General features: G+C 35.4%; 3 protein-coding genes and 1 pseudogene across 23 annotated transcripts; 2 read left to right on the top strand and 2 right to left on the bottom strand.

Moving 5' to 3' along the window:
- The first annotated feature begins 19,672 nt into the window (after positions 1-19,672).
- LOC18447110 (pre-mRNA-splicing factor SLU7-like) lies at positions 19,673-23,581 on the top strand (annotated as a pseudogene). The gene is made up of 9 exons (XR_016059786.1): positions 19,673-19,849; positions 19,963-20,076; positions 20,471-20,871; positions 21,276-21,412; positions 21,523-21,821; positions 22,168-22,389; positions 22,506-22,609; positions 22,947-23,019; positions 23,438-23,581. The product of XR_016059786.1 is annotated as a pre-mRNA-splicing factor SLU7-like (transcript).
- A 1,700-nt stretch (positions 23,582-25,281) lies between these two features.
- On the bottom strand, positions 25,282-27,778 carry LOC18447109 (11S globulin seed storage protein 2). The gene is made up of 4 exons (XM_088872117.1): positions 27,437-27,778; positions 26,518-26,783; positions 25,873-26,379; positions 25,282-25,795 (listed from the first exon to the last, which is right to left on the bottom strand). The coding sequence occupies exons 1-4, from the start codon at positions 27,735-27,737 to the stop codon at positions 25,409-25,411; spliced, it is 1,461 nt and encodes a 486-aa protein (XP_088728243.1). The 5' UTR covers positions 27,738-27,778; the 3' UTR covers positions 25,282-25,408.
- A 7,853-nt stretch (positions 27,779-35,631) lies between these two features.
- On the top strand, positions 35,632-36,895 carry LOC18447108 (uncharacterized). Its single transcript, XM_006857212.3, has one exon. The coding sequence runs from the start codon at positions 35,836-35,838 to the stop codon at positions 36,598-36,600; it is 765 nt and encodes a 254-aa protein (XP_006857274.1). The 5' UTR covers positions 35,632-35,835; the 3' UTR covers positions 36,601-36,895.
- A 1,185-nt stretch (positions 36,896-38,080) lies between these two features.
- RUS2 (root UVB sensitive protein (Protein of unknown function, DUF647)) lies at positions 38,081-53,982 on the bottom strand. Of its 20 annotated transcripts, none has more exons than XM_088872100.1 (12): positions 53,947-53,982; positions 53,676-53,789; positions 49,800-49,888; positions 49,566-49,650; positions 48,877-48,936; positions 48,183-48,276; positions 47,925-48,022; positions 46,977-47,156; positions 39,262-39,384; positions 38,635-39,133; positions 38,399-38,461; positions 38,081-38,320 (listed from the first exon to the last, which is right to left on the bottom strand). In XM_088872100.1, the coding sequence occupies exons 1-10, from the start codon at positions 53,965-53,967 to the stop codon at positions 38,681-38,683; spliced, it is 1,317 nt and encodes a 438-aa protein (XP_088728226.1). In that variant the 5' UTR covers positions 53,968-53,982; the 3' UTR covers positions 38,081-38,320; positions 38,399-38,461; positions 38,635-38,680. The 20 variants fall into 20 exon arrangements, with proteins under 20 accessions (XP_088728226.1, XP_088728228.1, XP_088728225.1 ...); XM_088872102.1 differs by having other exon boundaries at positions 38,081-38,299; XM_088872099.1 differs by having other exon boundaries at positions 38,399-38,443.
- Between the last annotated feature and the right edge of the window lie 18,107 nt (positions 53,983-72,089).

The raw sequence follows: 72,089 nt of genomic DNA, 5'->3' as shown, positions 1-72,089 counted from the left end.
GAGTTAGAGCCTGAGGAGGAAGAGGGGAAGATCATGAGCTGATCCTCCATGTTGTATATGATCTCTTGTGCTTGCTGCTTTAAGATTACACTATATTTTTTCCCTTAATTTTATCAAATCTTGATTTTTATTATCTACAATAAGTATCAGAGCCTTAGGGTTTAAGATCCTTGTTGGCACGAGGTTTGATGAATATTTGGAGTAGCCTTTTTTTTTTTTTTAAACTGAGTTTGACTAAAACACTATATTCCTCCACCAACGACATGATTGTATCCATAGAAAGTGATCTTTTTTAAAATAATAATTGTGGTAACTAGTACAATGGTGACTGCCTCAAAGGCAAGAACGTTGCAAGATACCTTGAAGGCCAGAGGAACACAAACTAGGCTTTGGGTTTCAATTTTATTTCCTCAAAAATGAAGTTTTAGCCCAAAAGACTGCAACACCATGTGTTCAACATTTTTTATACAGCTCTTTATTGCTGGTGGGTGCGATTTGAATTCACAACCGTTTAACCTAATTTTTTGGGAAACCCGGTTTGTGGAACCGGGAAACTTCAAATAACGAGTTCTGACCCAAGATCGTATATAACATCCGAAAATTGCTAAATATGTGAATATACTGTAATGATAAAAAGTCTACGTTGTTCACCCCAAAGGTTTGTATTGTGGTATCCAAAAATCTAAATCATCCATTATTAATGGAGATCATAGTTTTGTTTCTAAGAGATACTTTTCTCTAAACATCAAGATTCTTGCTCCATCGCTTACATAAAAGAAAAACTTTAAATTAATTGAGTGATTTTCTCTTTTTAGAAGCTGTGAACCAACCCTAACCCCTATGAAAAAACCACATCTTTTTCTTACATGCCATGCTTTTGTATAAAGGTCCCTTTGCTCTCTCCCAGAGGCCCAACCTCTCTCTTAAAGCCAAAATTTCCTATAATCCATAAGTCATAATAGGATGACCATCAAAGGGATAATAAATATTAAACATTATGTTTATCCTTGATCATTCATACAAAGATCACCAACGTTTTATTGCTTAATCTCTAAAACAAATGCCTTTTTATTTTTTCCAAAAACTATAATACCCTGAAGTTCTTGAGAAATATAGGAGTTATGATTTTGACTATCACCAAATCTAATAATGATAACTTTTAAATGTACAGAAAAATATACAAAGAAACCATTTACTTTTTTGTACAACTTTTTGTACAAGGTCACAATCACTCTCACAACATTATCTTTCTTATGCTTCTCCAAACATGATCTTTTGAACCCAATTCTTGAAATAATGCAACAGGCTTCTAAACTTTTGCATCATTTGACGACTAAACACACTAGGGTGCATAGGTAATATGGATGGCAAAAGAGGAAGCAAAGAGACCCATGAGATCCACCTTAAACCTAAAGGAAGTATGACCCAAATAGCCAATCCAAATGCTAAACACACACATAAAACTGCTATTTCTCCCATGAATTTCCCAAGTAAAGGAAAATCATGAGCAAGCCTTGTCCCAGTACCAGAGCTAGCAAAAGCTACCACTACAAAAATCACATAGGCGTTGAAGTAATCCGGATAATGTGAAAAAACGGGTGACGGAATCCGACTACAACCGGTGTAGTCACACTGACCGCTCACGAGTTGTACAGCAGCTGCAAGAGTAATTGCTGCAATTGTTTTGCTCGAAATCCAGTGTTCCTTTTTCCTGTGTTCCCTCACTTCTCTTGTATAAAGCGGGAGGGCCTCGTAATTTCGCGAAGCTCGACTTTGGTAGAAATTGCAAAATACATAATAGATGGTGGGATTCTGCAAGAATGCTGGTTCCAAGTGGTGCAACTGCTGAGATTGTTGATGCATGTGAAGGGAAGGGCCAAATAATGGTACAGGTGACATAGAATGATTATAAGTTTGAAGCTGCCCAGTATTTATAGGGAACATAGCCCTTAAAATGCTCTTAAACTTCTGTGAAAACAGAAAAGCCAAAGGTATATGAGTATAGTAACACAAAGAACTCAAGCTTATATTAAGATTTGATGCAAAAAGCAAAGTTACAATCTAGCACGAAGAGTTTACCAATTAATAGAAAGACAGCAAAGGATTGTTAACAATGAGAGAGAGAGAGAGAGAACCTGGTAGAAGAAACGAAAGAGAGAAGAGATCCCCATCCTATCTTTCCATACGAGCCACCCCAACCCCTCCATATTTATAGTGGACGATTGCAACAATCAAAGGGAGAGAAACAAAATGGACAGCCCCACCCTAGCTTTCTCCATGGGAACCACTTAATTATTATGGTGGAGGATATACCTAGACAGAGATTCCCACCATAGCTTTCTTCATGGAGCCACTTAAATGGGTTGAGGTTTGTAAAAAGAGCCAATCTTATACTATTGAAGTAAGGTGCCGAAAATGCAGTTTCCAAAGCCTTGCACTGATCTATTGCATCCCTAAATTATAAAATTTGAAGTTTCGTGACGATTAAGCAGATTTAAAAACACTGTAAAATCTTTAAAATTGACGGTCTAGACAACGTGTTCGAAGATAAATTATTTTTAGAACTAAAAATTCTTTTTTTTTTTTATGTTTGTGAATCTCAAGGTCATGATCGATTCAAAAGTTTTTTAGGTACACCTTAGCTATACAGTTTAAGGTATCAAATAGCTTATATAAACCTTTTCCCTTAAAATATTTATGGTGGAGGAAGCCAGTGCCATGTTTGATTTATGTTGAGAAAGTGGGTCCCATTCCGCTGGCCCTTGTCGGTTGAAGGAGGTTATATGCGAAGTGAGTGGGTCCCACAGAAGCAAATTGCAACCATGAACCATGGGAAGTACTTCACGTTGGAGTGTAGAGAGAGAGAGAGAGAGAGAGAGAGAGAGAGAGAGATTCATGCATGCAGCTTCAAGGGTCGGTGGGTGGGTTCCATGTAGAGATCTGAAACTTCCACCGACTTCTTTAGAAATTTCCTCTTTACTTTGAAAGTCTAGAGGTCTTGAAGCGTACTATAAGACTAGCCACTTTCTTGAATTATAAGACCAGGCACTTTGCTGATTTTTATAATGAGATTATACCCAATATTATAGTAAAAATTATTTGCAATTTACACCATGAAAGGTGCATCCATAGAAGTGGGACAATAACAAGCATGAGAGGGCAAACACATGATGGTTCTCTTCATTTGAATAGGAGATTTAAAGCAAAACGGTACATCGTGTTGAAAAAGTTATTTTATTCTCTCCTCCCTGACCAACGCACTTGCTAAAGTCTCTGTATTTTTATGGACGCGGTTTTTACCGGGGCCGTCTGCATAGTGTAGAAATACGAGCTCAGTAATAAATATATTTTTTAAATATAATTTGATCCTAATTTTAAAAATGTATATAATTTTTAATATGGAGATCATGAATATAAAAAAATAAATAAATTTTGAAAATTAAAACTAATATTTATATAAAAAAAAACATTTAAACTGTTAGTTACAATTGCTTTTAGATTGACTATCTATTTGCATCCATCTTTAAGATGGATGCTTTATACCTTTGGATCGCATATTGTAGAAATGTTGTCAAGCTCGCATGAAGTAACTTTCCTATTTTTATATAAATTGATTTTATTTTACTTATTTCAAGTTAGAGACAAGAGGAAGGGCAAAGGGCATCGAATGAAAGCAATTAGTATGGAAAGAAACTTTAGGCTATTGTCTAAGCTCAAGCTTCAAAAGAACTTTTCTCGAACTTTTTGATGCACTTAAGCTATTCAATTTCCCATCATTAATTGCAACCTTGTCTTTATTTAATCTAGGGATTTGAGTGGAAGAGAGATCCTCTCCATTTTGAGGAATGCTAAATTAACGAAAACTTTATCCTTTATCCCAAAACTTTTATTGCTTACTAGCTGAACTATTTGGCAATTTTAAGCTATTTTTAGTTATTTGTGGCTAAAAACGTGCGGTTTTCAACATATTGCTTTAAACAAAAGAAAAATATCTTTTTGCGAAGATAAACTTATGTGTAAAACTGCCTACAAGTTCATCTAAAATAATTCTATGAAGACACTACCAATCAACATACAATTCATTATTAGGATTAACTTTAGTGAAATAATGAACCATTAGTGTTAACATGACACCTAATTCAAGGCCTAAATATAAGTGTGATTTCGAATTTGTTTGTTGTGCCTTTGTTTTTGTCCCAATTTTGCTTATATCTCCATATGGGAGAACGACTACGCTTTAAATTCCAACGTGGTCTCTCTTTGTTTTTGGGTAGATTAGTGGAGAAGGGGCGTTACCCATGGTAAACGTGGAGCTCAAGACATTATGTTTGTCCTGAGTTTATTTCTATATATGGTATTTTCTCTTACATTTAATTCTCAATCTATATTTCTAAGGGCATTCAATAAAAGAAAAAAAAAGTAAAGTTACAGTAATCTACATTGTTTTATTTGGATGACTTAGATTGATACTATCTTAAGAGACATGCTATTTTTTTGAGGTCTTTAAAGACGTATCAGATCTACAACGTCCTAAATGAACTGTATAGAACATCCCGATAGAAGTAAAGTTGCCACCCCCATATAAACAGTACCCTTTAATAGATATATCTCTATCTCCATCTCAAATATTCTCTCTCATAAAAGAAAGTACGACTCATTTTAAATATTTCCTAGTATTTTAAATCTGTTTTATGGGATGGCAACTAATTATTTCGAGTTAAAAAATATTTCTGATTTAAACTGTTATCCAAATTTGTCAAAGAAAGATGCTATGAAACTCAAATTTGTTAAAAATAGTTGGAAATTCCAATTATTTCATCTTGGCATAAATAAGTGAAAAATAAGATAAAAAGAAAAAACTTTTGAAATCAATACATGTAAAAATAAAATAAATCTCGTAAATTAGGGCTTCACGTATTGAACAAACAATTAGTTTGTCATGTGCTATTATTTTCTGTATCTTATTTTAATGTGACGAGAGATATTTTAGAATTATAAAATATTATTAAAATAAAACTAAAATGACTCTTATTTCCTATGGAAATTAAAATGTTGAATTCAAAGGTATCTGATGCCTTTAGACTCTACCATGTAAAGATAGATTACTTCTAATATTTTATTCTAGATTGTACGTTCTACTTAGAATCAATTTGAAAGAGATTTCATTATTTTTCTATAGAAAACACTGAAATAAAAAATAAATTTTTTGTTAGGGTGTAGTTTGTATAGAGCCGAGGCTCTAAACAATTAAAATAAAGCGCACCTTCAAATAGGGTCGAGAAATGTGGTTCAATACTGAAAATGTTTTTGATATCCTTAAAATATATTTTCATTTCAAATTATAAAATTTCAACATTAAAAATAGTGTAGATTGAGCAGATCTATGAAAACCTGAAAATTGACGGTCCAAAAATGCATAACAAGATGCACTATTTTCAAAACTTGAAATCCATTTTTTTTGTCATGTCCATGCACCTTGATGTCGAGATGATAAATTTGAGGATATTTGAGCATCAAAACAATATCTTCTAATGGAAATTTTGAAGTGTGCTCTAATTTGATTGTTTAGAACCTCGGCTCTTTCTAAACTTTTTCCCTTTTATTATGGATAGAAATAGGTTGCAATGACAGTGGTACTAAACATGGATGATAGAACAATATCCAAGTCAAGCACACAACCGATTTCAATGTGCAAGTCAAGCACAATGAGCAATAGAGAATTCATCATATTGAATAAAAATTACAGGCCTTTTCCTCAAAGGCAACAATTCATGGTGGATTGGCACTTGGCATTCGCTTTTGTTTTCCTATGCTAAATGTTATGAAATTACAGGCAACAATTCATGGTGGGTTGGCACTTGGCCGTCGCTTTTGTTTTCCTATGCTAAATGTTATGAAATTACATTGTTTATGGGGATTTGCCTTTCCAAAGATTTGGATAAAAAGAATAACGTTCTTGTCTTTTCCTTTTCTAACGTGGCCATTAATAAAAAAATTGAGCAATGTTCAGAAAAGAAATAAATGAATGAATAAAAGATTGGAAAGTGAAGGCAAGCGCCGCCACTGCATATTATCTTTTTTCCTTTGCGTGTGCTGCTAAATAACAACTTAGTCTATTGGGGTTGTTATGGAGAGGGAAATAAAAAAGGAAGATAATGTTTGATGATTTGCTTGTAAGCAATGTGAGATATGGTAGAAATTAGAAAATATGAAATCAAATGATTCTCTTCTCTCCATTCTATGATTATTATTGTATTCTCTCACATCTCTCTCTCTCTCTCTCTCTCTCTCTCTCCTTGTGGCATTGTGTGTAACTCTAGCATGCATGAAGCATGATACATGACACTTCTTTGTAGTCTTTGAGGGGTTAACACGATCAAATCGGCAACATAACTAGCGAGACCTTTCGTCAAATCAAAATTGGTTTTACATATTAGTTGGACTAAATTTTTAAAATAATAATAATTTAATAATATGAAATATATTGTAAAAAAATTTCAGATATTGTCTAACTTATCTAACTAGTCAAAACCGGATGATCTAACTGGTCCTGATTAGCTGATTTGTTTGGTTAAAATCAACCAACTATTCGTCTGAACTCTAAACAAAGTTCCAATCAAATTCAATTTTTACTTTTCACCAAACTAACCAAGGTACTAGTCTAACATCTTGGTCCTTCTTATCTGATTTTGTTAACTATAACTTTTTGTGACATACAAAGTGATGGTGACAATTGATTGGATTGTACTAAGAAGAGGCCCATGCATTGGGGTGTATGATATATAACTCCTTGTTGTATATTTCATGTGACAGTCAGATTTTTGGTTTATGGATGATGAAAATGGATTTTTGTTTATTTATTTTTTGTAATTTCTTGGGGAAGACAGGCTCCCACCCGTTTTTTCAATAGATTGGGCCTTTATAATTTGAAGGTGTTAATTGAGGTGTCAACTGTGAACCTAAAAAATTCAGATTTTACTCCTTAAAAAATTTGAATGTAAAGGTAAATAGTCTCATTGTATACAATCCCTTAACCAAACCTTTTCTAAAAGTACACAACCCTTCCTATGCATAACTGCCAAAAAATTGACAATTGAAATTTAAAAAATTTAAACTTTGCATACTCGATTTTGTTTTGGCTACATGGAAAAACTGACTTAACTGAGCAAAGCTTTCAATTTTCACTCCAACCCAATTTTTACTTGGTCTTGTAATTTCTAACAAAAAAGTAAATTTAATGTTAATCAAAAGCTTATGGTGTTAGATATGATAATGATCCAAAATCACCCACATAAAGAAATCCTTTATTATGTGGGATTGTGATTGGTATTGATAAGTTTTCTAAAAGAAATAGAATTCCAAAAACATTAAGACTCTAGGATATATATACGTAACACCTATAGAAAGTTTCTTATTTGGTGTGGACTCCTAACCTTATATATATGATATAAAAGTGGGCTTCCTCTAAAGAGAGAGGAAGGTCCTCGTCAGCATTGGTAAGGCCTCCCTTAGAGAGGAGAGAACTTATTACGAAAAGAAACGCTACGGATGTGCCTCTTGTATATTTAGAGGCTGGTTTTTTGTAGAGAAGTAGATCTCATAAATAGAGAAATGGTTCTCATGAAGATTTTGGGTGGTTTTCCCTTTTTGAAAGAGAGAGTCTCAGTTGCTTTCGAGGTTTTCCTCCTGGACAGTGGTTTAGTTGTGGAATAGAGATGAAAGAATGGTGTCGATGGGGAGATTGGGTCTAAAAGAGATTACTCGACTGGGTTTTGTCGAGAGTTATAAAGGTAACTCTATATCCCAAAATCTATAATGTAATTTTCATCAGTATAGTGGATTTCAGTTTATCGTACCTGTGGATGTAGCCCTATTAGGGTGAACCACATAAATCTTTGTGTTCTTGTGGCAAGTGTGTTTCATGTTTTATTTCTCGTATTATAGCCCGTGCTCTCTCTTATTTTGTTTCTAGCTGGATAAATACATGATATTGATAGGATCTAACTTCTAGGATTCCTGTTTTCGCATCTAAGACGGTTCTTAAATCCTAACATATAGGAGGCAAAGGCACGATTATTATAACTCAAATTTGGTGACTTCAATTGAATTTTAGTGGGAAATTCAGCAAAAATTATGGCAAATTTACATAGGCATCAGATGGAAGTGAACGGAAGCAATGGGATATTTAGTGCGGCGCTAGGGGTGGCAACCGGACGGGCCAACCGCGGTCCTAGTCTTGGCATGGTTCAAAGTCCTAACATTTTTATGGGTATTTATCTATCTAATGTTTGTGTTAGTGTGGGTGTTTGCACATGCGTGCGTGTATGTGTTTGGGGGGCAGTGGGGTAAAGAGTTACGGTTTATTAAATGATGTAATAAAGAGCACTGAGTACTTTGGGCTCTTAAGTCTATGTGGTGCCAAATTTTTTATTTGACAGGATCTCTTACTATTTCATTGCACCATGCATGCAGGGAAGCTAATTCTTTGGCGGCCTTGAAAATAGTCGTTAACTTACCTGCACTTTTTGCTTTTCCTGCAATAAGGTTGTTAACATTTATCAAAAATAGTTGTGGTTTTTGTCTTATCCAATGAAGAAAGGGGTCTCTACATTATAAACCTCATGACTATTTGGGATTAGTAGTCATGAGGATCATCTGCATATGATGCGCGAATTGGATGGCCAAGGAAAGAGAGCTGGGACCCACCAGCTACGATTCTGTTGATTACCATCTAACCCATTGATTGGACAATGTCGAACCACCAATCCAACGCGGTCATAGAAAGTACACAATTTGAGAGAGGAACACTTAACCAGTGTGGTCATGGAAAGTGCACAATTTCCCATGGAAAAGGAAATGAGTTTACATGGAGTAAGCGATTAGTATGTAGGAGCATAATGTACATTAACCCCCTAGGGTAAATGACATATTTTGGAAGATTTTCTTATTTGAGTTTTGAGATCCAACTAAGAATAATTAGATGATTATTTTTGAGATCCAACTAAGAACAATTAGATGATTATTTTCAAACAAAAGAAGTGGAATTTTAGTTCTTCAACACTTACAATTTGCCTCTGAAAATTGGATGTTCCTTACTCGTCCTAGGGATGCTAATTTTTCAAGCACACGAAACACGCAATTTTAAAATTTTCTTTTGAGATTATTATTATTTTTTGACAATGACTTTCGAGATTATTTGCTGCATTACGTACCCAAAATTTGGGGCCCTAAAACTATTTGTAGCTTAAAATTGACCTGAGAGAGCAAATTGATTGTATGCTCCTGTAGAAGTAGCATATATTTTGTACAGGGTAAACTAGTCTTATCCCGCCACCAAAAGAGAGTTTAGGAATGGGGTTGCAGCAGCCGTGGTTAGGGGAACGAATGCCTCAAAATAACATCCCACCCTTCATTCCCATCAGTAACATATCAAGAAAGAGGGGAGTCTCAGCTCACCCATGCCTGAAAACCTGCATTGCTTCTGTCAAGCAGAGTGTTCGAAAAATCGAACCGGCCAAAGGAGGTCTGAGTAACTGATAATCCGGCCTAATTGGTCAGGTCCTGACCGGTTTAAAAATTGTTAAAAAAAAAAAAATACAAAACAAATAAAAAAAATGAAAAATATATTTAAAACATGACTAAACAACACATCCAAATGAAGTTGAAAAGTAGTGAAAAAAGGGACTTTAAAAAATGTGAAAAGTTTATATAGAGCCGAGACTCTAAACAATCAAATTTGAGCCTACCTAAAAATTTTCACTAGAAGAGATTGTTTTGATGCCCAAATATCTTCAAATTGATCATCTCGACATCAAGAAACATGGACACGAGAAAAAAATGGATTCAAGTTTTGGAAATAGTGTATTTTGTAACGCATTTTTGGACCGTCAATTTTCATGGTTTTCATGTTTTCATAGATCTGTCAATCTACACTATTTTTGAAGCTTTAAACTTTTATAAATAAATATAAAAATATATTTTAAGGCTATCACAAAGATTTCCAATATTGAAACCACATTTTTCGATACTATTTGAAGGTAGGCTCTAATTTGATTATTTAGAGCTAAGCTCTATACAAACTGTACTTTTAAAAAATTGATGTGTCAGGAACATTTTTAAAAATTTTCTAAAAAATATAGAAAAATGTAAAAATAAATATTCATGACCAAAACAGTTTCTAATCTTTGTCAAAATGATTAAAGCCATTCAAAAACATATTACAAACAAATCCCTTATTTTTTAAGATTCTATATTTTGTTTTTCAATCTTTTGTTAAAATTCCTGCCTGGACCTCCAAAACCGGACAATGTCCGGTTCTGAGTTGGACCGAATGAGTTTTCGAACACTGGTCAAGCACTCAAGCAGCCAAGCTTGGCTACTTGCGGTGAAGGAAAATATGATGGCTTTTGGTTGTGATTTGGAGTGGGGCATTTTGGGCGCGTAGTTCACGACTTTGTGAAAACAAACCGATTGTCATTGTTCAAGCAAGGTACATGATCCAAGTCTCGTACTCTCACTATATGGAGACCCACACGAATGTTAGTATCCACATTTTGGAGATGTTTAGGACTTCACTCAAAGAGCTAGTGTGTTGGGCTGGCAATGACACAAGCCAGCCCAAGCCCAAGTCTACCTGTAAGGCTGGCCAAAGCCCACCTGGGCTGACTTAATAAATTCAAAGAGAAAAAAAAAAAACAAAAAACAGGAAAACAGGACTAGGCTGGGCCAGCTTAGTACACTCAAACTAAAAATTGATAGGAAAATTATTGCGGCCTAGGCTCTTTTACTGAGGCTTGTGATGGGTTAAGAGAAACTTTAAGATCATCCCCTTTATTAGATCTTTGTATTTTAAATAAAAATAAAAACTCATTTTAATCTTGTACGTGTATAAAATATGGACATTAAGGAAATATTCAATTGAGAAAAAGAAAATGGAGTTCGAAAATCCAAGGCTTTTATATTTCAAGAGATTATGCGCCTGTTGGAGGATATTGTCCATTTACTCCCTTAGGCAAAGCCCAGTCTAGGAGTAATTGTAGGACCCGATATTTTGGGGATGTAATCACTCAACTTCATATACTAACTTGTTAGGATTCAATAGGGACCGTCTGGTTTTTTGAGGGCAAGATCTAAGTATTAGAAAACTCAAGATTCAAATTTGTTCTTTTGAAAATAATGATTTGGTGATTATTAGGTGGTTTGAGAAAATTCAGATTGAAAAATTTTTCCTAATTAGGACTTCTGATCGAGGGACTATATGTGTAGTATATGCTCTCATGGGAGCATAATATACACGCTTATTTTATATTCTTAAGTAAAGGGCAAAGTTTCCACGAGTCATAGGACACATACCTAGAAATAAGTTCCCTCTTAAAAATCCATTTTTGAGATGGATTTAGGACTTAAATTTTATCAAATGTCTAATCTTTAGTATGGAAATCATGAACACGTAAAAAATAATAATTTTTTTAAATTATAAATGATAATTTCATGAAGATAGTACGTAGACCATTGATTTTAACTTTTTTTTATAGAGGGGCGCACATATGCATTCATCTTTAAAAAGGATGTATTATGCCTCGAGGGAGACACAATTGTAGAAATGTGTCTCGGGACACATACAACACTTTTTCTATAGTAATTAGGCAAAAACAATTTCAAAAAATAAAATCGTATATAAAATAAAAAGGATGCAGTATCTCTAAGGTTTTATGAAAACAAGGTGAAGCCTCAATACTCATCTTGATAGCACTTTGGGCATTGGAAATCATGGTGATGACTCTAAAATCAAATTTTGATACTGACTATAAGATTTGAAGCTCAAAAAATGACATAGATCTTATGGATCCATGAACACTTATTTTCCGGACAAAATATATGACTTGACCGACATCATTGATTTGAAGGTTTTTCAATGTCAAAACTGCAAATTTTAGATTGTTTTGAAATGTTGCTTTACTTCTTTTGATAAGACCCTATCAAAATACTTTTCTAATAATAATAATAAAAAATGTCGATATATTTATACCTGGGCTCTTATTCATACTTTGAAATTGATTGGGGATCTCCTTGCAAGAAGGGATTCCTACTTGGGAAAGGAGCAGGTGGTGGTAGCACCCCTCACGCTAGTCACCACATTGTGGTTTTCATTCACGCCACTAACTCCACCCCATTAATACCTTAAAAAAGCTAACTTCTAATCTATTTGAAAAAATAGGTACGGTCCATCTTCTCCATTGAATTAACAAAAAAACAAAAAAGGATTCCTACTTTGAAATTATATTTAAATTCTCTCTACATGAGGTTAATGATATGATTCTTGTAATTAAGATTAAAAATAAGACATGATTAACTGAATTCGAGTGATAAATAAATAATTAGTATTTTTTTGTCAAAATAATAATAATAATAATAAGTATTAGGCCAAAAGATTTCCTACTCCCTTGTGAGCATACTATCCATATATTCTCTCGTACAAAACACATGCTAAGGATACTTTTTATATCTCAAATTTTGGCAGTGTAATCTCTAGAACCCCTAAAATAATCTAAAAAAAAAAAAAACGCAAATAAATTCTCTATGTACAAGAAAAAGCAAATACATCAAGATTGAATATAAACTGTCCAATTTTGAAGGCTAGATCTAAGTGTCACAAAACTCAAACTTCAGATTTTTTTTTTCTTTTAAAAATAATCATGTAGTAATTCTTACGTGGTTCCCAAAATTTTAGAATAAAAAAATCTCATTAATAGTTGTTTTGAGAGAGGGGGTATATTCACAATATGCTCGCATGGGAGCATAGTATATACACACTTTAAATAGATTTAATTAAGGGAAATGACCTTGTGAGACCCTCCCACACTCATGTGTGTAGGGTACCAAAGGATCGCCATTAAATTTGGCACAGATCTTTAGAAAAGTCAAGTCTCACACTAATGTGATAACTTTTCTAGAGATCTGTGCCAAATTTAATAGTGATCCTTTGAGGTCTTACCCACGTGGGTGTGGAAGGGTCTCATAAGATCATTACTCTTTAATTAAATGAAAGACACAGCTTCTATGCGGCCTGCCCGCATCTGAAGGGCAGCTCTATGCGGCCAGCCCGCATATTATTGAAATACGGGCATGGCAATAAATTTATTTTTTAAATACCTTTGATTCCAATTTTTAGAGAATATATAATTTTTAACAGGGAGATCATGAATATGAAACAAAGAAATTGAACTAAAAATAATAAATATATGGGAAAAGTTTATATATAATGTTGCAACATTAAAATGTAGAATTACATATGCACCTCAAAAATCTATCGGAAATGTTATTTTAATGTTGAAAAATCATTTAATTGATCATCTCAATGTTGAGATGTTGAAATATGAAAAAAAAAAAAAGTCTACGAGTCCCCGAAATAGTGTATCTTGTAACACATTATCTAGACCATCCATTTTCAAGAGTTTCATATGTTTATAGAGCTACTTGATTTAACCATATTTGAAGTTCTAAAATTTTATAACTAGATATAAAAATAGATTTTCGGATTATCCAAAGAATTTTTACAAGAAAATTATATATTATGATAAAATTTGGAGATGCGCTTTAATTGGATTTTTTAAAGTTGCAACCTTATAGAAGCCACATCCTAAATATATTAAGAAAATATTTGGACCGTTAGTGGCACTAGTTTTTAGATGGACCACTTATTTGCATCCATCTTTAAGATGGATGCTTTGTACCTTTGGACCACATGTTGTAGAAATGCGGTCCAGCATGCATGAAACAATTTTCCTTAACCGGAAGGAATTCTCGTGATTAAATAAGCAGTGGGGATTCTTGAACACAGATGGACTCTTCCTCTCTCTCTCTCCTCTCTTTCTCTCCTATTCCTCTCTCTCGCATCTTGTTATCCTCTCTCTCTCTATCATCTCTTTTTTTTTTGACAAGATCACAATGACTTTATTACTCAATCAATCCACGATTACAGTAACTGGATGAAAAATACAATAATTAAAATGATAAAGAATTGAGCACCAAAGATAGGGCCAACACTCCATCATTAGTAAGAGAGTCTATCCTCTCATTCGTTCCCTAAAGACATGATTGAAAGCCACTACCTTATTACAACAAATATCCAAAGCTTCCAACCAAAACCTTCGCAAGCTCCAAGGTGGCGTACTAGATCTGGACATCTAGTTGATAACATTAAGATAATCCCCTTCCACCAACCATGTGAAATGATCACAACGATCCTTCAACAACTTTAAACCTTGAAGCATAGCTAACATTTGTGCTTGGTTTGCTGTAGTTATCCCACACAAGTTACAAAATGTGATTATCTCTACACCCTGATAATCTTTAACCACACCACCAAAACCAGCACGTCCTAGATTTCTAAAAGAACTACTATCAAAATTTAACTTAAGACATCCAGGATTGGGTGGGGTCCATTGACAACAAATAATGGGGTCTAGAGATCCGTTGGTGTAACAAACTCCTCACATTTAGCCGAACATTAATATTTGAAATCCCAAAACCTTCTTTCGTAGAAAAAAACCACAACCAAGCATTTTGAAAAATCTTATCTTTTACATGATCCATCTCCCAATTGAAACCCTAAAAAATTTGTCTATTTCTCTCCAGCCAAACTTTGCAGAGGATTGAAGCCCTGAAAATATGCCAAATCATCACCTCCTTTTAGGCAAAGAAGGAATCAAGAGTTGATCTAATGAATCAATAAGATGTGCCGATAAAGGCATTTGAAAACCAATAACTTGAAAGGCCCAGGTCCACAATGCTGAAGTAAATTGGTAATGAATATACAAATACTCTCCAGTTTCCTCATCATTTTTACACAACAAGTAAATAGTGATGATTATTTTCCTCCTCTTCTTCAAATTGTCAATTGTTAGCATTTTATTTTGCGAAAGAGTCCATAAGAAGCTTTGAATCTTATGTGGGATTCACCATTTCCAAATGGATATGAGCTTTGGTTGTTCGCATCTTAGTCTATCATGAAATAATAAATGATACACCGACTTCACCAAGAACATACATGTTATAATAGTTTTACATTGATAGTTTTTAATTAATTTTTATATAATATTGTATTGTTTATGTTAGTTATAATTATGATTCACAGTTGTCATATTGATTATTTTTTTTGTATTTTGTAAATTTTTTATTATGGTTTTTATGTCATTTACATTCATTTATTTACCTATGTTTATTATTTCGTCAAATAACACAATTTCATTATATAATGCATATTTATTTTGTTCATTTTATGTGCGGTATGTTTTCATTATTTGTTTTACATATTTGTTTACATGTTTTTTCATTCAAGCTTTTCATTTTGTTGTAATTATATAGTTTATTTTTTACAGCATTTATTCATACGATTTCTCACATGTATGTTTATATATTGTTTACAATGATTTTACATATATATATTTTTTTGTACATATTTTCCCATTAGTTTTTTTATTGCAAGCTATTGTATTTATATAATTTTTTGTTCATTTAGAATTTGAAGGCAGTTTCAAAATTAATTTTATGTTAGACACAACTATCTTTCAAATAGGGGTGGTTTGAGCGCAATTGGATCTTATTTGGCTCCTCAAAAGAACCCAAGAATAGAGACACTTCATCTGAAATCTATTGTGCAGTGAAGACAGTGACATGTCTTTGAAATTCCACTTATGTTTCAAAATAAAAAAGGAATCTCAAAAAATGCTCAACATATAAATTAAAGATGACTCATAACCGGTTCCGATAGCAAGGGTTTGGCCTAAAATGAATACATTTTGTTCAATCAAATTCAATAACATCAGCGGCATTAAATATGTGCTTTTGCTAAAACTGTCTACAACGACATACCTTTATAAAATGAAATATAACTTTCAATCTAAAGAGAATTTCAAAATATTTTCTACATGAAAATTTTAATTCATTCAAAGATCTTTCAAATGGCTGTAGTTTGGCGGAAAATGGACATTGTTTGTTTAGCTAAAAATGATGAATATAGTGGTATTAATGAAAAATCCAGGAAAATAGTCTACAGTGACATATCCTCTCATTTCGAAATATAACTTCATTTTTGTAAAGAATTTTAACAGTGGAAAAAAATAAACAATTTACTAGGCTCATGTATCTTTCCAACGGTGGTAGTTTGAGGTCAATCGGATCCCATTTGGCCATTCGAAAGCTTCATTTAAGAATACACATATTCCTAGAATTTCACAATAGCATATGACATGTTTCAAGAACACATTCCAAAATCTTCATTTCATAGTAAAGAACATGATAATAACCATTCTCTTACAATGTACACACATAACATGCATTTCTTACATAATCTAAGAATCATACATTCATTTTCAACATCTACCATTTTCATAGAGCAAAAGCCCTAAAGTTCACTGAAAAAGGCGTAAGGTCTTGCTACATCACATACACTCCTATTGCTCATTCATATGCTTAAGTTTCCATGCAGTCCCATGACTACAATACGAGGGGATCCACTTGCCTAATTAACAATGGGGCCTGCTTCAACCTTTGCTCACAGCTCTCACTCGCCCAACAATGGCTGCTCACAAAGTCACTTCTTCCACTTTGTCTTAGAGAGAGAGAGAGAGAGAGAGAGAGATAAGAATGAGGGGCATGGGTGAGAGAAGAGGCTTAAGTACTCTCATATTTGGGGTGGCTGGTCAAGTGTCACCAAGGAGCTCAAAAATCTGGACAAGTGGCGCTCACATCAGCATGCATCTAACAAGTGGCACTGTTCATCCATTCATGTCAGAACTCAGCTGGTGCTGGACTCTCTTCTAGCTCACCCGACGCTGGACTCTCTTCCAACTCACCCGGCGCTGGACTCTCTTCGAGCTCACCCGGCGCTACACTTCTTCTCCTTCACAGCCAGTGTTGGACAACCCAACCGGTGCTGGGCAACTCAACTGGCGCTAGCCTCCTTCTCCAACACAACAGGCGTTGGCTTCTTTCTTCAACACAACCGGCTCTGGCCTGTCACTTCCCTATCCCGACATGCCTTCTAACTGACCGAGAAAAGTTTGGATTGTCACATCACCATATGTAGTTAACTCCCATACAACCTCATCCTCATGATGCCTAGATATGTAAATCGCATCAAGATCTAGCAACATCTCACAAAACTGATTAAGAACAACATCCGGCACCCTATTATAGCTCCAACGAATATCCCATGAAAATCTATCTACAGTCCACTTTATAGCTTCTTCCACCTTTAAATGCTGATTGACTGTCCTATCAAACACTTCCTTATACTTAAACCTCAATAGTTCATCACCCAACCACTTCTGATTCCAAATATCAATAGTGGACCCTCTACTCACTTCCCACCTTACATTTCTCACTACCAATTCCCTAGTAGAGAGTATATACATTTCCACAACTGGGATTGACAATTTCCTCATCTTCTCTTACCAATAAAATTGCTATTATCCACACCATATTTGACAAACAAAGCTACCTTCCACAATTGAGCTCCATCATTTAAAGACCTCCACCACCATTTGGATAACGGAGCTAAATTAACTGGTTTGATCTTGCGAATCCCCAGACTCCTTTCAGCTTTAGAAGTACAGACTTTATCCCAACTCACCAAATGATATTTTCTGTTACCATCAAATGAACCTCGTAAAAAATTGCATATAAGCCGCTTAATTTCCTTAACAATAAGGGCATGTATATAAAGCAAGGATAGCAATATAGTTGATTTGATCAAAAAAATATATTCTTAAGAATTTGGACTTTCATAAATCGAGCTTAAAGACAACTTTATTCATTACGGAATCGCACACCCATCTGGGCAGCCTTTTATCCGAAATAGAAATTCCTAGATAATTAAAAGAAAGACGCATACCCATCGTCAAAGCTAATTCCTCAACCAAAGCAACCTCAACTATGACACCCAAAACTTGTTCAAGAAGAGGATTCTTTCGCGCTTCTATAAATTTCTTTGTTTTAAAAAAATGTGAACCTTTTCGAACCTCTGTCTTACCTTTTTTTTTTTTTGTTTGGACAATATTCAGTCTTACCTTACTCTCTCGCGTATCTCCAGAACTCCCCTCTCTCTGGTTTCAGGCTTTTTCAAGCTCTTGTTCGGTTTACAGGAACTAGAGTTTAGTGTTACCTCTTTGTTTAAGGTAAATGCAGCTTCTCCTCCTTTTTCAATCTTTACTATGTATGTTTTCATGATGTTTCTCTTAAATTACCTTCAGTCTTGCCTCTATGTTTCATCATGTTTCACTTTGATGATCTGATAGAATCAGAGGTTGTGGCATTCTCTTGTTTGTAAAATTAGGGTTTAGTAATTCCATCTCTAAATTTTCTTTATGGTGGTTTGGCAAAACTACTGCTTTATGTTATATATTATATTATGTAGAAGATTTGATGTAATCATGCCATCATGGTTTAGGTGAAGTGTTTGGATGGTTTGTAAACTAAATTTTCTTTATGATGGTTTTTAAATTGGTGGAGAGAAACCCTATAAACGCACTGTCCGCTGCATCGGGCGATGTTTTGTAAACTAGAATCCAACAAGTCGATGTGCCACTTGCAAGATCTCTGTGAGTTTTGGAATCACCTCTAAGTCCAGTGGCCTTTAGTAGGAGAGAACCAGTTGTGAGTTCATGTTTTTGAAAAGAAAAGGATTAGGGCTGATGATCTGTTTGACTAATTACTCAAATCTAGAAATGTTTTGAAAATTCTCGATTTGATTCAGCAAACTCTCCTTTCTTTCTACAGGTCCGTGGTCCTTCACTCTTGATGGTATATACCATCTGTCTGAGTTGACTAACATTGGCAGAAAACAAGTCTTCTTTTGTTTTTCTTTTCTGAGTTTTTTCAACTGTTGATGTTTGGGAGCATGTATACTAAATTGTGTATGTTTAGACATTGACAAGAAGGCAAAAATGGAATGTCTAATTTTCATAGACATTGACGAAAAGGCAAAATAGAATGTCTAATTTAGCTAGAATATAATTTCATATTCAAGAAGATCGGTTCTGCTGGTTATCTGTTAAAAAGATTTGTTGTCATTTAAAGTTATTGATGCTTGATCATCTTTTGAACCAGTTTGCATTTTAATTACTTTTTCTATAAGTCTTTCTTGGTTCAACTCAAGCGATGTAGCCATCTTAGGAAGATCAGATATCAGTTATAATGTATTACCATGATTAGGTCTTCATGACTTCAGATTCTATTGTCATGCTTTTTGTGACTGTATGCAGTCCTTCACTTTTTATGATAATGTTTGATGTTACTGATACATTTTGGTTTCAAATAATATTCGAAGGGTTTCAAATGGCTACCGATCTTCCTCTCACCCTTGAAAATGCTAACTTTTTCCATATTGTTGCATTTATCTGGTTTAATCTCCAATTATTTAAAACCACAAATCCTTTGGTTGCTTTATTTCGTTTCTTTCCTCTCTTCAAAGTATTTTCAAAGAAAAAAATTATTTTGACAATGAGGGTGCACAATTTCTGTCTGGGTTTTGAGACATTATGTAAGGTGATAAAAATAAATATTTTTTCTCTTTTTTTGGTCATGGATTATATGCTGCAAGAACTAAGAAGAAGTAATTTTTTTTTCTCTTTCCATTTTAATGGATGAGGAAAAATAAGAACAATTTTTAATGTTTCCTTCAGTTCCTTTCAAGTCAATAGAAGACCATCGCAAACGGCTGGAATTGGAAGTGGCGCAAAAAGCAGGTATTGCTCCTGCAGAAGTTGATGAAGATGGCCACGAGATCAACCCACATATCCCACAGTATATGTCACCAGTGCCTTGGTACCTTAATGCTGCGATACAGGTAAGACATTTTGTACAAATTTTAGTTGACCTACCCATTTTTATATATGAATCTGTTGTAGAAGGTTCAGATTCTATATCTATTATGTGACATGACTTTCTTTCTTTTCTTAGAGTTTGAAGCACCAAAGAAAATTGGAAATTGGACGCAAACTATGCCAAGACATGGTATGATAGAGGTGCAAAATTATTCCATGCTGGAAATTATAGAAAAGGCGCTTGTGAAATGTAAGTGGAGTTTTCATTTATTTGCATTTCTGTTCTCTAGTTTTTCTGTTGCTTGGTTGTACACTGTATGCTGTAGATAATAGCATTATGGCAGACTCTACAGAACTATCCACCAGTGCACTACTCCAAAAACTGGACATGAATATGCTTAGTCAAGAGTTTTAAAACTGTAAATTGGACTGACTCACAAAAGTTCCCAAGTCAGGCCCATGTTTGTGTAGAGCTTTGAGTTTGTTATTTTTTATAACATATATTGATCTGAGTCAAGTAAACTTTAGTAGGGTGAGTCAACTCAGAATATGTGTATAAAGTTAAAGATTTTGTTTGTCCATCTCCTAACAGAGAAACTTTATGACTGAAATTTTAAGCTGTTTCCACCTTGTGGATTCTATAGTTGTGGGGCAATGACACATGAGAATAAGTCATGCACGGAAAGACCTCGAAATGTGGGAGCAAGATGGACGAATAAACACGTCGCACCCGATGAGAAAGTGGAGGCATTGAAACTCAATTATGAAGCGAAACGTGGTTGTTGGAATGGATTCAAGCCATCTACATACGCTCATGTAATTGAAAGATATGAGGCGAGAAGGAAGTACCAAAAAGAGCAACCGCTGAAGAAGCTACAAGAGAAGAATCATAATCAGCATATGAATGGAAAGGTTAGTGATGAGCAGGATAGTGAAGATGCCTTGAGGGTCGATGAAGCCAAGGTTGATGAGAACAAACAAATAGATTTTGCAAAGGTAGATAAGTGTGTGCGCACTACAGGAGTTGGAAGCACAGGAACTGTTAGGTAGTTATCTGTGATGTCTAAGTGTTCCTTGGATTTTTTTTTTGCCAAGCATGAGCCTCAGGTTTTACTACTTATTTAATTGGAGAAAACTATGATAATGTACATAATTATGTATGGAAAATATCAGGACTGTATCTGGAAGAAATGGATATTCTTTGAGTTGTCTAGAAACTTAAAAGATCAAGAAAACATCTGGTCCCATTGACCATTTGATGATTTAGAACATCTTATCTGAGTTTTAAAACACTGGACCTGGATTAGAAGTTATTTAAAAATTTAGTGTTTTCAAGGTACTCTCCTTATGTTTCAAGTTTCTTGATTACCCTGCATGATCTTCTTTTAGGTACCGCCCTGATATTTTCCTATGTTTAAATATGCTGATCTTGAATGAAATTTTCTCACTGGAATTTGCGCATACGAGAGGACGCAGCAAAGTTTCTTTTGAATCTAGACTTGACTGCAGCGCATTATGACCCGAAAACTCATTCCATGCGAGAGGATCCTCTGCCAGATAGTGATCCAAATGAGAAATTTTATGGAGTAAGTGTCTAGGTACTTTACTTTTTGTAACTCATAAGGCCAAAGTTGTTATTTATTTGTTTATTTATTTTTTTGGCTTGCCTCTATATCCACTTATTAAAAAATTTCAGGGTGATACCAATGCAGGATCAGTGGGCAAGCATTGGAGTTTAAGCAACTTAGCATGCAATCCTTGGAGGCTTTTGGAAAAGGACAAGATATTCATATGCAAGAAGTTCCAGCTCAGGCTGAGTTGCTGCACAGAGAATTTATGATCAAAAAAGAAAAACTGGAGTCTCAAATGAAGGAGACCATCCTGGACAATTATGGAGATGCTTCCTGTCAGGAAGAACTCCCTAGGGAACTTCTCTTAGGTCAATGTGAGACAAACGTTGCATATGATCATGCCGGTAGGATTATAAAGGGCCAGGTGAGCTCTTACTCTCTATAATAGGCTACCTCTCTGTTTTATCCTTTTCATGGGTGTGACTCTTCTATTTCTATAGTGACCATATGACAGTCCTTGTAGTGAACCTCAATTTTAATTGCATCATTTTTACTTATTAAAAGGAGAAACCGAAAAGGAAAAGAGATGGATGGAACTCTTATTCAACTAGATTTGTCATTGTTCTTTTACATCTACCCTGTATTTAAAATGATTTTAGCTTTTGTTTTGACCATGAGATGCCTCAAGTATTACTGCTATTCTTTTCTGTTTTTTTTGGTTTCTTTCTTATCAATTTGGAATCACTGATGTTTATATGGTCTATTTATAGGAGAAATCTATTCCCAATAGGACATATGAGGAGGATGTATACATCAACAATCTCACAAGTCAAGTGTATGGGGTTCATGGTGGAATGACCATCAATGGGGCTATAAGTGTTGCGAGCAAATTATAAAGAACAGCTACTGTACTGGTTTGGCCGGAATTGAGGCTTCAGATACTGCAGATGGTCGCCTGAAGGAAAACATGGACAGGACAGAAGCCTCAAAAGGTTTGTGTAATACTCTCTCTCTCTCTCTCTCTCTGCCCTCTTCTCCAGTTTGATTCCTTCGTTTTGCCAGTAAGTAGGCATGCTAGGTTCTATTTGCCCAATGAAATAATTTACAGAGAAATCTTCGCAGACTAAAGAAAAAAATCATGCTAATTGGGGATCAGATGCACCTAGTTACCTTGTTCTTCACCAGAGACTACTCTCTGAAGCGCTCAAGAAGGTGACAATTTGATGTATCTAAAATCCAAAGCATAGGGTAATTGACATTTAATAGAAACAACAGTAAATATACTATGCAGAAGTGTATGGGATATGGTGCACAGGGCAACCACCATTCATTCTGATATCTGAGCAATGGATGGTGGTGATTAACTCGTAGCCAGCTGGTCGCTGTTCACTAGAATCTACGGTTAATCTCCACTATCCATCATATGGTACGGACAATGAATGCCCCTGTGGAGCACCATTTCCTATACACAAGTGGTCTATGATATGATTTCCTTAGAAAAAACTCGAGTGGTAGTAAAGTTACTGACATTGGGTTTGTGCTATGGCAGGAGGACGAAAGGAAGAGAGGAGAAAGACGAAAAGAAAATGTAAATATAATGTGAAATGGAATGATAAGGTATTGTTTGCACCTCCTTTGATTATATCCTATATATTTTATTATGTGGGATGTATGTTATCATAAATATGTTAGCCGATCCCAAATAGTTGGAATAATGTTCGGATGATGATGTTGGTGATCATGAGGGTTATCACTGTCCTGTCAATGGGTTGGGCCATAATAGAGTGTGAGAGCACCCCACTAAACATGTCATAGAGTTGAACTCTCTCTCTTAGTCACCATCCAACCCATTGATTGGGCAGTGATAACCTTTATTATTGTAATGTTATCATATGACTATATGGTTCATTACTGTATTCCATACTCTTTGTATCTTCTATAACAAGTAGTGGGTTAAGTTATGGTCAGACATGTACCTCTAATTTGGCTCATCGATCAAACTATATAGAACATGTATTTAGTCAAGAAGCCTGGATTAAGTTCGGCAATTGAGCCCCTCTTACGAATGAAGAGAATTCACTTTGAAGATCCCATGAAAGACTTTCTGCATTGATGTCTACACAACAAAAAGAAAAAAGATATATATATATATATATATATATATATATATATATTATACTTTGCAAAGAATGCTTGGAGGCATTTTTTTTTTAAATTGTTATACAGGCGTTTAATTTGCCCCACCCATTTATTGTGGTTGGGACTGGATACAGTCCTCAAATTTTGTTTAGTTTCTCATTTTTGTGTACAGCTGTAAAATTGTCTGTTCTATGTAATAAAGTATTCTCAATTTCTCAAATTTCAATTTTATTTATTATCCCTCTAAATGTTACGCTCTCTATCAAAATTTTGATAGTTTTTCTCTCTAAAATTTGACATTTGAGATAATTTCTCTCTCTAAAAATTTTGAAGTTGTTTCTCTATTTAAAATTTTAAAATTATGAGTAGTTTTTCTCTCTAAAAAGTTTCAGATGGTTTCTCTATCTAATATTTCAAGTTTTTAGGGAGAAAATCCTAATATTTCAACTTTCAAGTTTTGAGGGAGAAAATCCATCTTAACTACGCCAACGGTATTTTCATCCTAGAAAAGCTACTTTTTTAATTCGGGGTGGATGCAAATAAAAAACCATTAAGATTAGTAATGTGGTTTAAAAAATATTGGGGTAGGGTATGCTTAGAAAGTATGGTCCAGGAGGTAATGTATAAATTTCCAGAGAAAAAAGAAGAATATGCTTATGTTCAAGATCATCTGCAGATCTTGGAACCAACTTCTCTCTTCTCCCACCTTCACCAAAGCCGAATCTCTTTCTTCCCCACACTCTTCGAACCTCTCTCCTCATCCTACTTTACCCTCATTTCTGCTCCAGCCTCTGCTACATCAACAAAACCAGTATTTGGGAGCTTCGAATATGAAAATTTCATCGCCAAGACAAAATGATATGCATGGCTCTCTTCTGTTTCTTCTTGTTTTCTCTTCATTGGTAACCGTATAACCTTCAAATTGGGGATCACTCGAGCACCTGAAATGACGTTTTAAATGATATAATGGATTTTATATGGACCCCATTTCTCTAAATTTCAAGATAGTGATCCATGAGAACCTAGAGAGAAGAGAATCAGAGTGGCTCCTGTTTTGCTCATCATATGGGTATTGGAAAGAAATTCAGAGCCTGAGGACTTACTGCTATGTTATATTTTGGATCTGGCATGTCTTAGTGGCTCTATTCAATATGAAGGAAGAGAGAGGGAAAGAAAGATCGGCACTGGAGGAGATTAGGCTTGAAGGTCCTAAATGCAAATTTGCAGAGTTGTGCCCGAAGTCGAAGTGTGGCATGATGTGATCGTGTTTCGATCGCAGAAATAAGCATTTGATTTGTGGTTGAAGATCCTGGGTTTATGTGGAGTGAGAGTGCATGATTTCTGATATCAGGGTTCTGAGAGAGAAGTTTTGTTTTACTCTTCTTTAAATCTGAGAAACTCTACTTGTGCAGTCTGAGTGAGGTAAATGCTTACAATATTATAAGAGGGTAGGTGGATATGGGAATGAAATCTTGCCTTAACAACTCCCCACCCTCTTCTCTTCTGATTTTCATCTGCAAGTTAGCTTGCTTAGGCTGGTCAGCTTTCGTCAGTATTTGAAAACCATATTCTCGAACACCATCAAAGTTCATATCCAAAACTACCCACGAAAGAGAATGCCACATATCAGATGAGGGCACCAAATGCAACTAACCCCCATAGCTAGCATACCAGTCTTTGCCAAACAAGAGGGAGAGCAATAAAAATCATAGCCAACAAAAGAAAGAGAACAAATTAGACACATGGAACAGAACAGAAGCATGTTTTATTGAGTAGTCTTGGAAAGAAGACACTGAGTTACATCTCTCTCTTATTTATGCACACATATGTGTATATGCGTCTATATAAGAAGCTGAAGCCAAAACTTGCTCTTCAAGAGGAGGCAGAGCGGGAGGAAGAGGGGAAGATCATGATCTGATCCTCCCTGTTATATTTGATATCTTGTGCCTGCTGGTTTGAGATTCTATAAGCATTGGTGAGCACTTCAATGGGCATCCCCTTGATAGCTGAAGTGTAACCCACAAGTGGGCTGTTCATGGGGAGGTCTGAGGTCTTGATGGCGATCCACTCGATTCCTTGGCTTCCGGCCTTGCACATAGATGTGAAGAACTGAGGGACAATGATCACATCACCTTGTCGGACCCTGTCATCCATCACCTTCTGGCCGTTGGTGCCGATAATTTGGATCTGGCCCTCGCCACGGGTGATGTAGGCGATCGTGTGAGCGTTTATCGACCAATGTGGGGCCAAGATGGCATCCTGTAAGTATAGAAAACAGCAGCAAGAGTTGAGAGAGAGTGAGAGACAGAGACAGAGAGAGAAAGGGAGGGGCATACCGAGTACAAGGTTACTTTCGCAGCACTCATGTCCAAGATGTCCAGTATAGGCAAGTTCCTGCGGTTGATGGTCTTGAGATGGCCACCATGGCGTGAGTAAATGTCAGCTTCTCTCAGTGACTCTATGTTTTGCCTAATCTTCGCATTGCAGTACCTCTCGCCAACCCCAATAACATTAGCTCTCGGGCCCGTCTCTCTTTCTCTCTCCTCTTCTCTCTCCTCGCCCTCGGGGGACAGAATTCTCAACCCCTCCTTCTCGACCTTAATGATGATGCCCCTCTCATCCTCCCTCTGTATCTTCTGTGCCAACTCTATGGGAATGTCGAGGGCTTCGGCTAGAAACCTCGTGTCGATCTGTGGCAGGATTGTCTGTATCAATTTCTCTTTACCTTGTTCTCCTCTCTGTTCTTCCTCTCCATATTCTCCCTCCTGCCTCCCTTCTTGCCCCCGCTCTCCCTCTCCCTGCTTCCTTTGGCCCCTAGGTTGCCCACCAGCTATAAAAAATTGCTGGGAAAAAAATAAACCATTACCACCAGCTTAGTCTTATTAAGATTTACCATTATACCGATGCAAAGCTCATGAAAATAATCCCACATTGTATAGTCAATGGACTATTATGCCATTATGAGAAAACTCTCTCCATACCCTTTGTTTGGTGTCAAGCTGGTTGTAGTCGCTCGTGACATCGGTGACAGTAAAGGCAACGAGCTCCTCAGAGTTGTCGTCGTTGTAGCACCAGTGTGTTATGCCCGGCGGAATGGCAATGACATCTCCCCGTTCTATACGTTGAACCTTCTGGTGTTGGTCTCTGAAGCCTTGGCCACGTATCTTCCGGTGTTGGATTGAGCCACTCTCGCCGCTGTGGAATGATTCTGAGCAGCCTGGGGCTGATAATCCAATTATGCCTCTACCTGTCAAGAAAAGGCTGGCTATATTAGCTTGTTTGGACTTCTTGGGACAAGTTTCAAGAGTTTATACCAGTGTTCGCAAACTGGGCCGGTCCATTGACCATTAACACAATGTACTCCAGAACGAATGGGAGTGCATTCGGTGGATGGCAATCATGAACACTCGTTTTCAGCACTTCTATGTTTGATAATGGAGAAATTTTACAGTAAAGTGGATCATGTAGTACACGCCATATATTATATATTTAGTTTGATACTGGAGAAATTTTACAGTAAAGTGGATCATGTAGTACACGCCATATATTATATATTTAAGATAAAAAGTAGATGCCATTAATTCTACTAGGGATCACAGAAGTGGATCTTGTAGTACAAGCCATATATTATATATTTAAGATAAAAAGTAGATGCCATTAATTCTATTAGGGATCATAGAACTTGGGGTATCCACTTCTTTGAAAGATGGGATTTCTAAACGTGCGTCTTCCAAAAATTTGAACAAGCCGTAAGTGTTGTGACACCCTATATCAATTGAATGACCTACGTTTGTTTCTATGAGAATAAAGAACAAAGAGAAACATATCTGGTGGAAACTTTGAGGTGCTAGCAAAATATATATATATATATATATAAAGAGGAATGGGAGACAAAAGGACCTCGTTCAATGTAAACTATCTGAGGAGCAGAGGAGAAGCTGGGCAGGTAGAGAGAATTGGGATTAAGGGTGTTCCGAGTCGCGGCAACACCCGCACATTGGAACTCATCCCTGTCCTCATCCCAGAGCTCAGTAATGCCGCCCTCAGATCGAATAACCCGAGTCGGGCGGATTCCCGATATCCGATTCATCCGGCATTGTTGAGCATCACTTAGCCTCCTCTGAGACTGACGCCTATCAGCAAAAGCACAAACAAGTAGAGATAAGAGCACAAAGGTAAGTATGGACTTAGTGTGAGCCATGACTTAGAAGTAGATGGATAAAACTTCAAAGCGAAGGAGATGGGAAGAGAGTGAGGGGTCATAAGTGCTTATATAGGGTGGTGGGACGGGGAATCTTGTTTGAGAGAAGTCATGTGGCAGCATTGATCTGTTGCATGGCAAGTTAATGCGTACACCTTGCAAAATTGTCATGTTAATGTATACACCTTGCAAAAAGTGAATGCAATCGTGTTGCAAAACAAACTACTTTGTTGTTTTTATCTTTGTTTCTGTTCATTTTATTTTACTAGTTTTTTTTTCCTTTGAATTGGTTCAAATAAAATATAATACAAAATAAAATGCCCATCTATCACCAACCTTCTCACTCCCTATCATACATCATGTTCCCTGTTCCCTGAACCAAATTTTATGCAATCCAGAACACGGATAAACGATGAAGATCGAAATTGGTTATCTTAAAACTATATATTCTTTAAATATATTCATTGATGCTTGATATATAAGTGTAAGGTCTTGTTCCAAATTTTTAAATGAAAAAAGGAGAATTTATGTACTGACCCAAAATAATTTTCAGAATTAAAATCTGGTTCATGTTTTAGGTGTGAGGCCTTAAATTTTTTAGTTTTTTATTCGAACTTTATCCCTAGTTCGAGAGTCTAATTTTTTAATGGGTCAACACAAAAATACAAAGTGTTCAAGCAGTTCGAAAGTTGGACCTTCAAACACTTAGTTTCATTGTGTTTTGAGTGGTTTGATACAAAGTGTTCAAGCAGTTCGAAAGTTGGACCTTCAAACACTTAGTTTCATTGTGTTTTGAGTGGTTTGATAGTTGGAAACTCAAAATGGGGTAAAACTAACAAATTTTGGACCTCGCAATAAAATGTCCTAATTTCTTATTCCAAATTTATTTTATGTCTATCTGTAAATTGCTCGAGAAAAAAAACCAACCCGTTAATTCATTACTTTAAAAATCATAGCCTATATTTTTTCCATTAATGAGTTTTAAATATAAATTGATATTAACAAATAAAAAATAGGGAAATTAACTAAAAAATCCCTTTTTTATTTTCAAAAATTTAAAATAGTCCTATATATTTTATATTTTGTACTAAGTCCCACTTTTTTATAGTGAATATTCTATTTTAATTTTATTCTTTTCTCTATATATATGATTTAACCCAAAGTTTAGGCACCCACTTGTCACTATCTGTATACTTTGCAAAGGGAGGATGTAATCGTGTAATCATGGTTGGTTTTCTTCGTGGATGATCGTAGATGCAACCAAAACCGTAGATATTGTACGTGGAAATCCGCAAGGTTGTTCTATATTTGTTTTTATCTACTTTATAGATTTATTATTATTGAGAACAATTGTTGTGTAGTTCATAAATGAAATGGTGAAAGTTCGTAATCGTTTGTGTTAGTGCGGTGACATTTTGTAACGTTTGTTTTTTGTCTTCTTCATTTTTTGTGTTTATAGATCTTCTCTCTTATTTTTGTTCCTTTTGTCCTGGAGTGTTTATATTTTTGTTAGGAAAGACCAATAGCATATATTTGTTTTCTTTTGTTAGAGCACTATGCACTCAATTGTTTTATTTGAGCACTCTACACTGACTCTCTCGAATAAAAGACTTACTTATGAATAAGTATTTATATGGAATTTTGGAATTCATTTCAAAATCACAAAATGAATATTTTCAATATTTAAAAAAAAAGATAAAGGTTTTGAAATATTAAATAGACTAGGGCAATGAATGTGCCGGGCCAAGCCTGGACCAGGCGAGCTTTAGTTCTGCCCCTCGTGTTGTATTTTGTAGTCGTCATCATTATCATCGTCAAAGCTTTTTCCCAATTAATTGGGGTCGGCTACATGAATCCCGATCCGTTATTCTGCTATATTATGTGCAATACCTTCAGTGAAGCCATAAGTCTTCATATCTTTGCTCGTTACTTCCAACTATATCCGTTTGAGTTTATCTCTTATCCTTTTGAGCTTTTCACTTGAACTAACTCGCACATCCTAAATGGTGTTTTATTGGGTCTACACAATACATGGTTAGTTCACTTAAGTCCACTCTCTTTCATTTTATCGCTTATTGGTTCTACACTTAAATTTTCTCAAATGTATTCATTTCAATTTCTATCCCTTCTTGTCTTGCAACTCATTCGTCTCAACATCATCATCTCTGCTACACTCATTTTATAAGTATATTGTTTTTTGATTGTTCAACATTCTGTCCCATATAGTAAAGTTGATTTCAAAGTTGTCTTATAGAATTTGCCTTTTAGCTTCATTGGTATGCGGCAATCACATAAAATTCCAGTTGCACATCTCTAACGCCGGGCCTGACAAAATCCCGTAGCCCATTTTCAGTCCAAAAATAGATGTGGCTACCCAAATAGTTGATGAATTTTGTTCAATCCAAATATTATAGGTTGGGAGCTGTTCCTAAAATTAAATCCTCAAATTGTGTACTTGTAAAAATATTCCTAGTGTTTTTCCCCATGGAATAAATATACAATACACTCTTGTAGGATCACAAAATATTTTAGCTTTTGTTATTAGTAAATTTTTGAAACACAAATATGAATTATTCAGTCATGGGAAATGTTTTTAGTATTTGAATGCTATTTAATACAAGAGATTGTATACCTTAAAGACTGTTTACTTTTAGTATAAAAATGTCGTAATGACTATAATCATCAAAAGCGAGATATGGCATTAAGGGTTTGCAAATTTTTGGTTTTTTGGGAAGTTTGTGTGGGGCTATGGCAATATTCCAAGCTGCCTGTTTCAAAACTCACAATTAAAGATAATTTCGAAGGAGACTGCTTTTGATCAAAAGCTCGCCAAAATAATTTTCCTACAAAAAAAAGGAAAAATAAAAGACAGAGCTTCTCAGTCCAAAATATTATCTAATAGAAGTACGAGAGAGAGAGAGATTCTCAATCCAAAATGTTGTCAAATAGGAGAGAGAGAGAGAGGGATTTCCTGTTCAGAATGTTGTCAAATAGAAGATGAAAGGACGAATGAACCAAGGCACCATGGGGACAAGGGAAAAGTGTATAAAAAAATGAGTCTCTAAACAATCAAATTAAGGCGAACCTCAAAAAATTCACTGCAAGAAGCTGTTTTAATGTCGAAAAATTTTCAAATCCTGGACTTTGAGATATATAGAGGTGAAAAAAAATATGGACTTCAAATATTAGAAATAGTGTATCTTGTAATGCATTATCATAGATCTACATGATTTAGACTATTTTCGAAGCTTTAAATTTTATAATTAAAGATGAAAATAAAATTTCAAACCATCATAAGTATTTTTGGTACTAAAACATCTTTCGATACTATTTGAAAGTATGTCTTACTTTGATCGTTTAGAGCTTCATCCTTATACAACCACAACCTTGGGACAAATGGGTACCATTTGTACTCTACATTGTAATAGAATATTGGAATGGACAACTGCACAATCATATTCCACAATGCCAGAAGTGGCAAAGGAACCCCAACCCACCCAATTTGTAAACCCCAAAAGTGGCAAAGGAGGCCTATCACACATCTTTTGTGTATAAGGTAACCCCAACCCACCCAATTTGAAAACCCCATTTGAAACCTAAATTGATACATATGATTATAAGTTGAGCGTGTACTCCTGCAGGAGCACGTTATGTACATCTGGCAAATGGTCTCCATAGAAGAGATTTCTTCGTTTTTACTATTTTATGATTTACTTTAGAATTGTTAGATGATGTTAAAAATAAAGGGAATTTTATGTGGGGACCTGGTTAAATTTGAAGAATTACCCTTTGGTTCATATTTTCTAAAGTTTTACTATGAGGCCTTTCTTCTTTGCTTTTTTATTTTTATCAAGTTTGTTGAGAACATCAAACCCCATCATTTACAAAAAAAATTTGAAAAACATTTGTTGTTTATTTGGCAGTCCAATGCCTCAGATGTCAGACCGCCCTATCATTTCATATGGTGGGTTTAAATGAGATGGTTTGATGTTTAAACATCAGAGATTGCATTTAAATTAAAAAAGAAGAAAGGAAAATTTGAGCGGTTCAATGTTACTAATATCTAACCGCACCAAAAATAGGGTGGTTTGATATCTTATGCATTGGACAGCCCCACAAATGGCAAAAAATGAAACAATTAAAAAAGCATTTTGATTTTGAAAACATTGAACCAGGCCAAATTTGAAAAGAAAAAAAAAATAAAAAAAAAAGGACCTCATTGTAAAGTGTTTGAAAAATCTTGAACAAAGGGTAATTTCATAATTTTTACTCTGTTCGCACATAAATTTCTGTAAAATACAGGATGCGTTTTGAGTTCCTAAATAGCTAGATCTAATAGTCCAAAAATTGGACAGCTCATATTCAGTTTTAAAAACTCTTTAACAGGCACAGTAGAGTGGTATTAATTTTATTTTTCCTTTTTATTCTCTTTCAATTTATTTAAGGTTGAAGGCTAGGTTGAGGTATTTACTTCCCGAAAGTTTGGGTTCTAAAAACAGAAGACTAAGGAAGTTACATTCCAAAATTTGGGTCCTAAAAAATATCCCAGGGGAAGTGTTAACTGGTGTCGGTGTCGGTGTCTATAAATGTCGCAAGTTTCTCAACACTACGTCACTGATGTCCCCCATGTTGAGGTGTCAACACCTGAGTTGAGTTCAAGTCCCAGTCCCCTCAAGTACCCCCAATGATTTCTCGACATTTATACATGACCAATGTCCTCTGTGTTAGGGTCTCGACATGAGAGCAAAGACCTTGTAACATGAGACCAAAGACCTTGTGTCACGAGAACAAGAGCATGTAATCTCATCATCATCAAAGTCTTTTATCTAACTAATTGAGGTCAGTACACAAATCTTAGTCTGTCATTCTGCTCTATTAAATGTCATATCTTCAATGAAGTCATAAGTCTTTATATCTTTTCTCGTACTTTCAACCAATGAACATGTAATTTGCAACAAAAATGAGTAAATGTATACTATGCTCCTACTGATTTTATGAAGAAAAATGCTTAGCAACAAAATGGAGAGGAGTATGGAGGACATATGTAAGATTCCAAGGTCAAGCACGATGGTCAAAGCCGGGCCACAGTTGTAGGCAGGCTCCAAAAAGAGGTCGGTCTCCTCCACTCAAAAGTAATCGGAATGATGCATTTATAAAAGCCAAGAATAACTACCTTCAACATTTCCTTCTTCTAAAGAATTATTTTCTTACTTTCTTTTTGTTTCTTTTATTTGTGTGCAGGCATATGCTCATGTGTACCTGAGAGAGTGTATCTGATATGGTTTTTAGCTTTTGAGTAGAGATGTTGCACTCGCACAGGAGCATGCTGTACATTTACAAGACCAAAAGACGTACTCAGCATGGATTTTTCGATTTCAGAGTTTAGGATTTAGTCTTAGTCGTGATGCTTTCAATAAAGAAATCGAATTATAAATTTTTGAATACTTAGATTTGGCCATGTAGATTGGTTGAAAAGGATACATATCTTGAGGTGGATGGCTAGGTTGGGAAGGATACGTATCTAAAATTTAAGGTCTTAATAATGCTCTTAGACAAGAATTTACATGAGGAAGTCAACACACAATATGCTCTAGCAAGAGTATACAATCTTTTGGATTAACTTTTCAACCACGTTTTGAACCCTAAAAGAGCGATAAAATGGGGAATTTTTTTTTATCACTTCATTTGAATTCTTGCTCAAGTCGGGCCTTGGCACTTTTCAAAGAAATTGAATGAAAGTTCAACCATTGTATTTATCTTGTCTTGAGGTTCAGAAAATTGTAGCAAGTTTTTCAGACGACATTGCATACTATAAAATCATTTATTTTTAGTATAAGGATGTCACATTCATCCCTAACCGTGATACGTGAATTCTAGTAACTTCTTGTGTCATAAAGCTCAAAAACTTTTTTTTTAGAATTTGAGTTTGGTCAATAGTACACCTCGCTTTCATATCTAACAACTTAAAAGTAATTGTAACCTCTTTGAATCAAAAGAAAATGGTCTTATCATATATACTTTCTTTCCATAAATAAAGACATCTTAACAACAGTTCATTATGGTAAAATTTCAACTCATTCATTCACATTGCATAAAACAAATCCCAACAAACAATAGGATATTTTATTATAAAGAGTGCTTCTTACACTGTATACTTACTCCCTTATGTAAAAGACTCTCTTAGGAGGATTTCTTGGATATAAAATTCTGAATCTCTTTTAGAAATAATCATATTAAAACAATAAATTTTGTTTGGGAAGAATCGGGCTTGGGCTTGATGATTAGTTATTGCCAATTCTGTACTAGCTCATAAATATAGAATAAGATGTCTTATGTTTTATCTCAGATTTAAATAGGTCAATCACCTCTAGTCTGAAATTGGGCAACTGAAGGTATACTATTGACTGCAATCACAATCCAAGAATGAAAATTTTTAAAACCTGTAGGGATATGCACCCCGGTGGACTAATTTTACATTTGACAGCTTGAGGTGTTTGTGACGTCCGTGCGTAAAAAATAACGGTCTCATCTCATGCAGTCCTATTCTATTCCCTTGTACTAAACTTTATATTCACGGAATGTTCCTGATTATGTTTGAAACACAAAAAATTCAGATTTTGGTTCCTGCCAGAACAATGAAACTCCAAAATTTGACTGTTAGTTGAGAATAAAGAAAAAAACAATGCAGCATACTTTAGGAGAAATAAATAATATGGAGAAAGCATATGCTTATATTTGATTAAATGAGTAAGCAAAGCAAGTAAAGGGATAAAACAGCCTTGTGATCACATCTCTTAACTTTTAAGCAACCAAAGAATCTCTCCAACATGCAAAGCACCTCCTACTTTCACCTCCCACTTAGACAGAGAAAAGCAATGCCATCTAATAACCTCACATTCCATCATGCCTTTAGAATTTACAAACATGACTAGATTTCTTGGATCATACTTCAAAAGTGGCCCCTAATCTCTAACAAACATTTGAAGTGACACATACAAATATATGTGCCATTAATTGACATTGTGACCATTTCAAAATTGGTTGTAAAAACAAAGAATGTTAATATATAATTAAAAAGCGAGGGTGTGTAATTTTAGATGATATGATGTACTTTTATAGTAGGATGGTAAAAACAATTTTTAAGAAGCGTATGTGCTTCTACATTGTCAAACATGACTCTTATATTAAGAGTTTGTGAACATATAATTACGCACAAAAAAATATGGACACAGTATCAATGTTTCATATTTGAGAACAAATAGAATTGGTAACCAAGTCTCTCTCTCTCTCTCTCTGTGAAAAAAACCAAAAAAGAAAAAAAATTATAAAGTTGGAAAGGTTGCTGCGCAATAGGAGCATACTATCCATTTGCTCCTTCATGTAAAACTCAAACTAGTAGCATTTGACTTCAAATTTTGTGGATATGACAAACCTTAGAAAATAAAAATAAAAAAATAAATAAGTTCATATTGTATACTTTATGTGCTTGGAAAAACCTGATCATCCCAAGATTAAACAGTGACCATCCAATTTCTGCAAGGCAAGATCTAAGTATTGAATAACTAAAAATTCAATTTTTCTATTTGAAAACTATTCATCATCAAAGGATTAGAATTATTAGGTGGTTCCCAAAATTTCATATCAAAATATCCTCCCAAGTAGCTCTTTTGACCGAGGTAGCTAATCTACAGTACGCTCCTGCTAGAGCATGCCTTGCAAGCTATTTCAGAAGATTATTATACTAGTGACTCTAGTGGAAGTATGGATGGGGAAAACTAGGATTGCGTTCAGAGATCAAAATGTACAAAAAAGTAAAACCAAGAGTGTCAGAAACAAAATGAAAAAGAGATACTTAGCGTACTTCCTCCCCAAAATTTGTTTGTTTATAGAGAGAGAGAGATTTGTTGAGAGAGACCAACTTCAATATAAAGCATGCAATCCATCAAGCATTTACACATCTTTGCAAACTACCATAGCAAGAGAGAGATACGTCTCTGCAAACAACAATCCTAGCAAGAGAGAGAGAGAGAGACATCTTTGCAAACAACCCTAGAGAGAGAGAGAGAGAGAGAGAGAGAGAGGGCTCCTTGAGCGTTCTATGTCTTGCTTGAAAATTGGGAAGAAGCTGGTCCCTGTGAAGAAGGCATGGAGAGGCCTCAGGTCTTCTCTGAAGAAAAAGATATACAAGTTAAACAGATCTGAGGCCTTGAACAAAGGCAAACATAGCCTGAACAAGGGCCTTAAGAAGGCCATTAACGAGGCTAAACCTATTCTCAGGGTACATAAGAAGAGGATTAAGAGTCGAACTACGATCCTTCGATATCATCAACGGCACTTCTCTCCGGTTTATGTTGAAGAGCTCTTTAGTTGGCGCGTGAGCTCATCCAATGCCATCGAACCATCAGCTAAGCTTCGTGGGGCGAGCCAGGAGAATGAGAAGGGCTCAGCGGTGGGTGCAACTGGGTCCATGTCGGGCTCAATGGTGGGTGCATCCAGTTCCTTACTGGGCTCTATACATGGTGCACCTGGGGCGATGCTAGGCTTGATGGGGAGTTCAAGTGTGCCCAAGTTGGGCTCAATTGGGGTTGGAGCAAAGTTAGAGATGGGCTCAGTTGTGAGTGGAACTGCATCCGGTAAGGGCTCGATGTGGGGCGCAACTAAGTCCGAGGTGGGCTCATTGGCTAGTGCTAGTGGGTCCGACAAGGACTCGGTTTTGGGCGCAACTAGTTCGATTGAGGGCACGTCCCCATGGGGGGTGGATCTGAGGGCAGAGGCTTTTATTAGCCGGTTTCGCGAAGAGATGCAGCTTCAAAGGCAGCGATCGATCAGAGAATATGCAGAAATGTTAGCTCGAGGCATTTAATAAATTCGATTTTTCATGGATTTAAGTTTTCTTTCTGGTCTTTACATGAATTTTCTTTAATGTTAATTTGGTTTGCTTTCTTTTTCCTGTTTTGGTGTTTGATGGCTGCTACATTTCGTAGTGGTTGAGGTGAAAAAAGGGTTAGTTGTGGAATTAGCACTGGTGTTGTAAAAATTGTCTCCTGCTTTGTGGAGTTCTATTTTGTGGCGGGGGGAAGGGGAGAATGGTTCCTATGTCATTACCATGGTGATACATTGTAATTCTTAATGCAAAAGTACATATTTTGATAGAATCACACACAGACGCACTCTCTCTCTCTCTTCACACATTAATTGATTCTTCCCCTCTCTCTCTCTCTCTCTCTCACACACACATTTTGGTAGAATCTCTCTCACACACATTCTGCTAGAATCACTCCTCCTCTGTCTCATTTTCTGATGGTGTCTCCCTATCTCTCTCATGGAAGATCAAATGTTGAAATATTTTGATAGAATATCTCTCTCTCTCTCTCTCTCTCTCTCTCTCTCTCTCTCTCTCTCTCGGATACCCATTTTTCCATCTTGTATGGAATGAATGGATCTCTCTCTCTCTCAGATAGCCATTTTTCCATCCTGTATGGAATGAATGGAAAATGGGCTTACAAAACCACAACTGTTGAATGGCAAAATGGCAATTACTTGGGCCCAGTTTGGAGGCCACTAATTCCTAAATAAGTTGTTTCTCGCCCCATTCATTGCTGAATAGAAATATGCCATTGTTTGGTCCATTCCCAGCTAATCAAGAACAAGCGCCTTTCTAGTCCCTGCTTACTTGGAAAACACAAATCACAACGTGAACATGTATTAAAAACGAAAAGAAAACAAAAGGACTTGCGCTTACTCCTGGATAACCAGTTTCTTTAAGTCCAATGCCTAGCACGGGGGTAGGGGTGGCAACGGATGAGGTTAGATTGGGGTGGCCGGACCTGAAAAAATGATATGGGACTCAGACTCGGACCCGACTTAAAAATTAAAATATCTATATATTTAACTATATTTCACATATTAGGAACCTTGAAATAGGGATTAAGTCGAATTGACTACCCCAAAGGATATTACCAGACCGGAACCCAAACCCAAATAGTGTTCAGGTCCAAGATTTGGACCTGGACCAAAACCTAATGGGTCTTATTTCAGTGATCAGAACCCAAACCCAAATAGTGTTCAAGTCCAAGATTTGGACTTGAACCAGAACCTAACGAGTCTAATTTTTGGACACACTGAAATTAGACCCACTGCTCCCCGGGTCCCAGGTCCATTGCCACCCCCTGCACGGGAGTGGGGGGTGGGGGGGGAGGGAAGAAGACATTTCCTAATGAACAATCCTGGTTTTTTGGCCATGTGTTTAAAAAAGAAAATGGTTTCATCTTCTCCCACTATTCATGAGTAACGGCTTTTCGAAATGCTCAGTTGAGAATAGCCGTGAAATGCTTCCCACCCCATTTGAAAGATGAACTCAAATACGCTTATCACTAATAACCTGCAAAGCACTCTTCAACCACATCTTAGTTCCATTGTTTAATAGGGACAAAAGAGCATCCAAACGGAGTGTACTGCACACGTGCACACTAAGAAAATGCAATTGTCTCTTTGCCACTCGTTAGTTTCTATTCTTTAACGTCATTTTTCCTCTATCCATGGGTGCGTGCATTTGATCTTTCCTGCATATGCGAGAGAGAGACCTATATCAGACAATACAACATTGCAGCCGACAATCTTTGGGGTTGGGGCCGGGGACAAGAGAGAGAGAGAAAAAGTACCTGCAGCATTGCAAATTCTCCTCATTCTACAAGACGTGAGATGAACTGTCAAAGTCGACATTTCTGCCCCAAGTTATAATCATCATCGTCAAAGCTTTTTTCCAACTAATTGAGGTTGGTTGCCCCAAGCTATAATCTAAACCAAAAAATTTACACTTTCTAACCAAAAACATGATTCAAGATCAAGGTGAAAGCAACACACAATGAGAGAGAGAGAGAGATGGTAGCAACAAGACCTTTAACCCAAGAACCGCCAAGTCATTAAAAAGGAAAGGACCTCTTCTATGAAAACTTTGCATCATAATACCAGGAGAACCGGGTCCCCGTCCCATCCAAAAACTGATCAGTATGCCATCCTTTCTTGCGCAATCCCGACACAAAAGAAGGAAACACATCACCCATTTTCTCATAAGCATCAACCAACACATCATTGGTAAGCCCGCATCTGGATTCATTCATGTTCGAAGCATAAGCAGCCACAAGCCACCCCTTTAATGCATCTTCACCTGTTGCACTATGCTGCAAGACCATATCAGTCCACCCACCATTCTCACTAGAGATCAAGAATTTCTCCTCTGGAAAAACCATTCTCAACTCTCTAAGCTGGGAAGGCCTCTTCACAACCTTATGAAGTGGGGCACCCACCTTAACACTTCCCGCTTCTTTGACTATCCGATCGGGGAAGAAGAGGTTCTCTTTGTACCTCAAGTCAACCGGGCTTGCTATGTTTCCATTCTTCATTTTAATAAATAAAAAGAAAAAGGGATTAGATTTTCTTTTTCAAATTTTGATACACAGAATTTGTATCTTTTTTTCTTGGAAAGGACTAGCAGGGCCAGTCAGAAAATGTATAGCCTTTTTACCTCGAGGAAGTCGGCTACAATCATAGCAGTTCGTTGTGGATTCAACGTGTTAACAGGAGCTGCTCGCATCTCTTCAGTCACACTGTAAACGTGTAGAACAGCAAGCAAGGGAGCCACTATCATCTGCAGGTTACAAGGAGAATACTAAGTACCATTACCACAGTAATATGGCTCATTTCAACATTTCAAGAAAAAACTCCGGTTTTTCTTTTTCTTTTTCTTTTCTACATTAAGATTTCATCAGCCCTCTCCCATATAATATGCCTTTCCTCATTTTCTTCTCCCAAACCATATACCTGCAAATATGCTAAATCCATGCATGTCCTAAGCTCGAACTGAAAACCCCTCTCTAAACCTCTAGCATGTTCTCTATCTCCAAAAAGCCTCCCCTTCCCCCTTCACTTCCCTCATTCTCTCACGCTCTCTTTCCAAAACCCTGCACTTCTCTCTATCTTTGAAAGCATAAACTGTGTGTGTGTGTGTGTCATGGCCAAGCATTCAGTATATGAAATATGTGTGTTGTGGCCAAGCATTCAGTCTATGAAATATGTCGAAGAGATCATACACTGATGTGCATATGAAAATGGATAAAAGCTCCATGATTTTCTATCCATGTGTGTGTGTGTGTGAGAGAGAGAGAGAGAGAGAGCAACTTGTTGTTGGACCACCCATGTTGAGTTCAGTAAATAATAGCCAGGAACTTCATAATGATTTAACATGATAAGAGCGACACCAGGTCTATTCTTGAGAAGACATTATTATGAGTACAATGCTCAAACCCGTATTAAAATGGGCAAAAAGCTCCACGATTTTCTATCCATGAGAGAAAGAGAGAGAGAGCTTCTCGCATTGAGTGGACAAAATCCCCATCATTTTCAAAATGCAAAATAAAAAAGGGCAAGCTCATTAAAACAACAAAGGTAGCCATTGTAGACATTCTAACCCTCTAAATTGTCCATAGAAAAAGCAATAAACTCCTAAAAAGTACCCAACAGGAATTAGATTTCAGTCACTTGAATAAGAGGAAAATCATCAATTTTAGGAAAAAAGAGGTTCATGAGAAATACTCTTTTTCTCAGTCGAATTTTTCTCAAGTATATAAAGAAAAGCAAAATTAAGCTCAAATTTTGGGCAACCATACTTCTCACCATCACTCACACGCAACAAATACAACAAGTAGATCCAAAAAATAAAATAACAACAATGACCAAAATACCACTGAAACTTGTTAGGCATATTTTGGTCATTTTCTTTTTATTGAATTATTTCTTCTATATTGTTTACAAGTGCATGATGGTGAGAAGTATGGATGCTCAACTTGTGTGTTTAATCCAATGTATAGGAAAAATAAACTACTAAAATACAGCACACACTCTAGAGAAGTGGGACTTGAATAAAATATAAGGGACTGTTTTAAATTCTGATAATAAAATGAGATTTTTCTCAAAATTTCCCTAAACAAAAAGATAGAAAATAGTGACCGAAAAAGGTTCAAATTTGTGAGTACAAAAAATTCTGAGCACATGAAATTGAAATGTAATAAGTCACTTAACCAAAACAGGAAGTAGCATTCTTTCTATAAGAAAAATCATCTCTTAGGAAAAAAAAAGTTCATAGAAAATACTCATTTTTTCAGACTAGATTTCATCAAATATAGAAACATAAAGATAAAAGTATAGCAACAAAACTACTAAAAATTCTGAGTACATAACTTCAAACATTCCAAGATGGGATCTAATAGAAATTGCCACAACATTCCAAGATGGGTTCTGATGCAATTCCAATTAGACTTAAAGGGGTACACTCTTCTATTTCAGAGAATAGCATGAAATAGGGATGTAATAATGGAGGCCCATCGTTTCCTTGAAATTCCAGAAATTCTAGAGAGAGAGAGAGAGAGAGGAGGATTTTAGAGAGAGCACGTGAGAGGATGAGAGAGAGGGATCCAAGGTTTAGGGCAAGGACTTGCATGGAATTAGCATATTCACAGGGGTATAGTTTGGGGGGAAAAAGAGTAAATACATGGGGTTATATGGAAGAGCGTCGATGTAATCATAATGAAAATCGCAATGCCACCTGAAGCAAAAAATAAAATAAAGAAGGCTGTTTTTGAAGTGCTAAAATGTTGTTCTTTTCTTTTCTTTTTTTGTTTTGTTTTTTTTTTGGGGGGGGGAGGAGGTTAAAATAATTTCCCATAATAAAAAATTTAAATACTTATAGTTGAGATTATCCGTATGACACAAAATCTTTTCTACCAACTCTTTATTATTTGTTAATATGAATGTATATTTATTTTCTATTTATACGTGTACATATCATAGTTGTTGGGATCGGGATCGGAAGCAGGACCGGGATCAAGATTTGGAGATCCCGAAATGTTAGAAGATGCCTATGGCTGGAAGAATTGTCTGTACAACGCATATGTTAGGGATCTAGATCCCCAAATGTCAAGAAAATGATCCCAACCTTTTGGGGATTTTGATCCAGACCGTTGGGATCTCGATCCTATCTTTTTAGGGATCTTGCTTCCAACCTTAAAGAGTATGCATAGTCTAGGACTATATACTCTTTAGAGTAGGGATTTCTTTATTTTATACAAAACAAGCAATATAACTATACTAAAAGTATAGTTGTCTTACTAGCTATCAAAATAGAAAATCATCACATTGGTTATTGTCTTGATCTTTAAGGTTGAGATCGAGATCCCTAACAATAGGAATCGGGATCCCTAACAATGGGGATCGAGGAAAAATTTAAAAATCAGGATCCCTTGAAGATCCCTTTCCCAGAGCACCGGAATGAGATTCTAGATCAGGATGGCTACCCATGTTGAGAGATCCCATTCACTTGTTGTGCGCGGAAACTTTAAAACCCCAGGGGTTGATTTTTTGGCCAACAAAGAGTGAGAAAAATACAACCAACAACAAGCAAGAAAAATAAAGCAAGAAACAAATATTGTATAAAGAACATTGCGTTTTACATGGTTCATCATAGACATAACTACATCCACAGGTGAAGATGATCGACAATTTTTCATTTATTATTGGAAAGAAAATTACAATATGGCTCTTACATGCGAGAACCATAAACATACTCAATGTTTAACAAAGCCTCTCTCTACAATTTTCTCTCTCTACACAACTAAGGATTCTTTACACAACCCCTTAACCCATTCTCTCTCTATAATGACTATTTATAGAGAAAAGAAGGAAATCCAAATGACACTCGATGTGGAATTCCTAACACTTATCTTCCTGTTTAAAATTTTAAACTGATAAAGCTAATCCCATGAACTCCCATCTTTTAATGAGTTTCTCATATGGGAAATATCTAACTACTAAAAACTAAGAATTGTCTCCCTCCAAAATCGGAAAGAATATGCCACAAGATTAGAAAACCAACAAATATCCCTTAATACTAGGAAACCTAAAACCAATCCCCAAAAAAAAATAACAGAATTCCATGTCCCTTGGGATTCAAGACATCCTAAGAAATCTCCACGTTGCCTTGAATTTAAAAAGAAATACATGCCCCCATAGGCTCTCTCCTTCACAAGACATTAATCTCTAAGGAAACCAACTTTGACAACATATGTGTGACATTCTTTTTGGTATCAATCTTCACGATATCCCAGGTTTGATTCTTTTATAGAGACTATTTCTTCATTCATAGTATTACTCTACCTGCTACTATCAATATCTTATTTAGTTTCCTCGATAGCTCTTTGACTTGTGGCAACCAATGCATAAGCCACCATGTCCTCAAAACAGTACCACACTTTTGGCTTCTTAGTTATCTTTTCCCTTCCAAGCTAAGGCTCTTACTCATATGAAGCAGGCTCAACGAGTTCCTCACGGTCAACATTCTCCTCCAGTCTCTTTACAGGGATTTTCTAGCACATGTTATGGATTATTTTTTGGGGTTGTCAACTCCACCTCAATTGTATCACCACTGCTGCTATTTTCCTTTTCCACACCGTTCTGAATGTGCTTCAACATGATAGACACATCAAACTTAACATCACAACTGATAATAAACTTACACGAACTAGGATTTGGAATCGTAATCTATAACCCTTAACTCCTCCGCATAACCAATGAAAACACACTTCTTTGATCTCGGACTCAACTTATTATCTTCACATGAACATAAGCAAGGCAACTAAAATTTTTAAATGAGAATAATCAGTTATTGGACCACACCTCTTGTGGTGTTTTGTACTCTATAGTCATAGATGGTGATTGGTTGATAAGTTAACATGCCGTATGGACTGCCTCTGCCTAAAAGTCCTTTATCAAACTAGCATTACTCAGCATGTTGTGGGTCTTTTCTAAAAGTGTCATGTTCATGCACTCAGCAACTCCATTCTATTGCGGCATCTTCGAAGTGCTATAGTGACGAACAATTCTTTTATTCCTGCAAAAACTCAAAAACTCTGGTTAAGAGTTATCTCCACCATTATCAGTCTTCAAGCATTTGACCTTATTCCTAGTTTGTCTTTCACCCTTAGTATTCTAATATTTGAATGCGTTAAATACGCCTGCCTTCTTCTTTAATTTGTAACTCCACACCTTTGAGAAATCATTTGTGAAGGAAACAAAGTATAGAGTTCCACCTTTGAGGCAACCGACGTAGGGGACCATACATCTGAATGAACATACTCAAGAATACCTTTAGTATTATACTCCGATGTGCGAAACTGCACGCCACTACTTTCCATAAACATGGTGCTCACAGAAGTCCACCATGCACTTTTTTCACACCATTGATCGATTGACATTTGCTAAGTTCGAAAAAGCTCTCATTCATGCAGCCCAACTGCACATACCACAACTCAGTCAAGTTGGAATCACCAATATTAGATATAGAAACTGCTGCTCTGACAATATTCCCAACAAGTGCATATAAATTTGGTCCAATCTTTCTACCTTCCATAATAACAATCTTTCTACCTTCCATCATAACCTGGCACCCTTTAGAACTTTCATGATTGCACCTTCTCCAACAAATTTAAACCCGTTAGAGTCTAATGCACCTAAAGAGAAAATTCTTTTTCAGTTCTAAAACATGTCTCACATCAGTCAAGGTTCTCACAACTCCATAATACATATTGCTCTTAATTTCCCAACACCAACAGTCTTACAAGCCGCATCATTCCTCATAAGAACTGAGCCACCATCGAGTCTTTGTACCACTTGTGCGATTTGCTGATAATGAAACTTTCTTACTTAACACCAGACCTTTCTTGCTTTTCTCCATTGTTATTTTAAATTATGAAGAAGAAGCAGCAACTCAGTCAATGTTAGAAGAATTAAATGCTTTAAATTGAATGCATGCTTGAGATCTTATTCCTCTTCCAAAAGGAAACACGATAGTTGGATGTCGGTGGGTATAAAAATTCAAAACAAAAGCACAATGTAGTGTGAAATGATATAAAGGTCGCCTTGTGGCAAACGAACACAAGTAAAATTGTGGTACCAAGTTTGCTGAAACCTTTGCCCCAATAGCCCATATGACTACTATTCCAACACTTATTTCTGTAGCATTTATCTGACGACGGCCTCTCTATCAGCTAGATGTTAAAAATGCATCTCTGAATGGTGACTCTGATGAAGAAGTGTATAGGAAGTTACCTCCTAGAGTTGAGGTGTTTAGACTTCGATGAGCCTTATATGGACTCTAACAAGCACCATTGGTTTGAGAAATTTTACAATGCAGTTTGTATCTGCAGGACTTCAACAAAGTAATCACGATCTAGCAACGTTTGGGTTTGAAACTCCTAACGTGTGAGCTCTTCTGTTACTCCATGTGCATATCTTTGTGATGATATGCACATTATTCATAAGATTAAACAAAAACTCAATCAAATATTTGAAATGAAAGACTTGGGGTGCTTACACTATTTCCAGGATTTGAAATTGCTTATTCCTCGCGTGGCTATCTGCCATCTCAGCTTAGTATGCCTTTGAACTTGTTTCACAAGCTCAACAAACAGATGATACTAAGAGAGTTAATACCCCCAATGAATTTAATGCTAAACTTCGGGCTAGAGATGGTGAACATCTCCCTCCTCTAATATTTTATAGGCAACTAGTTGGGAAACTAATATATCACAATTTCACGCTTAGATATTGCTCATGCAGCGCATCTGGTTAGCCAATTTCTAAGTGCTCCTCGTATGTTCACCTCAATGTTGTCTTATGCATCATCCATTATGTCAAGGATACTCTTAAGCAGACTTTATTTTTCTCTTCTTCCTCATGACTCATATTTTGCAGGGATCCCAGTGATCGTGAATATACAATAGGATTCTGCATTTTTATGGGTGATTCTCTCTATCCTGGAAAAGCAAGAAACAAAAACGTATTGCCCAACCTACAACTAAAGCTTAATAAAGAGCCATGTCACAAACCACCAATATAGTTATCCGGCTTCATTGGTTGCTCACGAACATGGTTGTTACTATTGCTATTCCCACACTTCTATATTATAATAACAAGAGCACCATCTATATTTAAAAGAATCCAGATTTCTATAATTGCATAAAACATATCCAGATTGTCACTTTGTACACCAATAATACCTGGCAGGCACAATTTTTCTTCTTTCCCTCTGTATCCTCCTTTGCACAACTCACCGATTTCTTCACCAAAACTCATTCTGCACCTCAATTCTTCCCAGTTTATGTCCAAACTCTCCATAATACTCTTAAACCATCTCAAGTTTGAGGGGGAGCGTGAATGTATATTTACTTTCTATTCATGCTTGTACATATTAGGAAAGTAGATTATTCTCATGATTCTTGTCATGGTCTTACAGCTGTACACGGCCTTGTAAATCTAAAAATCTACTATTCTTGTTATGCAATGACATAAAGAGAAAGAGTACTTTTCATACACAGTTAATAGATTTCTTCATGGTTAAACTTTTTTTACCAAAGTTCTTGCAATTGCTCCCAAACTAACTGTGTCTATTGGAAATTATGCACATATAGTCAGTAATTATGGGCTTTATTAGCTGTAATGCCCATTTCCATAACAAAAAGTATCAAAACCCACATGGCTATCAAAAGAAGTTGCTAATTGTTCTATATGACCTGGGCATAATTTTCTATATGACTTGGGCATAATTCTAAGGGTTTATGTATCTGTGCCGTATTGTTATATGTTTGGCCATTGTAAGTTACACAATGATGGCATGGGGCTCTTAAAGATCAAAAACCTATTCAAAAGCATAATTACCTTATATTCAGCTTTGCTTTTAACCAGAGAAAAGGATCTTAAATTAAGTTTGCGATACATGAAAAATGGAACTCTTATCAAGTCCATTTACTAACTTTTATAAACTAATCTGCCATAGTTATGTTTTGATGTAATGAAATCATAAATTTACAGATCTTCTTAGTTATTTATTTCCTTGGAGGCTCAAATTTTTCTAAAATTTATGACGAGTTTCTTCGATCGTGCCCCATTTTTTCTTTTTAACATTTTTCTCAATTTGTCCCTTTTTAATATCTTCATTTTTTTCATATGAAATTCTCAAAATCTGAACTGAATAGGTTACTAACCAACATTTTAACCATCAATAGCAGCAGCTTCAGTGTAGAAAGCAAAGTAGAATCTATGGAAGCTCTCAGCATTTGACTTCAAACTTAAATAAACTAAAGTAGAAGCTACACAAAATATAACTTACCTATACATTGTCTAAGAACATACCTTTCCTTGCATTGATGAACAAACAGTTGATGCCAACTGAATGCCTGCTCCTAATCCCACAACATTGAAGAGAGTGGAGATGGCCTCTCCTTTGGCAAACAGGTCACTAAGATTGCCCTCTTTAGCAAATGAAGAATATATTGGCAACCTTGTAGCTCTTGCTGCAACAACCGCCATTCCCTGTAGGCTGGAAGATATCAGGAAGGTGTAACAACAAGTATGAGAATGGACCAAAAATTCTACAAAGGACTTCCAAGTTAAAGACCAACTGGAAAAACGAAAAAGCAAGCTGGTGCAGTTCCTCACTAGAGACCTTAGGCAATCAACGTTGAAGTTGCAAAGCTCAATAGATAACAAGAAAAATGTTAATCAACAATATAAAGTAGTCCCTGGACAGCAGAAAATATTGCGCCATCATCTTCCAACGAAATAATGGCCATCCCTAATTTGATTAGACAATCACTATGGGTGGCAAGGGTCAGGTCAGGTCTTGGTCAGGCCAGACCTAGACCTGGACCAGAAAAATATTATGGGACCCAAACCCCACATCACCGGACCCTGACCCGAACCCAAAAATATAATGTGAAACCCGGACCGGGAAAGGACCGGATAGGAACCAACCCAAAAATCAAAATATCCATATCTTTAAATATATTTTTCAAATTGGGACCCAAAAATATTATGTGGGACCCGGACCAGACCAGACTGATCGGACAAGGACACAGACCTGAATAGTGTTCGGGTCCAAGATTTGGACCCGGACCCAACCCGCCGGGCCCATTTTTTGAACCCATACCCAGATCCATGTCGGGTCTACCTATCGGGTCCTAGGTCGGGCCGGGACCACTGCCACCCCTGACAATGACAAAGCCATGAACTATGAGCATGACAGTGTCCAATAGACTATTGAATACTTCCCTGAATAATAAACCACGTGGAATTAGGTACCTTTGCAAAGTTGCCCAGGCCGGCCATTTCGAGAAAAAGTTGAGGGCATAATGGAGAAAGAACTTCCAAGCCAGTACCCAAATCATAGAGCACATCAGCTGCAATGCCACAACAATATTTACTAGAACACCATCTCCATCAGGTGGACCATTTTGCTGACACAACCAAAACATAAAACAGGGAACTACAAAAAGAAAGTGAAAATTTCATCTCAATCACATGAAATTTTTAAAATAACAATTTGGACTTAAATCATACCTAGTATCCGCCAAAGCTTTGGTTCCGAGTCCATTCTTGCACCCATATTGCTACATATGAGTTTCCCAACATGTTGCATTCCATCCTTGATGACCTACAAACATTTTGGTTAAGAAATAACAATCATGCAGAAGAAAAGAAGAAGCCGCAAGAAATAAATCACCATCATTTAAAAAGACAAAAAGGAAAGGAAAATTTCCAGAAAAGTTCTTTTTTATATTAGGAATTCAAAAATAGTCCCACATATTTCACATTTTACACTCACATAAAGTGTATTTTAATTGATCTTTTTTTCTATACATTGGAATAAGCTGAAATTTGGTAGGTCCATTTTTTTCACATTCATACACATAAAAAATAGTTTAAAAGAAAAAATAAAAAATAAAAAAAGACCAAAGTACCCCTATAGTAGTCGGGGGTGTTTTGGTGTTTTTAAGTATTTTAAATATTTTTTACAGGTGTGTGATAGTGAGGAGTATAGACATACCAAATTTGAGTTTAATCAGATTTATAACAAAAAAGATATAATTAAAATACACTATATGCTTTCAAAAGCGAATAGAAAACAGGAATTTTTCCGGTAAATTCCCACACCACCCCCCCCCCCCCCCCCCCCCACACACAAAAAAAAAAGAGCTGCAAAAGAGGGAAACCCTATAAAACTATCAAAACAGAGAATCACATTTGCTCTTACCCAGCTTACAGCTGTTGCCTGTGCTGGGGTAGGCCGCAGGCCTGCAGCAAACAGCAATGACTGCATAACCGTAAGAATGCTAAGTAGCTTGAGATACAAACAACAAGAATGTACATCCATTCAATTATCACATTTTTAGTGATGATCAAATATCTGTTAAGGATGCATTTATAATGAAAAGCCAAGCAAATTAATTTAGAAAAAAGATATTAGTTCTATAAATTGAATAGAATTGATCCAAAGAGGGGCAAGATTCAAAATCTAATTTTTGAATACCTCCCCTTTTTTGATCAAGAATTTCTTTCATTGGAAGAAAATTGCATAAATTAAACATGGCCAGAACTCAGAAGCAACACACTATACACAACAAATGGAAAATGTCCATGATGTTTTGATTACGGACTTGCATACTATGAGAACATTTATCTTTGTTACAAGGTGGTCACAATTACATCCAGTTAATTGGATGGCTTGGGGTGTGTCAGAAGTTCAAGTAAAAAAAAATTTAACTTTTGAGTCTAATAAATGACACTCTTACAACCATCCGATTTGAAATTTGACACACAATAGTTATTGTAACCTCCTTGTACCAAAAGTAAATGGTCTCTTTGTATACTTTCCTTTGATTAATTTTCTTATGGGCTTGCGGTAGTATATATTATTACAGAAAATAAATGCTTAATTCAAACCTGTGTTGATAGCACTGAGAGTGCGGCACTGGAAACATGTTGCAAAGCCCTAAATTTAGTATATGTCAGGTACCCTTCATTTACACTGCAGATCCAATATTGAAAAGGAAACCAAAAGAATTTACTTTAGGTCCTTCATGCACACCATAATGACAACATAAAATGGATAATGAAACCTTTTTAGCTCCTAGCTCAGGCTTACAGTGACCAACAAAGTTAGACAATGGAAATCACCTATGGGGATATCCAGCAGGGAAAAATTTATTCAGGAAGGATTCCAATATATGGGTCCCAAATGGCCTTGAATCATTGACCTTCTTCACCTGTGGCCAAATTTTTCAAAAGTTCAAAATGACATGCATGATTCAACCAATAGAAAATACCAGGTTTCAAATTCAAGAATATGGAAATAAAACCAAAAGGCAATAAAAAATAACAAAAGGAAACAAACAGCTCAGGGAATGATTTCATTAATCCAAAGGTATAATTTCAGTAGTCTTTATCCCTTCTTGCATATTATATATCTGGCTCTAACCATGAGATATTCCAGGGAAAAATTCCATCACCCATCTAAATTGCTAACTGTTTTAGTGATCATCATCAATGTGAAGAATAACATTTCCATAACCACCTGAATATGAACATTTCATGTTTCCTCTCTCTAGTCCAAGGAAACCACGAAAAGGATTTCAAGGAACAGTGAAAACCATGAAAGATATGAGATGTCACCCTTCAAACAGGTAGCGGTTTGCAACTATAACTCTTTCATGGCAATAAAGCATGGCCACAAACATGCAACCCGCAGAATAAGTCTATGACCCTATAAGTATCCACTGTGTATTATCCAACTGTTTTGATGCATGTTTACTGCATGTACAACAACTCTGGCTTACTGAGGATAAGCAATGACCTTGAAGACTAGGTTGCATCAAGATAATGCACTTGCCAACCAAACTCGCAAGTATTTGTCCAACTTTACTTTGTGTTGGACAAATAACCAATACCCAAGCCCGTGATGGTCAACCTCTTCCATATCTAGATCTAACTTGAATCCCTTCTGTTAAAAAACCAATAAGCTTACACTTTCTCCCATATGAACGGGATGGCAGTGCAATCACTTCCCTACACATGAGCTATATAAATGCTGTCACTCATCAGCCACAAGCAGTAATCAAGTATTCAAAAAACGCAAACATCCAAGCCACAGAGCTGTATATGCCATTGGGAATGGCAAAGCAATTCCCAACAGAATATGCTTGTTGAGGAAATGAGAGTCAGCAGAAAATCAGTTTTCTTGCTACATTGCACTGGGCAGTGTTTAAAAACCCTCAACTGGGTATAAGGACAATGCAGGGCACAGTCCAAGCAGGCTTGGCAAGTCCCTGAGTCGGTCCTGCGAGTCAACCAGAGTCTAGAGAGAGAGAGAGAGAGAGAGAGAGAAATGGGTAAATTATGCAATATTCAGAAAAATAAAAAAAGAAAGGATGAAATTGTTACTTAAAAATTTAAAAATCTTTACATGTTCAAACATTTTTGAGGAAAGAAAATTCAAAAAAAATGAAATAAAAAGACTGCAAATCAAGTACCTGCTGCAAATAGATCCTCAAACAAAACAAAATGAAACTTTCAATGTATCTTTACAGTTGGACTTCAGATCTAATTGATCCAAAGTCTGCAAAGTCTTACACCAAAGTGAAATCCCAAATCCAAAATCTCCCACATCCTCTCTTTTTTGTTTTTTTCTTTTCTTTTATTCACAAAAGAAATTGAAACTTAATTTTCATTTTCCACCAAACAAATAGTCACTTAAACAGTGTTGGATTCACCAAGTTTCTGGCAATTCATGTGAAACTTGCCACTCAAGCAAATCTGACATAGAACCACCTGGGTCTTTGCAGTAACCCAGGTGGCTCAGGTCCAGAACCTTCCTCATAGGCAGTCGGGAGAATCTAGACCCGGCAAGGTGCCAAGTCCAAGTGACTAAATCAAGTCTGAGCTGGACTCAACGATTTTCCAAATACTGCCCTATTGATAATTGAACAGTTGCATTCACCGGAATTGCTTGATAAACAAATAAATGAGGAGGCTTTTTTTGTTTTTTTTTAGGGGGGAATGTTAATGAGTAGAAAGCATTTTAGCATTGCAGAATGTCATGGTTGGACGATTTGTTTAAGAAGAAATGTAAGGTTCATTTTAGAGAAATCTCACCATGGATAGTTCATTGTTTCAGGAACTCTAGATGCTTTGTTCTATTAAGCTTAACCTTAAACCAACTCAGTTCTCCTCATTGCCTATTCGACCATTGTGAGATATGTCTCATTCAAAAGATGCTTTTATAAGGTCCTATCACCAACCATGTTGCGAAAGCTAAACTATAAACCCCAAGATTTCTACGTCATCGAAAGATTACTCTTGTTGAATGCAAATTAGGACTTTGGATAATGAACTAAAAAGGGCCGTAACCCAGTGCTGGTCCCGCCTAAGCAGGGTCCCGGGAGGGGGGACATGGAAACAGTCCTAACCTTTAGCTTATGCACAAAGTGGCCGCTCTCAAGACTCGAACCCGCGCTGTTGCACTAGCTACCCGAGCCTTTTACCGTCACACTTAGGAGAATGAACTATAACATAATAATTCAGAAATTACCTTTTTTTCCTCATTTAAGTTAAAATTTTTGGCTTCAAAAGGGAAAAATTGTCAGTCTAGTTCAATCAAGAAAGAACTAAACCTGTATATATTGAATGCACAAACCATCTGACCTTTCACATTGATGTTGATCGGGACAATTATTTTAAGCCCGAATGGATGGAAGTGGCGGCTAGAAGTTCTATGAGGAACATAGGTCTGAGTTGGATTGCCTCTAGAGGGTGGAGATAAAGTTATTTGAGGCTCATGAAGAGATTTGGAAATGATAGGGTTCTTTTCATTGAAGGCAGAAGTATTGGACCAGATGTACGTCTACATAGTGCATCTAGAGACTCAAGATGAACGTCTGATAATAGGAATGCGATTGGAATCCTTTCCTAGAGCTTATTCTAATTCCAAAATCATCTTCACATGCCAAGATAGTATATGACTCAGACTTGTATTGAACTTTTGGATGACATGCATGATAGTTGCCATTTGGTTATGTTTTAGAAAACACAAGAATGGGTACATGAATTCTCGTTTTCTCTTCATCTGATGATTGACTTTGAAGACTGCTGATTCTTTACTGCTTTGCAGTTTGCATTACATTAACAAGCAAAGGGTGCCTAAGTGGAATTACCAACCTTTTTCTAATTGGTATATTGGAATTCAAACCCACAACCTGCAGTGAGAGACTTAACGAGGTGCAAAATCTGGCCGGTTCCGATTATTTGAATATTATTCTTTATGAACTCGACCATGTCTCTGACAGACTTGGTAGATCTCTGACAGACTTGGTAGAGTCTCTCAGACCTGATTCGGGCACAGGACCCTAGAAGTCCCGACCTAAGTTATTGTTTTCCAGCACTGGCAGACAGTGTTGCTAATGAATGGCAACACTCTTGTCTAATGCAAAATTTAGATTCTATAATTACATCTGACCAAATGCTTGCATATTTCTCATTCTAAAACAAAAATGCAGAACTCCCTCTCACTAGAAAAGCTTCATTCACTTTAATAACATGAATGGACATGCTGCAGTTTAAGTCTTAAATAGAGAGTCAAGAGTTGCATGTCTACAATCAATTAGGTCATTCTCTCTCTATCATATCTCCAGAAAACTTCCCCATAAACTAAAAAAATGAACTTACGCATATTGATTCCAAACATTTAATCTCAAGCTACACAATTTAGACCTTCTCTCAAACAATGGATTCATCTTTCTCTCGGTAAAAGCTTCCAACAAGTTTGCTCAAATAAGAAAACTGAATAAATGAAGAGTAATTCCCACTTGTACAGTCCAAATTTACATTGCCAAAAAGAATATTTTTGGGTTTTCGTCAACAAAAAAAAAACCATTTTTGGGTCTTTCTCTCTGTAAAACAATTTGCATTGTGCCCCAAGAAGAGTTACATGGCTAATCAACCAAAAGTTTGCTCTCTCTCTCGTATAACATTATTAAATCATAAACTGAGAAGACTTACAGAGAGATGGTCATCTCTATCAAACCGATACTGCTGTGCAATGGAATCCCATGTCTCAATCCAAAAATCATCTCTTTTCCTCTCCGCCTCCTTTTTCTGCGGCTTTATTTTTTCCTTGAAATGCACCAAAAAGGCGAGAAATAAGAGAAACAGTAGCACAAAAACTCGAAATTCTAACCAAAAATCAAAACCCAATTTCAAATTAAAGAAGAATCATAATATTTATAAATTAATGGATGAAATAGAAAGAGAAAATTCATATTTTTCTTACCAGTATTCCAATCCCCACCATCTCTGTTGCCCTCTCAATTGAAATAAGGAGCTCAAAGCTGCCTACATAGTCTATCCAAGCTGATAGAAGACCCAAGTTATATTGATAAATTCTAGGATGCCCATGGTCTTCATTTAATAAATTAGTCGAAAATGTTTATATGAGGTTGTCACCTTAGAATGTAGAATAAAAGTGCACCTCAAAAATCCTTTAAATCCTTTAAAGGAGGTTGTTTTGATGTTAGAAAAACATCTAATTGATCATTTCGGCAATCTAATTGATCTTCTCAATATTAAGATACATGAATATGAAAAAAAAAAAGATATTTTGAGTCTTAAAAATAGTACATCTTATATCACACTATCTGGATAGTCTATTTTCATGTACTTATATATTTGATTTATTTGAATCATTTTTTAGGTTTAAAAGTTTATAATTAAAAATAAAAATAGATTTTCGCACTATCCTAAATTTTTTTTGATACCAAAATTACATCTTATGACAAAGTTTAGAGGTGCACCTTAAATAGATTGTTTAAGGCTGCAACCTTATACAAACCACACCCGGGTATGGTTTGCATAAGGTTGCAACCTTAAACAATCCAATTAAGGTGCACCTTCAAATTTTATCATAACATATAATCTTAGTATAAAGTATTTTTAGGATTATCTAAAAATCTACTTTCATATCTAATTATAAAATTTTAAACTCCAAACATAGTTTAAAGCAAGTAGATCTATAATCATATGAAAATCTAAAAAATTAACGGTCTAAATAATATGTTGCAAGATGCACTATTTCTGAAACTCAAAATCTGTTTTTGTTCATACTAATACTCCTCGATGTTGAGATTATCAATTAGAAGATTTTCTATTAAAATAAATTTTTTCAATGGATTTTTTAGGTTCATCTTTAATTCTACATTTGAATGTTGCAACTTTATATAAACTTTTTCTTAGATAATATATTACAAGATGCACTATTTTTCATATTTATAATCTAGATGATAAATTGAAGTGTTTCTTAAGGTCAAAACTATAGTTTTCAAGGACCAACTGGTGTTCTGACTTGTCAGACCCTTACTAATCTAATGTAAAAACAAGGTTTGGTTGAAAATAAATTTAAACTAATGTTTAACAGGTTTTAGCAAGTCAGACTAGTCAGTTTTTACCGATTAGATCAGCTAAATGAAATTTGGCAAAAAAATTTAATATATTTTATATTTTTAAATTGCTATATCGAATTTTATTTTTATTTCTCTAAAATCCATTGTGGTTGGACCGGTCATCGGCAACAAGTCCCATCCTTATAACACTGGTCATAACAACTGGTGGGATTTTAAGATGCGTGTTACTTTTATATATAAAAATGATGCCTAATATAATTTTTTTCTTTTTATAAAATTAAGCACTTGTTGCCAAACTCTCATCGAAATGTCATTATAAAAGAATTTAATGTCCTATAGAGCCCCACTTCACCCTTCTTTAAATGATGTACTGGCTTGTGTCTGTAAGATCAATTCTAGAATAAGAACATTATATCTGTCTCGAAGTTAACTTGCCTTCTGAAAATTCGTGGTGAGATCAGACTTATAAACCCAATGCCATGCTAGAAATGATAGAAACTAATGAAATTAGAATCAAATATAAAGATTTTAGCATAGTTATGCATCATATTTTCCCAACAATGGAAAGCCTCTTTAGACATTTTTTTGAGCAATTCAGGGGGGGAAGATAGGCCCCTACCCGTTTTTCTGAATAGATTAGAGAGTTACATGTCTTTTACATTTTCAGAAACTTTTTATGCGTTTTGCTATTTTTGTTAATTAAACAATTAAAGAATTAAACAATAGAAAAGTACAAAATTATTTTATAGTTCCATGATTGATAAAACCCAGATCGGTGGGGTAGATTGTTCACCTATAGATCTATATCGTATGGGTAAATCAGTGATCTGAATCAAATCTAAATCAGTTCGAATTAGTGATGAAAAAAACATTAAAAATAAATAAAATAAAAAAGAATAATTTTGGGGTGCCAATTTAGTGGAGGCCTAAAAAGGATATTATGATAAGCTAAAAAATAAGGAGGAAAAGTATATAAAGGAGGGATTTAGGTGTGAACCAGCCCGGGACACCTTTCAGAAACGGGTTTGATCCCGACCAATTCAAATAGGATAAGAAATTATCGAGTTTTAAAACAAAGTTCAAAACGATATACTAGCAGTATTCAATTTAATATTTATGAGATTCACTTTAAATGGAAACAAAATATCTTTCTCTCTCTCTGTCATTATTCTCCTTTATCACAATCAAATCTATTATTCACAACCTTGTTCCTCTATTATTCAAAAACTTGCTAGCCAGGGCCAATTTCTATTTAAACTCTATATCATTAATTTATGGGAAAGTGTACAATAAGATCTTTTTATCTTTCAACAAGAAAATCATAATCAACCCTAGCCATAACATACGAAATATGGTGACTATGCCATTGAAGTCTAAAAATTTTCCCTTGAATTTTGTGAAGAAGATAACTTCTCTAACTGCCCAATTTCCCATTACAAAGGTAGGGGCAATAGTGACATTCTTATTCCAAAAAATTAATGGCCTTGTAGTTTGCAATCCCAATTTAAGGAAAAATACACCATAAGCCCTCTTATTTTTTAACAAGAAAATTAATTAACTCTAACCATCAAATGTGAAATCAGGTGATCAGGAAATTACCATTTGAAGTTCGAAATTTTTTCCAAATGACACATTTGTAAAGCCCAAATTTTCCATAAAACGTATAAAGATGATAGTGACTTTCTTATACCAAAAATCAATAGTCTCATATTGTACAATCCCTGCCATCTAAAGCATGATGCTTGATCGCTTTTTCTCTTGACGAATACAAGTCCAAGCATGATGATTGATCTCTCGTTCTCTTTGACGAATACAAGTCCTCCTAATCCACGCATCTCAAAATTTTGAATACCCATCCATGAAAATTGAATTCCACAAAAAGAGGACGCTACATTCACCTGTCTGATATGGGGGGGGGAAGAACTTGAAAAATAAGGGGAAATTTATCTCTATATCTCATATCACCATAATTATCATCATCATTTTTCCAACTATTTGGAGCCAATTTTGGTCCATCATTTTACTAAATCAAGGGCCATACCATCAGTGAAGTCAGTGTCGATATATTTTCTTATTACTTCCAAACTATGTTCTTTTGGGCTACCCGTTGTACTTTTTAAGCTTTTCACTTGAACTAACTCGCACATCATAACATGTACTATACTGGATCTACGTTGCACATGGCCAGTTTACCAAAATCTGATTTCTCTCATCTTATCTTTGTATCTCATATTATTATCTTAATTACTAAAAAGGAAAATTTTATATAAGGTCACAACCTTATACTACAGCAGTAAGGTACAGCTCAAATACCTAATAGAAAAAGAGTGTTCTGCAGTTGTAAAACTTTCCTATAGTTCATTTTTGTAATAAGTTATCTAGACTATCTATTTTCAAGATTTTGAAGTGTTTATAGATAAATCAACACCTTTCTATAATTTTAAAATTTTCCAATTAGGGTTGAGCATGAATTTCAAACCAACATAAAGTTCTTGACACTATACTATATCTTTTGGCAAAATTTAAAGGTGCGTCTCACTTGTATAGCACAACATATGCACCTTATACAAACCTCACCCTTACTAAAATTGACTTAATTTTAAATATCAAGCGCATATCCCCTATATGGTCCTATTCTATTTTCTTTCTATTTTGACTTCACTTCGGATGTTGAAAATCCAAAATCACAATGTTATCCTACGACTTCCGATTTCCAATGTCCAAAGTCCTAAGGTAATCTAATGTCCTAATGAGGTGACATTGTGACTTCCGATATTAGAAATCCAAAATCACGAGGTAACCTTGTGACTTCCAACATTGGAAATCTGTAGTCTTATGTGACATCATATATTCAATACCCGGAATTAGAGAAAAATGGAGACAAAAAAATCAAACTAGAAAAAGGATATGCGCGTAATATTGAAAAATTAAGGGTAATTTTCATAATTATATATTAATAAGGGATGCACAGGTAATTTTCTCAAAACTAAAACAAAGGACATATGTACATAAATATGATAAAAATAAACAAATAAAAAGCCATTGCCTCTCAAGTTCAAAGAAAAATAAGAGAAACCTTTTACTAATCCATACATGTTATAGTTAGTCTTTCTCGCCCTAAGCTTAGAGAGGCCACAATACCAATTCGACAAAATCCAGAATGATACAGAATTGGTTCTCTCTCTCTCTTTTTGTAGGTATGTTGTGCTAGTAGGTTTTCTAAATATTGAAGTACTTGAAATGTTTTTATCCCATAAAAAAGTACTCGAAATCTCTGTACTACAATTAAAATTAGGTCTTTTTTATGTGGCAGAGGATTATACTCCTCCATCTAAAAGACTGTTCGGTGGGAAAGGAGCTGGGTCGTGGTAGTAACACCCATGCACCCTAATCACCATATTGTAGTTTATATTCTCACTGATATCATTCTACTAACACTTTCAAAAAACTATTTCTAAACCATTTGAAAAAACAGGTAAGGGACAATCTTCCTATTGAATTTCCCAAAAAGAAAGATTGTATGACGGTGGGCTACTCGGATCTTAAATAGTTTGAGTCTGGCCACTAAATTTTGCATGTGAGAGCCTGAAATCTAGGCCTCATGTTTGGCCTGGGCTAGAGTTACGCCAAAGGCCACGACACTGCCCAGACCCATAAACAAGGACGGGCAACACCACGTTGCCCAAGAGTAGGCCAAGGCCCCTTTAGCATGGTCCAGGCCGAAACAGGACTTTAGTGCCAAAGTTGGATCGGGGTGCCGTCGACTCAGCCCATTGCCACTCTTATAAAAGGTACACATGGAAAACCCCACCATAACAAATTCCTCTAATGAAACACCGATAATGTTTCTCGCTTCATCTAACCCCCACTTGAGATATAAACACATTTGGGATGAAAAAACTTTGGTATTAAAGAACACGTTCGAGAGATGAACTCACAAATGCAACCAAGAAAAGGCGGTATGACCATGGAAGGAGAACAGTAAGGGGTCGTTTGGATACCTAGAAATATATTATCTGTGAAATATATTACGAGCGTAAGATATTACTTCTAAATATATTATTACTGTTTGGGTAGTATTTAGATGCAACTTGGGAAATACATTGGTAATGTTTGGTTATGTCTGGAAGAAATATAAGAAGTGCATTACCATCCAAATATAAAAATATTGTTATGTTTGGTTAACATGATTAGACTTTGGTTTCAACATGATAAGTCATTGGAATAATATGATTGGAATAACATGATTTTATTATGATAAGCCTTATGTTTATTTATTTTTTAAAGAAGTTTTTCAAATGTCTCTCTATGTATAACTTCAATTAAGCAATAAATTTATGATACCAAAATCAAAATCTTTATGGTACAAGTTAAAAAATAGGAAAAACTTTGATTAGCAAACTAGAAGGTTTGATAATTATAGTAGAAAATTTTGAAGCATTGAAAGAGACTAAAGAGGTATCTTATTTCAATTGAACTTTTACTAATGTCTTATGAAGATTATGTTGTGTGAAATTTTTTTATTATGATTGTATTGTGTAATTTATCATTAATTACTAATTATTATTTTTATTATTTTTGTTTTATACGAAAGCGGATGGCGGGCTACAACCCAAATCAGGGATAGAGAGATGTAGAAATATTTTTATTATGATTGCAGCAGAAAATTGTCCATCATCAAGTTCTACAACGGTTGAAATCAATTTAGATTCCCCTTACTATCACTTACCAATTATTAAAACATTTTGTTTGTATGTGAGAGTCAGATGAGGGTTACAACCGAAATTGGGGAGAGAGGGAGGTAGAAATTTTTTTATTATGATTGCAGTAAAAAATTGTCTTCGTACACTTGTTCAAATGAATTTAGATTCTTTTTTCACATCCCCTACTTTCACTTTCTACTTATCTTAATAATTATAGAATACAGTGTATACTTGAGAGAGGAAAATATTTTTTTAAGTGGGGATAGGGTAGAGATACTCACGCTAAAGATTTCTAAAGATTACCCGTCAATCTCGTAATAGATTTTTCACCCCTCACCGTGTGTAATGGATTTCATGATGTTTTTGAAAAAACTCAAGTAATCTCATATAATGTCTTTCTATTTCTGTATTAAATGTTCTTCCCTAAAAACTTGCATGGCACGATGGGGTAGGGATGGCAATGGACCCACACCCGATCCTGGAACTGACGAACGAATCCGACCCCAGTCTGGGTATGGGTTCAAAAATTTGACCAACGGGGTTGGCCAATTTGGGCCCGGGTCCATGTGGACCCAACCCTACCAGACCCAAATAGTGTTGTTATTTAAATAATATTTAATATATAATATTTAAATAAATATATCTATATATTTTAATTATAATATTTAAATAATACATGTATATATTTAAGATAACATTTAAAGGGTGTGTATTCCATAACGCTGCAACCTTAAACAATCCATTTACGGCGTACCTTCAAATTTTATCATAACATATAATTTTGATTAAATATTCTTAAGATTATCTCAAAATCTATTTTCATATCTAATTATACAGTTTTTAACTTAAAAAATGATTAAAATCAAATTGATCTAGAAACATATGAAAATCTTTAAAATGGATGGTCTAGATAATGTGTTGTAAGATACACCATTTATGGGACTCAAAATCCTTATTTTTCTTCATAGTCATACATCTCAATGTCGAGATGATCAATTAGAGTGTTTTTCAATATTAAAAGAACATTTTTCGATGGATTTTTTAAGTGCATCTGTAGTTCTACATTTTAAGGTTGCAACCTTATATAAACTTTTCCCTATTGAAATATTTTTTTTTTTTTTTTTTTCGGTCCGGTCAAAATTGGGTATGGGTCCCAATCCTATAATTTTTTTCAGTACCCGGACCAAACTCGACCCATTGCCACCCCCGTGGCGTGCTCTCATAAAGTCCTGCCCTCTACTCCCAACGCTAACGTGTCAAATAAATAAATATATATATATATATATATATATATATATATATATATATATATATATATATATATATATATATATAAATTAAAAAAGAACGAAAAAAAAAGAGAGATGGGGGTTGCTTTCATGGATATCATGGAATGAAAGGGGTTTTTTTATTCTTTTCCTCATTATTTGATACAGGACATTTTCATCCTAAATGTCTTCTTCAATCAAACGGTGGGGGTTAGATGAAGAGTAAAATAGCGACGGCACTCATCATGGGATGACTTTTTCAGTGGGCGATTCCATTGGGAGTACCTTTTCTTTGAAGGAAAATTGTTTTGTGAGTCAGCGGACTCACTAGGCCGCTTAATCACAAACGTTTATCTTTAAGATAAACCTCCACAACTAAAGATTCTAATGGATAGGAAAAATTTTTTTTACAAATGTGTTTTAAAACTTCATTTTATTTTAATTTATTTTTTATATTCATGATCATTACAGTGTGAATCATGAATCTCTACAAATTTGGATCCAAGATCTATATAAAAAATGGGTACTGGAGGGAGCCTGCACAAGAATAGTATGAGTTGGGGGACTCATAAAATCAGGTTCCATATTTGAAATCACCCGATCCGGATTAAGACAAACCCATCGATCTGGTTCTAGGAAGCAACGGAACATGGCATCCCCCTCCAACACCACACATTCTATTTTTCCTTTTTTTAAAAGATTTTTTGATGTTTTCTTATATATTGTAGTAAATCCTAATCAATAAACGATCTTTCAATTTTTCTTTGTTTAATTTTTAGAATTTTTATAGATTCTTGATCCAAACCGAGATGGGTGGTCCAACATAGGAACGATGGACAAAGGATGACCGGTGTTTTTTTTGTTTTAACCAGTGGTTTAAAAAGCGGATCGGTGACCCAGATCGAGCATCTAAAAAACCCATCCGGATCTGTGAATCGACGATCCGGATTGGGAATCGATTGAATAGGTCTGATTAAACCTTAAAAATAATCCGAAAAAAATATTAAAATTCATTATAAATGTTGTTTTTTAGGAATTCAATAAGAAATGAGGGTACTCCATAAAGAATTTTCATTTCTTTGCATGAATATGCGAATATTGATATGTTCTTTCTCTGCATGAACTACTATTTACCATTTAATTTACATCACACAAAAGGATAAACATAGAATTATCATGGATTAAGTATATCATCATACATGAACTACAATAAATCATACAATTCGTAACATACGATCTAAAAATAAAATGACAGACGATGTCGTTCTTCATCTTGGTCACGCTGGTACCATTGATTGAATTCGCGTGACAATTCATGGACTCAATCTAAAAACGAATCATCCAAATTAGTGGGCACCTGACTATACCCAAATCCCTGAGTGTTAGTGTTTTGTTGTAGTCCTAATCCAAAATCCTCGAAGCTTGTCCATCCTTCATGCTCACCTACACTATCGTGCTCATCCCTACCCTCTTGTTGTTGGGACTCGATATGTGAATAATTTTGCTGGGATTGGGTGGCCTCAAAATCACCATCTCTCTCATTTTCTCGTAGACCCCCTTCCCACTCTCCCTCATTAGGTGCAATATCACCAACATTTCTGACGAATTGTAGATATGTTGGCGGGCTGCTTCCTCTTTCATGCTGCTCATCACCTTCTTCAAGATCTTCCTCACCAATAGCCTCAAGGAACGCTCTCTTGTGCAACACTGGCTCATCTTCTTCTACTACCCATTATTATGTTGTGTCCATGATAAATATTGTGTCCAAGTCTATCGGCCCATAGTCTTCAAGCTTCCTTCTTATTTGTCGCTCTCGGAGGTTTAAGTTGTAATGAACGTAGACTAGTTTATGAAGCTTCTCCGAAGTGAGTCGATTCCTTCTAGTAGTGTGCAACCATTGAAACGTACTCAAGTTTCGCTCACAGCCAGTATCATAACATGTCTGAGAGAGCACCTTGATTGCTATCTTCTTTAGTTGAGGTGCATCACTACCATATATCTCCCACGATTCAGCTGGATTAAAATGCAAAAAGCATTGTATGGGCAAGAACAATTTATAAGATTAAATATATGAATGAACAAAATATTAGTTAGGGGATAACCTAGATCCATCTTAGTTCGAGAATTATTGGCAAGTCTAGTTCCGAAGGATCTTATAACATCCCTATACCTAGCAAGCTAAAACAAAATATTTCATTTTAGTGCATTATTCTTCACAACTATAACAATTCAATCAAGTTCTTACTGAAATATTAAATAATACCTCTTGTATTGCTGCTACCTGGTTTCGACGGCTTCTCTCCAACTTGGCAATAATGTATCTGACCCCTTCCATAATCTTGTGGGGATGTTCAGGTATCAAATAGAAAATTTTTGGGTTGAAGTAGCAACCTGGAAAATATATAGATAGAGAAATGTCATTTAAAATTTCATAAAAAAATAATTTACAATGAAACATTCTAATGATATAAATATATATTTACCTGCATAATGAGGTGGACGTCCAAATTTGGTGTTCCACTTTCTTTTTGTAATCTCGATCACTAACTAGCAAAACTACACTTCTCTCCAATAGCTGATTTTGCCCTCTCGATACCTTCATAAAGGATGCATATGGTAACTTTCTTGTCAGCATCCACCATTCTTAACACTGCGACCAAAGGGGCAGTGGCATTTATAATACTGGAACATCGAGACCAAAACCTCCTATTTGAAACTGTGTCATCCACTTTTAGCCCGGTACTGGACTTCGAGAGACGGTCATTTAACCACTCTTCACTGGTAAACAATCTCTTTATTGCACCTTCAGATTCCCGAATGGAGTCCACATCCAAGTAATCTGTCGCAAAGTGGGTTATAGCAAGCCTGATTATCTCTTTTTTCTTAGATTGTTCCCTGAACAGAAATAAAATTTTAGAATTGTTATATATAAATATTGACACCAACCTCGCTTCTTGTAGAGTCTCCTTCACAATTTTGATCTCACCGATTTCCTCTAACATAAGATCGATGTTGTGTGCAGCACACGGGGTCCATACTAGATGCTTCCTCTTATCCTTCAACTTGCTGCCCGCAGAAATACATGCATGCGCATTATCCGTAATAAACCGGACTACATGCTTATCTCCCACTTCCTCCACTATCTGAGCATATAGTCATAGCTAAAAGTTTGCATCATTCTTCATCCCTGATACGTCTTTGCTAGACAAAAAAGCTGTATCTTTTGGGGAATAAGCCAAGAAGTTTACAAACTCCTTTTTGCTAACTTTATTCAACTAACCATCGCTCATGAGAGTAATGCCTATTCTTGGCCAACTTTGTTTATATTATTCAATTCACTTTCTAACTTCCTCCACCTCTTTATCCAATATTGGCTTACTGAGCTCTTATGCAGTCAGGGGTTTTACCTCGGGCCCGACTCTCTGGATTGCGTTGACCATAGGTAGAAAATATGGGCTATTGGCTGCATCAAATGGGCTCCCTTTATCGTAGAACCATTTTCTTATATATCTGCCGAACATGTTTCTCGTACCTTTCACCATGCCTTTGAGGGTCATCTGTTATGACTTAGGTTTTGAGAGAAATGGGTCTATACGACCATAACCTGCAATACTGGCACTCTTAGATAAGCTAGAAACAATTTCTTCAACGTCTGATTCCTCTTAATACATATTGCCACCAACCCCTCCATACATATTTGTGCTGGGCCCGCCATACATACTCGAGCTGGGCCCGCCATGCATGTCTGAGCTAGGCCCACCATGCATGTTCATATCATAACCACCAGGCATTCTAAACCCGCGTTACCTCTGGTATGTTTCATGTAAATTCTTGTGGTCATCGCCAAGTCATTATTATATTGCTCTATTGGATAATTCCGCTTGATGGCGTATATAAACTAGCTATCTCCTCATCCATCCTCTGCTTTGCTATTTTTTTACCTTTGGTAGCCTTGAAAAATGTCGTCATCTGCTTTCTTACATTATTAGGGACACTATTGCATGCAGAAACATATCCCTTAACCCTACCAAGTGTTGCTTGAACCTATGTACCCCACTACTTATCACTCTTTGGCAGTAATTATAAATAATTTTGTCTTTTTTGTTGGGATCAAGTCTGACCCTATGTTGCCATGCAGCGTCTTCCGCAGATCTTGTCATGGTTCAACTGTTTTAATATGTAAAAGGTTAAAAATTAACCTGACAGTTCAACAAAAAAAATAATCACCATGTGTAGTGATAATATTTAGGGGTAATTCATGAAGTTATATTTGTTGTTAATGCAAAATATTCCTATTGACAAAATGTTTTAGTTCCTATTGGGAAAAATAATTTATTTATGCAACATTATAGATAAAAATAGCCTATATTAGCCACTACATATAGAACGAAAAATTTACATTGATATAGTATCAATAAAAAATATATTTACAATGGTATAGTAATTCACAATGTCAATACATTTGGACTTGTCACAAATCTTCATTTCGACAAACATGAATTAGTTCCTACTGAAAAAAAAAAAAATATTTATGCAACATTATAGATAGAAAAAAGACTGAATAAATCACACTTAGAATCAAGAAAAAAATTAATGCCACTACACGTGTATTTGACACAAAAAACATTTACAATGATATAGTCATTCACAATGCCACAAATAAAATTTACAATGATATAGTGGGCACAATCCTAACTCAATTGAAATGATCACAAATAGCCGTACATCTCAATTACAAATATGCAAGATAATATAATAAAATATGCAAGCTCCAAACAGCTATAACTCAATTATCAAGAACCTACATTTTTTACATTAAAAATTTAATAATAAACTTGAAAAATGCAAGTTAATATAATTATCATACATGCCACGATTTTTTTACAATGATATTCACTTTAATTCCTCATGATAATACAGTTTAACAACATGTATTTTTTACATTTAAAATTTTAAAAAATTAAAAATACATTTTTAATGCAAACTTGCATTAAAAATGTACTACAGTTTAACAACATGTATTTTGTTAATGTATTTTTTTGCATTAACAACAAATTAAAAAATATAGTTTTGCATTAAAAATATAATAACATATATTTTTTTACATAAATAATCTATCAATATGCAATTTTTTGAACTAAAAATTTAACAATAAACATTAAAAAATTGTTTAATTCCTCATAATAATCAAAAACAATTTTTCGAAAAATCACGATTTCTCAAAAAAATTGATCATGAATAATAAAAAAAAAAAAACCCATTTCCTCACAAACCAACCTTATATCAGTCATTCCAAGTCAAAAATCCTCCTCAAATCGAATAAATTACATCAAATTGAATGCATGTTTTGATAAACAACACTATAAGGAATCAAAGCCCTATAATATTAACACATTATTATCAAAATATTAAATAAAATCGATTGAATTGAGGAAAAAAAAAACAAAACGCAGTTCTTCACAGACATTAGTCATTCAATCTCAAAAATCAAGCTCAAATTGAGTAAATCAGATAAAATTGAATACATGTGATGATAAACAACACTATAACGAATTAAAACCCTATAAATTCAACACATTATTTGTAAAATATTTACTGAAATTGAGAGAATGGCCGAAAAAAAAAAAAAAACTTAGTCCATTTTTTTTTAACAGACGTCGGTCTTTTTTTTTTCTCAAAAATCCAACTCAAATTGAATAAATACAATCAAATTGAATATATCTGATGATAAACAACACTACAACGAATCAAAACCCTATAAATTTAATACATGATTTGTAAAATATTGACTGAATTTGGTCACATGGTAGAAAAAAAAAAAAAAAAAAACACAGTTCTTACCTGTTCTTCGTGCACCCGTGCCTTCAAACTCAAAATTGATATGTATTCCTCCAAGATAATCACAAATTACGAACAAAAAATTCTGACCAACACTCTTACGATCACTCACCCTGAAATTTTACAAAAAATGATGTGTTCTTTCACTTGAAATCAGTGAAATGGCAGAAACCCTAAAACTCACTCTTCGATCCAAATTTGTTCATAAAAAACGGTGCTTTTTAATTCGTTTTATTGACTGAAATAGATGAGAAATTTGAATTAAAGCCTGCAAGATTCATTCATAAGGTTGAAAAAGTTGAAAATCGATAACAAAATGACAAAAAAAATTAAAATCCCGTGAAGAACACTGTGCAGCCCGTGTTCTTGTGGGTGCCTCGGTCTGACTCACGATTCACTATTGGGAATTGCCTGGTTCTCTCTGGACACAAGCGATTCCCAGTTTATTCGTGGAACCGGCTCGGTATCAAGCGATTCCCGAGTCGAACGGGACGAGTCCGGCTCGACTCGGTGATTTTTTAAAACCTCGTTTTAACACTAGGAGTACCTTTTAGATGGGGGACATTGCAAGTTTCCGTGTAAACAACCCTTTCAAAGATCACTCAAAGGATGAAACTACCCCAATTGTCTCTCTAAGAGGATTTCATGGGTACCATTTGGGTAAGGGCCTATTTGTGTAGGTGATTCCTGCCCATAGATTTCGAACACTCAAGAGTTGAAAACCTTATTGTGTTTTGATTCCAGAAAAGCCTTTGATTCGATGAAACAAAGATTTTTCCAAATATGGAATTTGGACAATGCAACTCCACTATCCAAAATCCTTTGGATAAACTGATATTTTGAAAAATCCATCTTCAATGAAACTTTTTTACACATATTTGTTCTAAGATATTCTTAGAGTAGGGCCGGCAAAGAACCACGCTAGGGCTGGCTCTAGTCCCAATAGGACCGGACCAACCTTGACAAGGTCAAAGAGGCCTTGGCTGGGCTAGACCAGGGCAAGGGTGGGCCGGGCCAAATAGAGACAAAAAGTTAAAAGAAAAATATAAAAAACAAAAGAGTTGGGAGGAACCAATGGACTGGCCCCGGTCCAGCCCTAGGCTGGCCTAGACCCCAGGCGACATTTTGTGGCCCACAGCCTAATTTTTAAGGCTCAAGGAGATAGGGCTGTGCTAGGCCACCTGGCCCATTGCCAACCCTTCAAGGTAAGTGTTGTACGCTACCAAAACATAAAAATTTTTGGGATGAAGTTTTTATAGGGCCAATGCTTTATGAAAACAAAATAAAGCATTACCTCAAATTCTCATTCGGAAAGCACTTTCAGCATCAGAAATTTTCATGATGGCTCTAAAATTAATCTCTAACATCGATAATAAATTTTGAAACTCAAAAAATGGTATAGATCTTGTGGATGTATGAACATTTATTTTAGGGCGAAATGGATAGTCTAGATGATTTAATATATGCTATTTTTAAATTTTGAAATCCTAATATTTTTGTGTAACCATAATGTTCAAGCTGAGATGATTGGTTTAAAGGGTTTTCAACACTTGAAGTGCAATTTTTAGTGAGTTATGAGGTGAAGCTTTACTTATTTGATAGGGCTGAGCCCTATCAAACCAATGCCCTTTACTATACGATATTATTAGAGGTTTTCTCCATGGGTGAGCAAATCTTCAAGCCTTGGATATTAGTGTTTTGGAGATTGTGCCCCTAATAACCAAGTGAAGGGAAAAAAAGTTATCCACAAAAGCTTTTTCTAACTTATAAAATATACGGTCAATTTTATTCTTTATTTATTTATTCATCTCACTAGAGTGGTAGTCAAATTTGTCTTGCTCTAATGAGAAAAGATTTTCACCTCAATGCTCAGTATTATATAATGATAATTTGACTAATGTTAGTTTTAATTGTATCGAAATAGGATTCTTCATATTTTCCTAATAATACTCGTCTTTTATTGAATATTCAGTCAAAGATAACCCTTTTGTCCGCGTAGTTTTGTCCTAACTAGGCTTACAAATTTAGACAAGTTAAAAAACCAGGACTCGGATGTGGATGACTCTCTAATCTCTGATTTCGAGGCAGGTCTGACAAAATCGACTGAGTCCAAATAAAAGGGGACAAAAAAAAAAACGAAAAAAAAAAGAAAGCTTAGTTCAAATAAAAGACAGGAAAAAAAAAACGAAAAGAAAGAAAAAAGAGAGACCAACATTGAGCAGGCTAGAATTGGTATGTTCCCATGTGTTTGGTTATCGACACAGTGGTCTGTCGAGATCGAGTAACTCACATTCAAGTTATATTCGCGGAGTTTTTCGATGATATTTTAATAAATTTTGAGCTGAACTCTGTCGATAGAAGAAGAAAGATTAGGAACCGGCCGGACTAGGCTCATCCCCAACTCCCCATGTGTTTGGTTATGAACACATTTACCTTCGGACATCAACTCAGTACCGAGTTAAATTAGGCAAGTTTTTAAATAATGATTTTTGCTAATTTGAGCTAAATTTGTGTGTTAAGAGAAGTGCGAGAGACCTGTTCAAGCCATCAAATGGAGTCCAGACTCCAGAGTGAATGGGACATCATATGATGTAATTTTCTACCAATGTGTTGCATAAAGTAAGTATTAAACATGATTTAATATTATTGATAGCATTTGCCACCCATTTTTTACTTGCATTTTAACCAGAAACAAAATTATGGTCTTCTCAAATAAACTGCATTGTTTGAGTTTAAATTCTTTGTTCAATTGGAAGACACTCATATTTACTTTCCTGGGGTTGAGAATACTGATCAAGTATAAAAAAAGAAGAAAGTCGCTTAGCTATGAAGATAGCTACATTATAAAATGATTATATAACAAATTGGTAATCCTAGTTTAAAATATGGTTATACACTAATGATAGGACATGCCAACCATTCTTGACTTGCATTTTAAAATGAAATCATGGTTTTTTTATTGTTAGATTTTACTTTTGATTATTTGTCAGATATGTTGTACTGGTGTTGTGCCCGTTAGAAAATTCTGAAGCATGAAAAGTTAATTTCAATCTTGTCTGATAAAGGGAGACTTTGAGTTCAAATTCATAGCTCAATTGTTACTCACAAAATTGGACCTATTTAAATAGGACAATACGAAACATAAAGGGCGTAGTTTGTATAAAGGGCATGCTTGTATTTAAACTCATAGTTCAATTGCAAGGCACTCATACTTACAATCTTGATAATTATCATTGTCAAAGTCTTTTTTCAACTAATTGGGGTTGGCTATACGAATCTGGGTCCATCACTCACAATCTTGATAATATAAAGTAGAATATAGCTTAACTATGAAAAGCAAGAACTAAGTTTTATTATTAGCATCTACATCATAAATATTCAAAGCATCATTTAATTGAGAATAACAAATAATTGAATCAAGAAAGATTCAAGACCTCCTCCACTGAAAAGATGTCTCCTTCTTTGTTAGGTAAGTTGGGATATCAGCCTTGGACTTTGGGGGTGTGGTCCTTTCATTGAAGGGTACGGTTTAGCTGCATCCGGGGATACACCTATTACAGTGAGCCGACACTACGAAAATTTATGTTAGAGATGGATTTTCGATTCACATATCTATTATTCATATATCATGAATCTATAAAGAAAAAATAATGAAATTAGATCCCTGAAAATGGTTTATCTTGTTCTTGTTTACAGAACTGTTTATTTTGATTTTTCAAAAATCATTAGATTTGTATTATTTTGGAGGTAATTCATGGATCTAAGGAAGACATTACAGTGATTTGGGATGTGTTTTGAGACCTAAATCCCTCAAAAACCGGGATAAACACACTAGTCGGCCGACTAACCAAGTAATTCTCCTTCGTTCAAATCATAATTCATAAGTAACGAATCACTAGAGTTTGGAATTCTGTCCTTTAAAATTTCATGTAGAAATGGAAGGTTTTGAAAAATATTCTCAATTTTACGTGGCTAATTTTGGAATGGGCTGGTGCTAATTCAGCCTTTCAATCATAAGGAAACTACTTCGGCCAAATGCTCAAGATTTCTCATATGCTTGCCTAAAGAATATTCTATATCAATGTTGTCAGATTCGTTCCAGAGTGTTTTTCTGTTTGGTGAAAAAAATGAAGTAATTTGGTATTTTAGCTGATTTAAGAGAAGACTTCAAACTTTTTTAAAAAAATTAATATAAATAAATTACACATTTATGTAAAAATAATGTAAAAAATTAACAAAAAAATTTCAAAAAAAAACTTTTATACAGATATTTCTTTGCTTGGGCCAAAGAGGCCCAAAGCAAACCCGAATTTAATCAAAACGACAACACCAAGTTTCGCTATGCATTGCTTCGATCTAGGCCTAAATACAAACTTCGGCTGAAGCGAAGTGAATGTGACAACACTGCATTTTCATGGCATAGGCAAGAGAGAGAGAGAGATCTTGATTCATTTTCGAGATAGAAGGGCCAGAGAGGGTGGACGTGGGGGGAGGGGGGTGTGAGAGATCGATCTTTATTCATTTTAGAGATAGAAGGGAAGGAGAGAGAGATCTTGATTCATTATCGGGATAGAAAAGGAAGGGGTGGGGGAGAAGAGAGACAGTGTTGTCAATTTTGAGGTTCCATACTAATTTGGACCCGGTTCTATGCTGCCATGCCAGCATACGTAGAAATGCTGAGGTTCCATACTAATTTGGACCCGGTTCTATGCCACGCCAGCGTAGAAATGCATGCTTCTTAATAAATTTATTTTTGAGATGGATTTTAGAATTAATTTTTAAAAAATATAATGATTAACATAGAGATCATGAATATGAAAAAATAAATAAATTTTAAAAACTTAAAATAATAATTTTAATAAAAAAACATTTGGACCGTTAATTTCAATTGTTTTTTAATAGAATACCTACTTGCATCCATCTTTAAGATAGATGCTTTACCCTTTCTAAACCATGTATATAGAAATGCGGTCCCCGCATGAAACAATCTTCCTTGGTAGTGGTCCATCTCAAGGTTACATGCACATGCACATGCACACGCACACGCACACGCACACGTACATAAAAGGTTAAATTGTTCTTTGGATTAAGTCACTGGTCACTTAACCACTTGTCCCGGAGAATATTTTCCTGAAGGACCTAACTGACAAGACCCTTATAACTGAACCAGCCAAGTTGTTTTTCACATTTATTTTGAACAATTCATAC

This window comes from Amborella trichopoda, chromosome 7 (assembly GCF_054954075.1).
Source record: "Amborella trichopoda isolate Santa Cruz 75 chromosome 7, AtrichopodaSantaCruz75HAP2 v2.0, whole genome shotgun sequence".
In the NCBI taxonomy this organism is placed as follows: Eukaryota; Viridiplantae; Streptophyta; class Magnoliopsida; order Amborellales; family Amborellaceae; genus Amborella; species Amborella trichopoda.
This window is presented reverse-complemented; position numbering and strand designations above follow the sequence as displayed.

Excerpts from the sequence above, each read along its gene's own strand:
- LOC18447109 (XM_088872117.1), bottom strand. The coding sequence starts at position 27,737 with ATGGCTCACACTAAGTCCATACTTACCTTTGTGCTCTTATCTCTACTT. Across the intron at positions 26,380-26,517 it reads AGCTTGACACCAAACAAAGG|CAATTTTTTATAGCTGGTGG; the intron begins GTATGGAGAGAG and ends TTTTTTTCCCAG. Across the intron at positions 25,796-25,872 it reads CGAAAGTAACCTTGTACTCG|GATGCCATCTTGGCCCCACA; the intron begins GTATGCCCCTCC and ends CTATACTTACAG.
- RUS2 (XM_088872097.1), bottom strand. The coding sequence starts at position 53,967 with ATGGTGGGGATTGGAATACTG. Across the intron at positions 53,790-53,946 it reads TGGTGGGGATTGGAATACTG|GAAAAAATAAAGCCGCAGAA; the intron begins GTAAGAAAAATA and ends GTGCATTTCAAG. Across the intron at positions 39,385-46,976 it reads GTTCATCAATGCAAGGAAAG|ATGATAGTGGCTCCCTTGCT; the intron begins GTATGTTCTTAG and ends TGTAACCTGCAG.
- LOC18447108 (XM_006857212.3), top strand. The coding sequence starts at position 35,836 with ATGTCTTGCTTGAAAATTGGGAAGAAGCTGGTCCCTGTGAAGAAGGCA.